The 72089-nt window shown below is 39.7% G+C and overlaps 1 protein-coding gene and 1 long non-coding RNA gene across 11 annotated transcripts in view; one reads left to right on the top strand and one right to left on the bottom strand.

Moving 5' to 3' along the window:
• Positions 1 to 12913: 12913 nt before the first annotated feature.
• Positions 12914 to 35277, bottom strand: LOC107215963. The gene is made up of 3 exons (XR_001525321.2): positions 35127 to 35277; positions 30736 to 30900; positions 12914 to 15356 (listed from the first exon to the last, which is right to left on the bottom strand). It is a non-coding gene; the product is annotated as an uncharacterized LOC107215963 (long non-coding RNA).
• Positions 35278 to 60357: 25080 nt separating this feature from the next.
• PIK3C3 (phosphatidylinositol 3-kinase catalytic subunit type 3) overlaps positions 60358 to 72089 on the top strand; it is a 69740-nt gene continuing 58008 nt past the window's right edge. For 6 of the 10 annotated variants that reach the window (XR_004495596.1, XR_004495597.1, XR_004495599.1 and 3 more), the window contains exons 1-6: positions 60359 to 60500; positions 62579 to 62767; positions 63261 to 63404; positions 65542 to 65671; positions 69529 to 69615; positions 71598 to 71693. Coding sequence is in view for 5 of the 10 variants with exons in the window: in XM_033511415.1 (XP_033367306.1) it covers positions 60433 to 60500; positions 62579 to 62767; positions 63261 to 63404; positions 65542 to 65671; positions 69529 to 69615; positions 71598 to 71693 (714 nt within the window). In the remaining 5 variants the exon portion in view is untranslated. Of the gene's footprint in view, positions 60501 to 62578; positions 62768 to 63260; positions 63405 to 65541; positions 65672 to 67368; positions 67390 to 69528; positions 69616 to 71597; positions 71694 to 72089 lie in introns of those variants that run through there. The other 4 variants (XM_015653044.3, XM_033511413.1, XR_004495598.1 and 1 more) reach the window with 3 other exon arrangements.

Genomic DNA, 72089 nt, shown 5'->3' with positions numbered 1-72089 from the left:
GGATGATGGAACTCAGTTCCATGTGAAACACCATCTGCTCAGCTTAGTGAAACTCTTTTGTGTCTTCTTGCACCTGGATACGTAAATATATTTGCTTATTTGGAAGTGTGTTGTATTAAATGCAAGCTTCAAATAACAGATACATAACATAGCTGTATATAAATAGGAAGGTGGTTTGCACACAAATATAGCAGGACTATTAGAGGTGATCATTAGTTACTAATATAAGCAGTTATTTGAACATTAGCATACTGTTATTCATGGCAGAATTCATGATGCGTTTAATAAGTAAGTAATAGCTTCCTTAATAAACTTAGGAGCATAAAATTCCCTCTTCTGTAGACTGTCAAAGATGGACAATGATATTAAGTGATATTAAGATTTGAAATTTTCCAAGAGATATTCATATTTAGATTTAAAAAAAAAAAAAAAAAAGGTATGAGGGTATTTTTTGACCTATTTTTAATAGATTTCCCCTCATATTAAAAAACATTGAAATTAAATAGACAGAAAAGAAAATCGAAAGAATGGAAGAAAGTGTTAAAACTCTAAAGAAATGCTAAATATGTCCTCCCAAAGAGCAAAAGTAATTAATTCCCTATTACATGTGCCTTAAAGGATTATATTTTCATAAACTGACAATTCAGAAAGGACTATCCAATCAAGCTGGCAAACCAATCAACTATGACAGAAACTCATATTTAAATCCCCCCTTACCCAAAACCACATGTGCCACTGCACCAGTAAAACTGGGCAAGGGTAGACTGTAAGCCTTCCTGACTGCAGTCAACCACAAAGCCTACTTCCATCTTTCCAGCATCATGATGTCCTCCTGCTCAGTACTTTCTCACCTCTGATTTTGTCAACATCCACAAAAAAGAGCAAGGAGATGGCGTGGCTTGACAAAGCAGCAAGAAAAAAATCCTTTCTCAACTGATGTTCCTTCCAGGAAAAGACCAAGTCAAGTTTTGCTCTTCTGTCACCGTCTGTGTGAGTCACACTGTTGTGAATTAACTAGGGTTAGACTCACCAGTTAGACACTTCCAGGGATACAGCTGTGGGAGCACTAAATTAAACATGGATCACTAATTGTGAGACGCTGAAATAAGCCCAGGTCAAGCTGGAGGGTCTCCAGGGGAGACAAATCTTTTTAGAGGTAATTCACAGATACATAAACACATGGCATGTTCAACAAAGCCATAGCCCAAGCCACCAACTTTGTGGGCAATAGGAAATGTCAGCAAAATTAATTTGAAACTGTTTTTAAAAAACTCTCCTATGTGATTGCAAATATTGCAATTTAATTTATCTTCAGTGTTTCCAATTAAATTCCAAATGATTTCAAATATGTCAGCTAAAAGGAAAACAAGATAGTTTGGGCTAATGCTGACAAATAATGAAATTTAATTGTGATTTAAGATTCCTAATGTTCATTGATTAGTTCATTCAAAAGACTCCTTGAATAACTGCTTTTAAATTACAGAGTTTAAATAGTTTTCTTTAGTTTTGTAAGACTGCACTTTGGTCACTCACCTCCATTAATTTCTATTGGTTTCTAAGTGTTTTTCTCTACCTACTCTTAAGACTCTTGCTCATCTGTAAATCATCTTGGTTACACAAAATCCACTGAAACCACACCAAACTGGAGGGCAACATTCACGGATGGCAGAATAGAAAAGATTGGGGTTCACAGTGTCAAGCCTCCAGGAAGAGCTGGGCAGGGAGGATCACCAAAGAGGCCAAAAATCTTGATTGTGCAGGAAAGTGAATTCATTAAAACATGAAGCTGGAGATCAATGGTGACTTCTGAGTAGCTCCTTATCTTCTGAAATAAATGGTTTTATTTGGTTCTATTAAAAAACAAAACAAACTAAAATACAACAAACTTAAAAATATCCCAGCCAAGAAAAAGATCTTCCCCAGCATACATACACAAGGAGAAAACCTTGCAAAATGAAAATCTGTTTAGTTGTTTGTTCTCTGGTTTTTTGTTTGTTTTTTTTTGTTTTTGTTTGTTTTTTATTTGTTTGTTTTGTTCCTTTGGAGTGTTTTTTGTTTGGTTTGGGTTTGGGTTTTGGGGGTTTTTGTTTATTTTTGCAGGTTTTTTTGTTTGTTTGCTTGTTGGTTTGTTTTGGTTTTGTTTTCTTTTTGTTTTACTTTTTGTTTTCTTTTTTCCGTATGTTTTTTTGGTTTTTATTTCGCTTTTAATTTTTTTCCCTTAAATAAAAATTCTATTCTCATTGGGAATTCCAGGCATCCAGTAATTCTCCTGCATTACTCCTTGTAGCTTTCTCAAGACATATCAAAGGCAACATATATGTAACACAGGGGGAATCATGCTTGAACATCCTTTGTAGGAACAAGTTTGGGCACCACCATCTTCTGCTACTTTAAACTTTCTGCTTTACAAATCCTGAAGACAAGATTACTTGGCTCTCCACAGCTCTTTCCTACTGCATTGCTAAAATGAAAGGTTTCAATATTCTTGCAATGAAACATTCTGACATTATCAAAATGTAAAGAGAAGATTGAAATGATTCATTTGGACGTAGTCCCATAAAAAATGTCACTGAAATCAGCACATTTTCACAACAAGTTTTGATTTGGGTAAAGCTGCGTCTACTAATTTTTTTTTTGCCTTGGAAAATGATTTCATTAAAAACAAATGACCAGCTTTAATTACAACTCACTGAGCTTTCTCTCCAAAAGTCAAAGCTATTAAAACAGCACTTAGTCTGTATGTACAGGGAAATAGAATCTGTCTTACAAGTGGCTATGTAAAACATCTTACTCCCCCTCAGCAGGGCTGGTACTTGAAGTCCCTGGGACTGCAAACCAAATTTTTGTCTTGCCTTTAAGTGGCATCCACAATTTGTAAGAAAAAAAATCAAGAATTTAATAAACAATTCAAAAGCAAAAGGTGAAGGGCGCATCCCGACCCTTTGAAGAAAATTACCATTGACTTTTGAGTTTAGTTCTGGAAATGGAAAGTAGGAACTACAAAGCTGTGTCTGCACGGAACTGGAGCCTGAGTGGAGATCTGAGGCAGGACCAATTGAGCCATCTTCTGAACCTTAGTCAATACTACCACTCCAGAGCAGCCCTCTGTCCAAACTGATTAGCTGCTGAAAAGCTGGATTTTGTGACTTTGTCCATGCTATTAAATTAAATGTGCCTTAGCCCACAGCATGACACCGGGGCCAGCTGGCATGCAGCAGCTCATGTCAGTATTGAGCCCTCAGTTGCCATGCCGTGGGTGGGTGCATCCTGACTGCCCCTTGGGAGGGACCCCTGGCCCAAAACTAACACCTGAAAAAAATTGAGACACAGTTTGTGGGAGTGTTTACTTGCCTGAGATGAAAATACACCAGCAATTTATCACTGCAATTAATCCATAAAGCTGCATTGCCCAACACTGCTAAATTTAGTAATAGAAATATGGCAAATTAATCTGCCCATGTGACTGACTTGTACCTTTTAATGAGCAAATATCCCAGCTTTTCCAGGGTTGTGAGACACAAGGCCTCATTGCTGTGCCTGTGGCCTGAGAGACCTGTCTAGAGCCCATCTGAGCCTTCACCTTGTTACGGGGCTCCAGCACCAGACCTTGATCACAAGCATCCACAACAAATCACCAGCTCACAAGAGCTCCAGGGGCAAATGCTGACACACATCTCTCACTCACACCAGGCTGTGAGTGGTTTGTATTGGTTTTAAAACAGGTTTTCACTACATCACAGGCCAGATATTTTGTGTTTGGCTCTTCAGAGAACTTCCTTTCCCTAGCAAGATTTGGTGGTACTCTTGGTTGACAAGGACCATTAGTCATAGAATCTTTAAGGCTGGAAAAGTCCTGTAAGATCAAGGATTTCAACCAATAGCTGCCATGTTCACCACTAAACCACGTCTCTAAGCACCACAAATACACATTTTTGGAACACTTCTATGAATGATGGTTTCACCACTTTCCTGGGCCACCTGTTCCATTAAGAAACTTTTCTTAATATCCAATTTAAACCTCCCCTGGAACAATTTGAGGCCATTTCCTCTTCTTCTTTGTTAACTGGGAAAAAAGACAAACCCCCATCCCTAGCTCATTTCAGGAAACTATAGAGAGCTATGATAAACCCAAATCTGGAATAAGATTCTCAAGGAAAAATAGGATTCACCTTACCCTCCCTTCATAGTGCTGCCTGTTGCTATCAGGGCAAAACCAACTTAAAACTCTTAAGTTTTGGGGCAACCTCTGTCTGTCAGTCAGAGACAGGGAGAATATTAGGCTTAACAGGTTTCTGCTTTGCTCATGCTATCTCTCTCCTTCCCTTTATCCTTCCCAGCACAGCAGGTGTAGTCAGGGAGAGCAGGCACTGGTCACCTCACAGGCTCCAGAGACAGACACTTGTAAATCAGTAATATTGTGTCACTGAGCAGAGCTTTGAATAAGGCCTAATTGTAGCATTTCTATGGAAGAATCACTAAATGAGTAGCTGGGATGTCAAATAAAGTGGAGGTGATGAACATCAGCAAAATGCTTCTGGAGAGGTGGGTTGAGGAGCATGGCTGAGTGGGTGAAAGGGAAAGAGCAGGGAAAGCAGTTGATAAAGGGAAATTTTGTATGACACTAAGGAAAATTCTGTAAGAAATTAAAGCCCACATAAGAGCAAAGATGAGTAAAGAGCTCCAGACAGTCAGCAGTGCTTCAGTTGGGTGTCTGGTGTCTTTGACAGAAGATGTGATTCATCAGCTCCCACACACACCTTTTTTTAATCATGTATGCTCATTTCAACAAATGTGAAATTTCCAGGAAAAGCAAAAGCACAGCACACCCAAGCAGCCCTGAACAGCCTGGCGTGGGCACACTGATGCTGTGATTGGGACGTCAGCCAAGCATGGCATAAACCTCTTCTGCCCCCTCTTCTTTCTTCCACTTCTTCCCTTGGGAAGATCTTGGTTCTCTCTTGACTGGGTTGGGTGATTCTTGTCTTGCATATATATGAGGGAAAATAATAAAAAAAATCTATCTCTCACCTGTGAGACAGCTAAGATATGAGGTATGTAGTAACACCTGCCTGAATCTTCAACAATCTCATACATCAGCTTCAGCAGATAAGAACTGGGCACATCCATGATGACAGACAGATCAAAAAGCTAGTAACATCAGAAATATAAGTGCTAAAGTGTTTCTCTTTCAGAATATTTGACCAACATTGATATGAGCAGTGAACCCTCTCCTCCCTGTCATACGACTCAAAGTGTCATGATCCCGTAGAAAAAGCCAACTTCTCTATCTGTGTCCATAATCCAGACACAGGACCAGTAATTTAAATAAAACAAACGAACGAACCTTCTTATACTTAGTAAGTATGTTTACTTAATAAGATAAGTAAATATAGTTAAATGTTCAGCCACTTTTATACTGCCTTATTCATGTTTGTATAAATAATGTAATAAAAGCTGCTATCAAAAATAACTGAAGCTTCTCCAGAGTTTTCATCTTCTTGAATCTCATGCTGCAAAATTTAGGGATCTTTGACTCAGAATTTATGTCTTACTTGCCACTGAGTACCATCACCTCTGTTGGTGAGAACAGCCTGAGTTATCGCTCTGGCTATGAACTGGACTAGACGACCTCATAGGTCTTTTCCATCCTTGCTTCTTGAAACTCTATTAAAGGCCGCTGTCAAAACCCCACCTCAGTGCACACTGCCAGGAGGGGATGGGGCATTTCAGTTTGGAGTCAAAGCAAAAAACTAGAATATGTAAAATTACATTTTTATCCTTCCTCCTATCCCAGCTGATAGGGGTGTGGATATAGATCGGCAAGAGAAAAAGTAATATTCCTCAAAATTCTCAAAATAACTTGGTGACTTAGACTCATTTTTTCACAGAAAATGAGCTATAGAGAAAAGTCAGAGTACTTTTTCTTTCAATTGCCAACCTGGTTTACACCAAGAGACTGATAGCTGGATTATTATATGTGGGACAAATTCTTTCAATAAGAAAAAGAGATAAATTAGAAAAGATAATTGGTTTAAGCATGTGTGTTGTAAACTCAATATATTCACTGTGCACAAAGTGTGTTGAGTGTGGCTGAGAGTTTGAAAGCTATGGACATGAGTAAGCCCACCCTAATTACTGCCTCCCAGGATTGCGGTACAAAACGCATTATACGTGTTTATAAACGAATGGAGTGAATATTGTGTTTTTACACATCTGAGAGGATTTAATGTCCTAAATACATACCTACAGTCAGACCACTACAGGGTAGTATCACCAGTGTAATGCAGTATAATATAGACAATTATTTTTTCATAGAAACACAGAATCATAGAATGGCTTGGGTTGGAAGGGACCTTAGAGAACATCCAGTTCCAAGCCACCTGCCATGGACAGGGCCACCATCTACTAGAGAATAAGAGGCAGGCAGGCAGGCAGGAAGGCAGGAAGGAAGGAAGGATACTCCCTGTGTATTTTAGAATCAGAACCTACAGTACTTTAAAAAATTGGGCAGGTGTTCCCTCATGCCTTATAGAGATCTGATGATTTATATCTGGAAACCTCCAACAAGGCAGCAGCCAATGTACACTTGTATTTCTGGGGATTTTACCAGTCAAAGCTATACAAGAGTTAAATATTGCTGTGTATTATTTTTAGTTGCCTTAAGAAATGTACAGGAAAAAATACCAAAATATAGGACAATGTGTTGCAAAAATAAACACTTAAAAAAGAACTAAATGAAACCGAAAACAGACCCATGTATATGATTACCATTTCAAACAGGGAAAGACTGACCCGTTGGATACTCCTGAGAATGCTCCCCCATGGAAAGGTATTCATATTCATATATATCAGCATTTGTAAGATCCAACAACATTGGGGTCATTTTGTTTAAAATATACTGTGAACTCAGCAGGATACATCTGCTTTATATTAGTCTTGTGGAAATACTATAAAGGGCTTTGGGGGGCTTTTTGGATTTTTCTGTTTTTACTTGGTATATAATTGGGATAAAACTGAACTTGTGTAAAAAAGAAAGCAACTCATAGTAGCAATACCTTAGTAGCCTAAGATGCCAAAAATGAAACAGAAGTCTGAAAATTAATTGGGTAGTTTTAAGGAAATATTTACTAAAGTATCTCATGATATTTCAGTACTCTCTTTATCATTTTATTGCAGTACAGTGGTTTTGTTTCTATTCTGATAACATGAAAATTTGTATTTTGATACTTAATACAACCATGGCTCAGGTTCCAGATCAACTGATTGCCTTTTGGGACTGAGTCAAGTCTGTTCACCTTGTACTGTCATTAAAACATGTGCAAAGCTAGGAACTGGTTTAAACTGATCTGATTTGTGGCATCTTTCCTGCAATTTGTCATTCTCCTTGCACAGATGCAAATGACAAAGGAAGGGAGAATCAGGCCCTCTGTGCTGACAAAGGGCTCTTATCTTCACAATGTTTTGCTAGCTGATCATACTGTTTCCTTGTCCTTTCATTCAAGGGTCATCAAGATAAAAGTGTTTGTTTGAATTCTTTTTTTCTCTTTCTTGCTCCCAAGCCCTGTTATACATAATGTTCCTACTAAGGTCATACTGTTGTTCCCTAAATATGATTCTGCATGGTTTCATGGGCTGCTCTACTTTTATGGTTATGCCTAATAATAAAATAATGTTAGGTCTTAAATAATAGGAAATACAATGAGTATGACAGGGATCTTAAACACCATTCTCTCTTAACTTCCCCTTCACAATCTTTCAAACCAGCACAATTTGAGGAAGATGCTCCCTTCTTCTATACCCTGTTCTCAGGTCCCCAGATCCAGCTCTGCTCGGACTCAGGGCAGAAAGGATTTATCTGAACAGGGTCTTACAGCCTCAGCGTCAGCATCTCATACAATCTTGAGGTCAGGAGCTGCTACAGTCATCTGTTTACTTTCTTTCTCAACTTAAATAAAACAAGAGGGGGAAAATGTTCGAACGAGATAGCTCCTGCTTATGTGAGCAATTCATGGGGAATAAAAATAAAAATCTATTTATCTTCAACCACTTGCAATGAATTATGAATACAGAGGTGTTGCCAATTTGCATAGAGCACGTACACACAGCTCATTTTTGCTTAATCCTTTTGCTTGAGCTTTTTATTATTTCTTATTATTATTAATTCAAGCACAGAAGGCAATTTCAGCACCTGAACTATTTAGAGAGGAGACTGATTATGTTATTATGGAGAAAACTGTTTTTTATCAATTGACTTGGCAAATTCAGGCTCAGACACTCTCCAGCTCCCTGGTCTCCCATCTTGATTACCGTGACATCCCACTCAACTTACTTTGATTCATATTTCCTTGGTATCAGCCATTCAAAGCACAAGCAGCAAAGCACAGAAATGAGCAACCATTAGTTTACCAGCAACATTTTGGTTTCTGGCCCTTGCTTCTTTTATTCCTTGTCTACCACAACTTTTCCAAGGGCTCAGTTTCAGCTTCTTTTAAACTGCTTCTGTTTGCACCCAGGACAACACTGATGCTGAGGAAAACCCGGGTTGAAAGGAATGAAGTACAAAGTATAATTCTCCTTCTGAGGGCAAAGATTATTTCAAGAGTGTCTCAAGCTAAGAAGGTTGGCAAAAAGGTATTACCAAGGTTTCAAGGCTTCTTTGTAGAGAAATTGAAGGTTGCAACTTTGCATGTTTAGAGAGGAGTAGGCTGGGAGTGACCTCTCTGTTTGATCACCCCTGGTTCACTGGATTCATGACCTGAACCTTAGCTGGATGTTGTTGCCTTTGACTGCAGTGATGGCATACACATGTAACACAAGGATACAGAAGAGAGAAGAGTTTAAAAATAAACCCCAAAAGCAACAACAACAAAGCTTGCAAAACCACAGTGTATGAAAAAACAAGGAAAAAATACGGAAGCAGAAGAAATACAGATGGAGAGTGCCCTGGAAGGTAGAGGGGAACAGCAAAAGGTTGGGATAGTGAGAGCTGTCCCTTGAATGAGGTCAAGAGAAGAGATGAGAATATGAAAAGAGCCTGCAAGGTACAGAAGAATTAGGTTCAAGAGACATGAAAAGGTACCCATTGATCTACTATGAGAGTCATCTCCATCAGTAAAGTGAAAAGCAGAGGAGGACTACATAGATGAAGAGAGCAAAATAGATCGAGGGAACTGAGGGGAGAAAAATCACTTTTTGGTTTAGCTCAGGCCAGGAGGTCACTAATGGTTTTGGCCAGGTGGCTTTCAGCAGAGGGGAGGAGTTGTAAGCCAGAACAGGGGTGTTCAAAGGGTATAGCAGAAGGAGCAGAATTTAAGGCAAAATGGGGCATGATCTGGCATTTTGGAGAACAGAGGGGGAGGGTCAGAAAGGTGGCAGGAGGCTTAGGCAGCAAATTGAAGGTGCAGGGCATCAGGGCAGCACTGAGTGATGCTGGTGCAGAGCCATCCTGAGGCACCTTTACCTTGGAACAGCTTTCTGTTCCTTTGGTTTTTTTCACATCACCAAGACTTGTTCTCACCAGAAGACAAAACAAAAAACAAAATGGAACAAAAGTCAAACAAACAGAAAAAATAAGTAGTTATAACTGGCAAAGCAGGAAAATTAATGGCATCAAGCCCTGCAAAGCACTATCACGGTCCAGAGCTCCATCCTGTAATAAGTGAGTGGTCCAAATATCAAAAGGGTTCAGGCATTCCCTGCTGACATAGACATGCTCCTGAGAGGGAAAAACATTTTTCCCTCATTTACAGCATGCTGGAATGGGAGAGGGGGAGAAGGAAATGAGAAGGAAGGTAACTGAGAAGTAAATTGATTTATATTTAAATGTTATGTTTTTATTGCTATTTTTTTTCTATTCCATGTGAAATCTCATCCTTTAAACTAGAAAAACCAGGGTAAACTATTTTTTATAGTTTGAAAAAAAATGATTGACATTCTGAGGTAATACTTTTTAAATTCCTCCAATTAAACAAAGCGAATTTAATTTTAAGTTTAATTAAAAGGAAATTTAATTAGAAAGAAGATTAAATTTTAATTAAATTTCTCCAAAATCCTTATCCTTGCCTTTACTGCTAATATTTCTCTCGGAACCAAATCCCTTTTTAATATTCTTAAATTCTATTCTAGTAAACTTCCCCTTTATATTAAAATTATATCTGCCTGGATGTACTCGCTACCAGGGGAAAAAAAAAAAAAAAATCATTGCCCCTTTTAAAATACTTGAAGAGTACACCTGAGACACAGAGTAACTCAAGAGCGACCAGTGGAACATTTGAATATGCTCTAAGTGAGACACCACTAAATTAACCCACCTGCTGCTGAACACTCTGCAGGCAGGGAAACATCCCTGTGTCATCAGACACTCCTTTCCTGCAAGCAGCTCTCTACTGCTCAGCACACCCATGATGTCTGTACTGCTCATCATTTTCTGTGCTCTGCTTGTGCATCCAGTTCTCTTCTGCTGAGAGATTTTTTTGGGTGGGTTATGCTTGTTTGTTTGCTTTGTTATGTTATATTTGGTTTTTTTTCATGGAATGGCTTGGGTTGAAAGGGACCTTAGTGATCATCCAGTTCCAATTCCCTCTGCCATGGGATGCCCTATCCCAGGTTGCTCCAAGCCACCTGACCTTGGACACTTCCAGGGATGGGACAGCCACTGCTTCTCTGGGCAACCTGTGCCAGGGCCTCACCACCTTCACAGGGAAGAATTTCTATATCCCATCTCCCCCTGCCCTCTTCCAGTTTGAAAGAAGCCTTTCAGTGTTTCACTGTGTCCTGTCACTGAGGCCCCTTGTCAAAACTCCCTCTCCAGGTGTCTTGGAGCCTCCTTCAGCACTGGAATGGGCTCTAAGATGTCCCTGGCATTTTCTCTAGGCTGAACAGCCACAGTTCTCCCATCTGCTCTCTTTCCCACCTGCTGGAAATGTTTACCTCAATCATAGCACCCATTATGGACTGAATCAAAACTGTCTTTTGCATACCTCACATTCCTGTGATATCAACTCCAGTCTCCATAGCACACATAACTGTCTGATGCCATAATGCTTCTTAAAGGCTTGCCTCTGCTTGCAGGAGTTAGCTAAAGCACGAATGCACACACTTTGCCACCAGACCTTCCCTCTCAATCTCTTAGGATGCATCTCCTCTGCACAGCCCCATTGCTGTGCAACAGCAGGGACTGGACACTGCCCAGCAGCTGCAGACTGGAGGCAGCCATAAGAGGGAAATGCTGGTCCTGAGCCATGCTCTCACTTTCAATTTTGTTTGTTTTTCTTCCAGCAAGGGCAACCACGTCCCATTGCAACAGCCAGGTGAAAGGTGAGCTGGATGTGCTGAGAAGTGGACAGGCAGGATGGCACTTAGTGTGACTTTCCAGAGCATTCCTGTCAATCATCCCCTGATACCTAAGTGAGGTAAGCTGTCACAGCCTCTGTCCACCCCCGTGACCTCACAGCCCTGCAGTCTGGTGGGTCCAGCACAGGGTCACATCATGGCAAAGCTGCTGTGAAACTGCGCCAGCCTGAGGTTTCTGCTGGGGCCAAGGGGTGGGAGGATGAGGACAATGCCAGCCAGCACTGGTCCTTGAGCTGTGGTCAAGGTTTCTGTCCCCAGGACCTTCCACACTCATTATGACTATGTGACCCCTTGTCCCTGAGAACAACACAGGTTTATTTTAGCACATTGCCATGGTGACCACTAGTCTTGCCAATGGATACTGACTTGCAAAGCATTGTTATTTGTGTAGTTACTCTTACAGGTAAAATCTCCCCTGCTGGACTCTTATTCTGTCTGCCTGCCCCAGTACTTTAACAGGAGTCAGGACCAGGCAGTTCAGAAATTCCACAACAGGCCATTTACAAAATCCTGACTATAGATGAGGCTTTAGATGACCTATCAACTAGAAAAGTTACATGCCCATTTAAAAAAAAAAAACACTGCAAATGCCTGTGCCCATGAAACTCAAAATTTGTTTTCTTTTGTTTTGTTTTGGTTTTTGTTATGGTTTGATTTTGTTTGTTTGGGTTTTTGTTTGTTTTGGAGGTTTTTGTTTGATTTTTGTTTCGTTTTGTTTGTTGTTTTTGTTTTGGGGTTTGGGGTTTGGGGTTTTTGGTTTATTTTTTACTTTTCAGACAACAGCCTGCATGAGATGCTGAGTGGTGCTGCAGAATATTCACCAAACATTTGAAGGATCAGTCACAGAAAACATTTTGCAGGATTCATAGGGCTCCATTTACTTTTCAAGGGAATCCAAATAAGATGCAACATCCCTGCTGATATTAAAGAGGAGCTCCCAGTGTGCAAGGCCAGTCCCAACTGCCTCACTTGCATCAGAGCTATCACAGTCCACATTTTTAGAAGTACTCTAATGACTACCTGCCTACTTTGGCCACTTCTAGCAGTTAACACTTCTGAGGTCAGTCAGGTTGCTCCTAAACAGCAGTGTTGCGGGTTTTGTTTTGTTTCTTTTTATTATTAAATAATCTTTCTCTGTTTCCTTACCCTAAAGTCATCTATTTTGTCTGTGAGAGCACTGTGCTCACCTTCTGATCTTCATACTCTCCATGTCTCTCTCCCACACACTGCAAAAGTCAGCAGGAGCTGACCTTTCTCCTCACCAGCTGTCAGACCTGGCTGGGGTTTCTGAACAGAGGAATTATTGCCTTGTGGGACTTTTCTTTTTGTCTTCCCCATCTATCTTAAAAACAAACATGGGCCAAATGACAAAAATTCATACACTACCACTCTATTCTGCAGGAAGTCACACAGTTACAGTGATTGGAAAACATGTGGAATGGGGATTGATTAAAATAGGGTGGGCCAATGGCATTATGCATCTTATTTCTTTCACAGATGTAGTTCTAAAAGTATTCTAGGACAGGCTTGAGAACATGGTGATAATCTTTTATTTATAGTTATTAAATTGTTAACTTGATGAAAATTTATATTCTTGTTTCTGCATGCCACTGCTCATTTCCAAAAATCTCTCTTTTGGGTGGGAGATATTTTTATTACTAGTTTCACTTACAGTAGGATCAACACAGATGAGATCTAACAGGCAATGCTAAGATATAAATAGGAAAAGAAACAGGCAAAGAAAATAACATTACTACATTTTTTAAGTGAGAAACTGAGATACAGAGAAATCAGCTTTGGGTACCAACTACCTGAAAGTGTTCTCTCCAGTTAATTTAAAGAGTTCCACTAAATTCACCTGGAAAATATGCTGCAAAACAGTGAATTCACCCTTGATTTTCAGAGACCTAGATTCCTACCTCAAGAAAAATTAATCCAATTTTTTTAAATGCAAAACAAAATTAAGAGATAAGACAGAAGATTTTTACTGCCAATGGAAATACTTGTATAAATATGATATCATATAGATGATGAAATATGACATTGTCTAGATATGTTGGATAAAATCATGACATATGATTCAAAACTGCAGCAGAAGAAGATAGCAGATGTTTATGCTTATCACCTTATTGGATATTCTTTCTGAGAACATGCTCTGGGCCATGTTTTTAGCCAGTGGACTTTGTGACACTGAGCTGGAAACCTTTCACATGTTGGTGCTGTGTCATGGCAAGCTGTGTCTCATGATTGCTTGCTGTTTGAGAAGGTAAGACTTTGAAACAAATCACAAAAACAGACATGAAACTGAAAAGAAAAGCCCAAGAGCACATGGGCTGTCTCCATTTAGTGGAGCTGGACTTTTCCAGGTGATACACCCAACTTGTAGAAGAGAATTCATGTGCAGAGGAGAAGGGATACAGGCAGTGCTGGACTGCATGAAGTCAGTGGTCAATCTGATTCAGTGTGTCACCTGGCAGGGACCAAGGACGCATCAAAAGAAGGTTCAAGACATTTCTCTCATGGGAGAACCTTCCTGCTTTCCCACAGAAGGTTAAGGTCTTCCAGTTCTGGATGTATAAGGATTTATTTCCTTTCTCCTGCTCCTGTTGAAAGAAAACTGTTCTTTACCGCTTAGAGTATTCTGCAGACTATCTGGTGAGTAAGGAGCTTTCATCACATAGACACAAAAATAGAGAGAGTTTTATGGGGTGTGTTTCATTCCCGTTGGGTGCCCACCAGCCATGACTACTGCCCTTTGGGCCACACAATCAACCTCCTCACTCATGAAGATAAATGTCGTATCAGCCCTGCAGTAAGCCATCATCTATTCTTGAGAAACAAAGAGAGTATATAGCATGACCTTCCTTGAAATATTGGATCTATTTACACGGGTTTGCGTGGACCACATTACTTATGAGTCACCAAGGGGAAACTGAGCTCCTTGTAGATAAAGCGATCAGTGCAAACCACTGTAAATAAATCTGAAATTTCTATGAAGGTCGCAGTGTGTCTGATTTATACTTCAGCACCCTATGAAATAATGTTGACCAGGTAAGTGGTTTTCAATTATATTTCTTTTATTCACATAAGAAAAGGAAAAAAAAGAAAATAAACAAAACAAAAATTCTTTTTTGTAGGATAAGGGACTGCTCTATTTTAAAGTGCATCTGGTTAGAGAGATGACACATGCCCAGGAAGTAAGTTCTTGTCTGGCATAAGTTCCTGGACTTTATTCTGCCACCTTAACTCACCAGGATGACTTGAACGGGCATATAGGGCAGAGAAACCCAGATGATCCTTAGACAGCTTGAAGCTCCATTTTCCTCATTAATCTACACCTTTGCTTTCATTATTAACCCCAGAGCAGGTCAAGCCGGAGTGAAACTTTTGTATCACTAAAGTAAGAGCTATCATAAGCCCAGGCTTTTGGTCTTGCAAGGTAAGAAATGCTCCAGTGGCCATATTATCAGAGTGGAAGTCGGGAATGTTGCTTCTATCAGTAATCTGCTTTGTGACCAGTTTCACTTTCCCTCACAGCTTTCATCCAACCTGTCTGTTAAAGCAGGAGAGCCCTTGGTATCAGAGGAAACTAATTGATGCAATTAGGAGCAATAACATGAGAACTCCATTTTAGGTTCAGGGATATTGATAGGTTTTCTACTTGCTGTCCATAATGTCACTGGAAGGTAAAAATGATATCTAGTAAGTGAACTTGATAACCTTCTATGTCTCTCTGAGTCCAAAAATACATTTTTTAGTGTTCTAAAGAGGGTGAAATAAAAACTATTTTAGAGCACCTAAGCTTAGAATTGGAGGAAAAATATTTTGAGAATTACAGCAAGGTTGAACTTGCCTGGACTGTTACTCATTCTCACAGAAATAAGTTTTACTTAACACAGTAGAAAGTCAATATTCAGGAAGACTGAGAGGGTCTTCAGAGACACTAAGCAGCCTCAGTGATCACAGCAGATGAACTTCAAATCTGGCAAGGACAATGATGCTCTCTGGAAAAAGAGAAAAGTTGGAGTTACTACATGATTCTTCCACAGTCTCAGGGTAACATGCATGCCTTCTTTAAAATTTCCTGGAAAATAAGCTCAGTGCTCAAACTTCAACCCAGTTTTTAAAGTTCTTAATAAAATGGTCTGAGTTAGAAGCTGATCTGAAGAACAGCTTTCCAGGGAGTCTGGGTACAATAAGGTTTTTCTAAACCAGACTGAGATTTTAAAAACAAATTGGTTCATTTAAACCTGACTGGGACCAACCTTTTGCCAGCCTCAGCAGTTCTGCCATACCTCAGGACCTTTTATCAAATCTATGCCTCAGCAAATTTAAATGCTAGTTTAACTGCTGTTAGTTAAATGACAGTTAATTACATCCTTGTAGCTCAGATTAATCGCTTTAGCATATGAGTAGCTTACACATTGGACAGGATGTATCTGAAATGTCTCTGGGAAAGCTGAGTCAGAGCAGCAGCTTTCCCTTCACTGTGAAACCACCTTTCTGCCCCACCAAGGGCAAATCTGAGCACCCATCAGCCCTCCAGTGCCATCCTCAGGCACAGGAGGTGTCAGCAGGGATGGTCACTGCCTTCCCAGGGAATGGATTGAGAACAGCCTCAGAGCACACTAGACTGGCAAAAGCACTGGAACAGGTTCCCTGAGGATGCAGTGGATGCCACGTTCTGTGAAATGCTCAAGGTTAGGTTGGATGGGGATCTGAGAAGCCTGATCTAAATGAAGATGTCCCTAATCATTGCAGAGGCGTTGGACTAGATGGCCTATGAGGGTCCCTCTGACCCAAACAATGCTGTGATTCTATAGCATAGAGACTAAATATTGTTAAAGTAGAATGACCACATTAAACAGGTGGGTTTTTTTGCTGCTATTATTAACACCACTATGATTGTGTCAGTTCTCACAAGTACCAGACAGGAAGAAACCCCAAGTTGTCCTAGTCCCTGTGTAAACTCCAATCCACATCCTAGAAAACTGCCACTTAAACTTTACAGTTAAATTACATCGAGTGATTGGTTTTTAATTTGAGTGTAATGGCTTTAGAGTAATTGCACTGCAAAGCCATCTATGTAAAATATTAATTCATATTTTTATTTATTTAATGTGGCAGTTGGTTTTGCTGCCTTCTCTTCACCCGGTTTTATCAGTAGTCTGGCGACCCTCAAAGACCATTTGAAAAGTGGTACAGCCTTGGCAAGGGCTAAATCCTAGCAGAAGACTCTCTGAAACTCACTGTAAAGCTCTCCCATTCTGTTGTTCCACAGACCCTGCTTCACCATCTGCCTCGCGAATTAGATTTTTTGTTGCTGTATTTCACAGATTTAAAAATATGGTTATTATGATCCATAAACCAGCTTTCACAGAGATTATTAATTAAGTCCCAAATATTGTACCGACGTGCTTCATGAAATATATCTCCAGCGTCAGAGCACTGCTGCTGTTATGACCCATCTGCATAATATTATCTCAGAGTGCTTAAGGGCCCCAAGTTTTGCTGCAGGGGATGGGGGGGAGGAGTTTTGTTTTGTTATCCCTCGTAGCAGTTCAAGAAGTAAAACCTGGAGCCTTAAAGTCAGGTGGGTGAGATAAATTGAAACGGATCTTATTGCTCCCAAACACTCTCCTGGAAACAATGGCATCTTGACATTTTATCAGTCACTCATGCGGTCATTCTCAGCGGTATCAGCCAGAGCTTGAAGGATAGAGCCGTAAAGAAAGGATTGTCAGCCATAAACATTCCTCAAAACCATGAAAGCCACAAATGAAAGCTTAAGTAATGGAGGACGGAATACCCTTGATATTTCAACAATTACCTGCAACAACAGGCTTTGTTCAGAGCCCAGGAGATTTTTTTAAAAGCCTTTAGTTGTCATGGCCAGAATAGGATAGGGGGAAAAGAAGAAAGAAAAAAATGAAAAAAAGAAAAAAAAAAAGAAGAAAGGTAGCAAAAAAGAAAAATGGAAAAAAGGAAAATAAAGAATGAGAAGGAGAAAAAGAGAATGATCAAAAGCTCTTCTGTGAAAAGATAAACTTGAGTGGCTACATATATGAGGAAGTTTATGGAAATTTTTCATTTTTTGAAAAATCAAGATTTATTGCCAGATATTAGAATTATTAGGCTGGTAGCGAGATACTTCTTTCTTTTTTTCCTTTTTGTTCTCTGAGAGATCATTAGAAAGACATTCATGCTGCTGAGCTGTTACCTCTCTGGTCATTTCTGATGTCAAATTACAGAATAAAAAATTACACTTGCAAGCACATGGCAGTTTGAAGGAGCTTCAGTAACAGGCAGAAGCGAGCAAGTGGAAAACAAAAGTGAATTCAACTTCATTACACTTCAAGAAAAATACCATATTTATGTGCAAGATTAAAAAAAAAAATCGTTTTAAATAGTCATTGTGTCAATATTTTAGCAATTTAGAGCTCATAGAAGCAAAGTAAAATGTAGTGCTTGGTATCCAAGTCAACCCAAACTCTAGAGGCAGCAAACATGAAAGGTTAAAAGCTCTAGAAATTGCATTTGTAGAGTTTCTCAACTTAGGAGATTAATAGTTACTCAAAGCAATGGATAAATATTAGTAAAGGACCATTAGCAGGGAAAAACACATCAGTGAATCAGAGCTCCCCAGCTTATCAGATCAATTTTAAACAGGTTTATCTTGGATTTTTCCAGCACCTTAATAAGGAACAAATTGCTTTTTCACCCCTTTTTGTTTCCTGAGATTTTGTTGATTTTTTGTTGTTTGCTATATCTAACCATTAATACAAACGGGTCAGTGGCATAAGAGTGTTAATTCCCTCTCCTTGCAGGTTCCTGAATACCATAATTTTATGAAAATTCCCTTTTATTGCTTTGTTCATGGTCACCAAAAATTTAAGAACAAATGAGTTACTATTGTTTAATGGTTCCCACAAAGGAAGAAAAGACTGAGCAATGAATGTAAACAAACCCAGAAACAGGAGACTGACTTTTTTGCCTTTTATAAATATAAATATATATACATAGACAACAATAGGAACAGCTAAGCTGGAGCTTGTACACTAGCATGAGTAAGCCTGTGGCCAGAAAGAAAAAGAATCATACCCTGTGTTTGCAAGCAAATATTGAACCAGGCAATTGAATAAGAAAGCTCTGTTTTAACTTTCAGATCTCTGGGAGATTTTAAAATCAAAACAAAATTAAACCAAACCAACCAAACAAGAGACACAAAAACAAATAAAATAAAAAAAGGAGAATGATGGAAAGTGATATTTAAAGTACAGTCCTTGCTAAAGCAACAGAACACATCCATTATACTTTATTAATGGTAGAGCAGAGAGCACAGCAGGCTCTCTGTTTTAACTGCTCACTTGCTCATGTAGAATTCTGAGTTCATTCAAAATGCTCCAGGACATGCCCATGGCCCCTCACTGTCATTCCAAAAAAATCTGCAGGTCCCCATAAATCCTAGACAAATCCTAGACCATTTCTGACATGGTGATGTGGATCTCTTAAGCACCCAAGACTGTCTCAGATGATTCAAAACACCCAGGGGAAAGAAAATGGAATTAACTTGGAGAGCTAAACCATCTAAGACACACAGACATCTGCCTCTGGGCCAGGCATCTCCTTGACTATTGACTTCTGTGCGCTTCAAATGACATTTGGCACCTAAATACTTCTGTGGAGCTGACTACAGGATCTTTTCCCCTGGGGTACCTCTGTCTGGAGTTCATAACATTGCTCTGCAACCTGGGGGCTGGGTTTTGCACCTGATCAGTTGAGTAAATCTTGATGATCCATTACCCACCTTTGCTTTCATTTGGCATTGTATGAGTTTGGTTGTATTTAAATTGCTGCCTGCAAGGCTGCATTTCTCTATGCCACTGAAAATGGAGCCCAGACTCCTTTGGACACTGTCAAATGTAACAGATTTGTTTCCACAGCCTTTGAATACACTTTGTCATTTTGGAAGGGTTCTGGAAGCTGTTTATGCCCTGAGGTGTCTGTGAGATGGAAAGTAGTTACCTTGTGAACCTGTAAAATCTCAGGGAGAAACTTGCCCTCACCTCCATCAGCACTTGTATGTCTCCTGGAGGAGGAACATCATGCAATCCCCTTCTACCTCTGGACTTCACAGATCAGTGACAACAGACTATTCTCCTCCTTGGCTGTATAAACCTGTCAGGATCCTACAAATGTCTCGGTTTACATAAAGCATAACTTTTCACCAAAAACTCCTAACAGGTTTTGACATCAGCAGGTTTGGGTTTTTTTATACACAGTTTTGATGTAGAAGGTCTAACAGGATAATTCAGAAATCTGTTTCTATCAATTGCAGCTGACAAGCAGATGAAGCTGCTGTTACACATTTTTTTCTTACAATCAGCATTCTCTAAGTTCTGCAAAGAACAATATTAGAAAGTTTAGAAGTTTTCTAAACTGGATTTCTTTCAAATTCATATATTCATCCCATTTTCATGAAAAAAAAATGTTCTTTTTGTGTGAATACTTCATGTTTTTATAGGGGAAAAAACAGAGTTATCATGAGGTTAAATGTTGCAGTAGAGGTCTGAGCAAGTTGAAATACAAAGCAACACTTCTACTTCCTCCAATGAAATATGCATTTCATCTTCCATGAAGACTTGTTTCTTGCTATTCTCTGTCAGCAGGAGCCATCAACATAACAGTGTTTTGCTGACCTGTGAAAGAGCTTCTGGTAACCACTACTCAAGAGCTCCATTAGGATGGAATCATTTAAGCTGATTCTGTAACAATGCAAAACTTTTGTAAAATGAGGTTAGGAGGTTGATGCATTTTATATAGCCAAATGCAAACATTTTGGGCCTGAACTTGTGAGCTGCTGAATTGTCTCAGCATCCATTAACATCATAGACATGCTCAGCATTTTATGAGATCAATATCAATGAAATCTGAAATCTTAAGATAATGTTTTAGTTACAGTAATAGCAGTGAAAGTGCATAGGAATTTGAAGGCATTTCCAAAATAAAACAAACAAAACCCATGGCATGTTTACTTGTTATTGATGACAGTTTCTAGTTAAATCTTTGCTTTGTTTTGCCTTGCCCTGCCTTACCTTCCTTCCTCTTTAATTTGAACTACCTCCTAGAATATACCATAAAGCTAATCTAATTCATTACTTAATATGTTTTTTGATACTGTTCCTCAACCAGGTGTTACCAAGTGTATTAATTTGTTAATAATTACTTGGGCAGTTCTAGTTTTTAATGAGTGCAACATAACACAGTCAGCCCATTAAACTTAAATGAAAGGGCCAGTAACCAATGTAGATAAATCAGATCAGAAGTTTAGCCTGAAAAGAATCAAGTCCAGTTCCCTGGGGTCAGGAAAGTTTATAATTTAGTCACATAAATGTAATAGACAGTGTTGCAAACCTTGCCTCTAACTGGAGGAAAGTTCCACAGCCATATTCCTCTAACATATACAAATTTTATTACCTTTCTCAGTCTAAATATATTAATATCTAGTTTATTCCTATTAAAAAGATTGTGGTGATACCATTAATGCCTATGGCATCTGAACCCATAGAGGTTTTAAGTTTTTTCTGGAAGGTGTTCAAGATTGTCCATTCCCACTGACTGCAGCATGCCTGAGCAGAGTCCACTAGAAAGATCAGACCTAGGATACTTCCAAAAATTCCATCAGTGCAAGTAGAAACAGCACTGCTAAGAAGAAGGTAAAATTATAGTTTGTAGGAAGTCATAAACCATTTCCCAAAAATATCCTTTAATCTTGAAACTTCTAGTACTTGAACAGAGAGATCCCTCCTCTTTCTCAGGCTATTTATCATTTTTAGAGGCTATAAATTATACACACCGAGCACCAATTTTATACACCAACAACCATAACAATGCAGTTGCAAAACAGAACACTCTGAAGGATATGTTCCCCTTTCAAAAAGGATAAGGAAGAATAATAATGCAATGCCTACGTCTGCAGTAACGTTTTCCATTCAAGGATCTCAAACTATTATAAGGGAGCCATTAGCCTCATTAAACACCTGTGAGACAGGAATCTAGCCATTATCTTCACTTCTTTCCATGAAGAGGAATAGTGGGGAGGGTATCCTAACATTAGTGCACCTTAAGGGTAAAGTTTTACAAATGTTTTTCACTCTTGCTATGACTAGTTCAACTCCATCAGTTTTAAGCAAATTCAGAAGCAATATATTGATTGTTCTGAGCTAAGACAGATTACATGATATATAACATGCTGACAACAATGCTGGATAGATCAGGCTCCTAACACCAACCGACTGACTGATGTTAGTATTGACATTAAGTTAATTCATTGGGAGGAAAAGTTGTACTACAGAAATCAAAAGTGCACATCACCACCTTCTCTGAAACCAGGGATTAACTCATGGAGTTTGGGATCTCCCATCACCTGGAAAGGAGCATGATTGTCTCTTAGGAGAGCTTGCCACAAATTGGAAGTGGGGAGTCACCTCACCTCCCTGCCAAGGGGGACATCCTGGCAAAGCCAGGGCTGGCAGGATGCTGCACCACCTTTCGTCCTGGATAGCTCTTAGCAATCGGCATTTAGCAGAGTTCTGGATCACAGATCAGAGCTAACCTCCCTCTAGTCACTGAGGAGTGACTATGACCTGTGAAAGATGCAGGCTTTCACTCTTGTCTATCTGGAGAAGCCTAGAGCTGAGCTTGACAGCCTGAGCTTTTATGACATTCAGCAGATATTTAGTCAGCAGCTTATGGAGCACTATTCAACCCACCCTAAAGTGGGTGCTGCAGTCTGAATGTAGAGCTGAATACCACCCTGTTTTACATTGCTGCTGTTAGACATCCACTTTTTAGATACTGAGGTGCCAGAGCTGGCCGTTGCAGTCTTTTCCCTGTGTGTTTATAGTCTGTGTGACATTTTGACTCCTGCTTTTGCTTTAATAAAAATATTTTTTACAGTTTCCTGGAAAAATAGGCCTAGAGAGTTTCAACTATTTACTTGGGGTGATCAGCACAGAAACAGAATCCAAATAATCTTTATGTTCTGCCCCCAGATCACCAGGCATTACCTCCACACATGGAAGAGGTGTTTTCTACCAAGAGTTAGTTTATTTTCCTGATAGTCTTCTCTGAAATGTCTCCATGGGTGTCACCAGAGTCACACTGTCTCCATATGAAAATCACTCAGCTCCATTCCGATACAGCCACTGCCACAGGGAGGTCTTCCTGTATTGCTGTATTGCTTATCTTCCAATTTTGCTGCCTTTTCTCTTTTTAATACTACATCTAGATTCTTAGGAGATTACAGATGTTATGTATTCACACAGAAATACATAAACTAATAAGACATTTCTTAATTATCTAAATAATGAATAAATTTCATACAGTACTCAGGAAGAAATTTCCAATTTTTGCTTTGCCTCTTAACCATTATGAAAGTCAGTCTTTGTTCACCCTTGTTACCAAGTGTATTTCATGAAAAGTGCCAAAACTGCAGCTTACACAAAATGTTTTTTACTTTACTTTTTTCCAGCTTTTAGTACTATAGATGTGGTGAGGATATTTAGGGAGTTTGAGGTTGAGGGATGTGACACATCAGCTCCCCAAACTCCAGCACAGCCATTGTGGCAAGAGCTGAACATGCCATGAGTCAGAGCATCCCTGAAGTGCTGAACAGGCAAGTGAGACAAAAGATGAGTAAGGACATGTCCACAGAGGCACCTGGCCAAAGTTATATGAGAGGTCAAGGGGAGAATGAAATATGGATCACAAAGCTCTCATCTTCTACTAAGTGCTCTTCCTGCAAGGTGAAAAGGACTTGTTAAATTAGCCTTTCTATTTCAGTACCTGTCACCACATGAGAATCTTCTATCTGTTTTCCAGACTAATTATATAGTTTTAAAATTCTTGAGGTTTCATCTGGACTCTCAGAAGTCAGAATAGATGCAAAACAAAACAAGTCATGAGAAGGAAAACCCTTTCTGCAGTGATGTTCACAGGAAACACGTGTCATCTGATGATTTTCTGGGGAAAACTAAACCACAGTTTTGCACCATGCTCTTAAATAAAAATCCTTCTCTCCTTCTCACCCTCCAAGTGCATATAAAACTCAGAAGTGTGTAGTCTTTGCTCTTTGTAAATATGCCTACCTGGAATATGAATTCAAGTTTGAACATGTGCTTTGCTTGATCTGGAACTCACTTTGCCAAGAGGATGCAAACAAGAACATATAAGTGCTGAGAGTTCTCCAATGCCACTTCCACAAATCCTCCTCCAGGGACAGATAAATAATGAAATGACTCAATGGGAAACAACGCTAAAGCATCTCAGCCTACAGAACCACAGGATATGCGCCAGACACACATGGGTGAATGCTGAAATGCTGAGAACATTTAGTAACACAGATAGGAGTTTGGGAATCCTCATGCTTGTCTAGGCTAACTAAAGCGTAAATCTGGAGTAAATGGAGCAACAGTGATGCAAACTGTCATAACAGATTGAGAAGCAGACTCAGAGTTCCTACCATCTACCTACATTATAGGAAAAATCATCATCTCTATATCAAGGCATATTTATTGATATTTTTCTTTTGAACACCTACTCTGCTGTTTCAGTGCTAAAATGCAAAATATTCATCTTACTTTTCCCACAGCTGACTCCCATTCTGTTAATTCAGTCATGCAAGGCTTGACCCAAATGATCCCTCTCTTGATTGTTTGGGTTTATTTTATTACTTTGCTGATATTGGTAGACAGTCTTTATGTCCAAGGCTGTCTGTGAACTGAGCTTGATCAGGCAAATCTTTACTCCCAAGACCATGCTGCAGAGCTAGAACAGTGCAGTGTACTCTCTGTTAAGTGCATTAAGCAAAACAGCACAACAGCATGCAGCATTTTAGACTTGTAGCCTCCTCCTGCCCATATCAGGGAGATCTATTATCCTGCAAGCACAGGTTTGTCCATTCAGTGACCACTTCCTTTCCTGTTCATTGCTAACATGCTGTTAACAATTTCATCCACTGCTAAGAATTGAGCTGATGTTTGCAGAGGAGTATTTTAAATTATTTGAAGACTGTCTTCCTGATATTTTTAAAAATGTCCTAGACTTCTTTATGGAATTGGTTGTTTTTATATTGTTTAGCATATAGATTTAGATCACTCTTCCTATAAGGGGACCATATACCACTAGGAATCTGTATATGAACTCTGGGACTTCTCAGACACATCAGGGTCTCCAACTGAAGATTAATGCTTGTTGCTGAAAATATTTACTTTAGCTTTTTCTAAGCAAAAGAAAAGTGAAGGACCTACAGTGCTGCAGTAGGTCCTCCTCTCCCCACTTAAAAGCTCCTTGGTGTCTGCTCTCTTCTCAGCCAGAGAGGTGCTCTGATTCAAGACAATGACATCAGTGGCCCAATTTCCTACCGTGACCTTTAGATATAACACATCTCCATCAGTAACCCAGTACCATCTTTTTTGCTATGAAGCAAGCCAAAGGTTTCTTTCTGATATGATAAATGTTGTTCTATGGGAGTTTTTCTGAATTTTATGAGATTTTTATGAGAGACTGCCCACTTGGACCCACCTTTCACAAGAGACTAGAAAGGGTCTTAAGCCCCTTCAAACCAGCTTAAAAGGGAAATGCTTTTCATACAGCATCACTTCAGTTTTCAAATCGTTCTTGCTCATTGTGCTTTGATCCTATTGATGCTGAATACTCTCTTGCTATACCTCAGTGTGATATAATGGAAGGAACACCATGTGGTAGTCTGCAGAAAAGTCGATTAAACTAGCAGACATAAAACTGCAAACAGCTTTTACATGTCACTAATGGACTGGGACCGCTTGGCTTTCATGGTAGCTCAGAAAACCTTACACACCTGAGGTGCTGTAAAAATGAGTAACAGTTAAAAACAGGAAGAAAATGTAAAGGACAAGGTGCAAAGATAGATGGCTTTTGGCATGAGCTGTTCAAGAGTGTCAGACCATGGTCTGTTTACAGGTACAAACAAAATTAGCTCTTCTTCTCACAGGAGAACTGCCTTTATCCCAAATGTACCCTGGGAACTTGGTGATCAAAAATTTGACTATTAGCAGAGTCCCTTTCCATCTGCTAAAAAGAGGCAACGGCTTCTGTCAGCAGGGATATTTAAATTGTAGGTTCAATGTTTGGTTAACTAAGGATGAGACTTGGGACTTCTCGCAGACTTAGCAACAACACTGGTCATTAAATATGTCCCCATATCATGTTTAGCTCTGGCCAGTGCTGCCTTTCACTTTCAGTCTATCATGGTATTGTCACCCTGTTGCCACATGTAATGTCTACATGGTGTTGTCTCTCCTTTTAGTTCTCAGGACTCAGAAGGACAAAAGTTCTGCCAAATCCTTTTCTCCTCAACTGGAAGACACATAGGCTAATTCTCCAAGACAAACTTAACAAAGCAGTATCAGAGAAATGACAAATTTCTATAAATAATGCTGAATACTGCAAATGATATGCCTGAAAAATCACTTGATCATTAAACAAGAGAGGATGCCTTCTGTAAAATAAATAAACCATGAAAAGAAAAGGCAAACTTGCAATTTAATATTCATAAGGTCTGAACTGCTCAGGAAGATCTTGGCCAAATGTGAAGACACTCTGCGTGTCATGCACTTTTGACAGATGCTGTCCCCAAAGAAAAGCTGAAGCCAAGTTTGACACCTGACTCATACCAACAGGGAAGACAGAGAAATCTCCAATGCTGGCTCAAGTAGGCAGGAGACAGCAGGGTTTTTTATGGCAAAATCTTTCGACTGTCATAAATTTTCATGCTCTGTACCTTGATACCATGATGAAAAGCGATGGATTAGATCCATTTGTCATTATTAAGATTCTTGCTCATGGTTGGAGGAAAAAAAGTTAACTTGCAGACAGTATAGCTCAATTAAGTGGAAACTACACATCCTAAAGAAAACCAACCCTAATTGCAGAGCTTTGACCTAAAATTAATTAGGTCTGGTCTTAACTGACTGACCACCAAAATGTATATCCTATTATTTTTTATCTTGCTGTGGTAATTAATGTAAGAAATGTTTCATGCCAAGTTAACTTCACCTGTAATGTCCTTAGATTAGAGAAATTGGAAATAGCATCTCTGTCAGAGTGGTTGCACAGTGTTCTCATCCCCTGAAGGAAACCCAAGTTCTGCTGATTAAGAAGACTTCAGCTTTTGATCATGAGTTATTGGATATCGACCCATCATTCAGTCAGGGCTGCAGACTGACTGTCCTGAACTGAAAGGCTTGGAATCAGATCACATCCAGGGGGAACAGCTCTCCAAGCAAAACTTCCTTCTAATCTAAATCAAGCCTACAAATAGCAACTCACATTTGTCAGACATTCATCAAATGTGACATGCTTCATGGAGCCAGGCCACAAAAACACAGGAACCTGTCATAATAACCTCATGCAAGACAGTAGATGGTCCTGATGCTGTATGACATGCCAGGGAGCAGATATCATGCTTCCCGAGCAGGTGAATGCAAAACTCAATCTTGTAGAAAGAGAAATTGTCACTCATAAATGGGGGGGAGGGAAAAAAAAGAAAAAAAAAAGCAGACTATCTGATCCAATTAAAGTGTCTATTGATTACTGTCAGGTTGCAGAAATGCTGACACACAAGGATTGTTCCTGCTTGAAGATGGTGCATGAAGCAGCAAGCCCCAAAACTGCGGGCTATCAGTCTTTCCAAACCCACAAGACCCACCTGTTATACCCAGGCACAAAAGTTCTCCAGAGTTAGGTATCTAAGCCTGGTTTGGGCAACAATTACCACTACTTTGGTTACTGTTCAATACAGAATGCTGCAATTTAGATCATTCTGCAGCAAAGAGCTGCCTGCAATGACAAGCTCCACCAAAACACGACAAGATATGATGAGAAACACAAGTCAGTGTATATCCAAGCCCAGCTAGCTTTGACAGGGCAGCAGGACTGCATCAGGAGGTAGCACAAGTGGAATGTTTTTAAACGCAGCTAAAATCAACAGAGAAAGAAAGTAAAGTAAAAAATCTTAAAAAAAAACCCAAAAAAACCAAAAACCAACAAGGGACACCTTTAACAAAACTGCCTTCTTTTCAAAATTAGGGAGTGAAAGTAGGTTTAGATTGAAAGAAGTTCCTGGCTGTGAGGGTGCTGAGGCCCTGGCACAGGATGCCAAGAGAAGCTGTGTCTGCCCCATTGCTGGAAGTGTCCAAGGCCAGGTTGAATGGGGCTTGGAGCAACCTGACATAGAAAAACCCCTATGGCAGGAGCTTGGAACAAGATGACCTTTAACATCCATTCCAACCCAAGAGATTCTGTGATTCTTTGAAAACTCTTTTGACCCCTAATGATTTGTTCCTTTTGAAAATTTTCCCTATTTTTAAGAAGACATTTTCTCCCTTCACCATTCTTCCTTTATATCCCTTTCTTTCTATTTTCAACCTCCTACTATCCCATTTTTCTGTAACAAAAGCAGACATAAAATTAGGAAAATAAAACTAGAGTTTAACACTTTCAACAAAATTTTCACAACAAAAATCTCAGATAATCAAATATTAATCTGTCTTGGAAAGACAAAATTTAAAAAAAAAAATAAAAACCTTACTTAAATAGATTTACTGAAAAACCCTACAGCCAGTACGAATTCTTTTATTTTCTGTCCTAAAAGAACAGAAAGATGGATAGGTTTGGTTCATCCAGTGCATGGTTCAAGGGCTCATTGCGTCCAGTTGTGTTGTATCCAGACACATCCACAACACTCACATGTGAACGTTTCTGTGCCATAGACAGTATAAAATGATACCTACATTTATACAACTAAAAATGTATCCCCTTAGGTTAAATCACACCAATTTTCATTGTGTCAGTTCATTCACCTTCGAAAAAGGAAGCTAATATGTCTTGCGAACACTTCAAAAATTCTATTTAATCCATTGACAAAATTATAGACAGAAAATATTAAAATACATGGACCTATCTATCTAATGTATTGATACATTTTCAATCAGTAGATTAAGTGATGCTATACACCAGAGAAATATTCCAATTGAGTGGCCAGAAAGAATGCAAAACTCAGCCTTCCCATGGAAGAAATCATTACAGCTCAACTTTGACTTATGTCCTTTAGCAAAATGGGTAATTTTATATAATAAAAATATAGTTTTATATAATTTTGTATAATATATAAAACATAAATAAAATATATAATTTTATATAATAATAAAAAAAATGCTGAAGTAGGTAATAGTTTATAGCTGATTTTTTCATGTAAACAATAGATGTCTGTAGTTTGCAGATAGAAATTCTTTCCCTTTTGATGGTCAAGTTCTAAATTGCTGTGACAGACATTTTATTCACAGCCTGGGATGGTCAGAGACCATGATGGTAACAGTGCCCATCCAATTTATGTACTGGATAATTCTGTCTGTGAGCTTGAACTTACAAAAAAACCTCCCAAAACTTCAAAACACCTTGGAAAAATCTGCACACAGAACTTCACTGTACCTAACACCAGACATAAAAGATCTTTTATACCATGACAAAAAAAGTGGTAAAAGTGCCCCCCTGGATGGTTGAGAATTTGCAGCTGGAATGGAATGCTTCATGATTAATGCCTTGTGAGGAGGATGCTGTAAACGAAACATTATTTTGTATTGCAAATAAATGGGTCTGCTAAGTGCTGTCTAAATCCCCCCAGGTACCAGTGGTCCAGAGCTCTGAGAAAAATGCATTTGCAGAGCACTTAGTGTCAAGAAAGCCCATCTCTTGGTGCCAAAGGGTTAAGAGTCTCTCCAAATCAGAGGATAAACTCATTAAAATGGGCCATTACTGGAGAAAGAAGAAGCCCCAAGACTCCTTCCCCATTTCTGTGCCAGGTTAGCAGGAGGAACCAATGAGCATAATACAGGTTTGAGTGCACATAAAACAATAGTAAGCTCCATAAGGAATGAGGATTCCAAAGTAAATAGAATAGTGAAAGTCAGCAAAGGCAAAAGTTAACTTAATATAAAATACTTGACTCTCAGGTAAGGCATTAAGATGCTGTTTTGGCAGCCAGAACTAATAGCAGGCTTGCTGAAAGGCTATTGGCTTCAGAAAGAAGACAAATACAATCCTAATCCCTTTTTCCTGCCACACACTGGAGATGAGTGAAACCCAAGGGGGAAATTCTTATTACAGCAAATAGGTGCAAGTCCACAAGAAAAATTAAGTCAACTTGACAATTTACAAATTTCCTTTCAAGCATGGAAGGTGGATGAAAACAGAAGGTTATTTTTAAATCCAAACCAGAGTATTTTGTATCTGTTAATATCATTGCCGAAGAATAAGGGACATAGGAAAAGAGTCCATAATGAACACAAGCTTCATTTCACTGGCACAAAGCCAGGAAAAAATAACTTTTGTTAGACAAGCAGTATTAGAAAATCTAATACCAGGAAGAGACATTTTTCCTTCTTCCCATCAGGGGCAGTGAGACCTGGCAGTTTATCCACAGCTTTCTGGGTGAAGATGCAAACCAAGGTAAAATCTGCTTATCCCTGACTTTGCTGGCTAAGGAAAATACAGCACAATGTTCCTCAGTTAAAAAAAATAAAAAAATAAAAAAAAAAAAAAATTCTTTTACTGTGTGCCTCACGTTCCTTCTGATTTATTCCCCTGCAGACAAAAGAGGATTAGGGATAATCAAAGTTTGCCATCAGCATGCCTGTACCATTCCACAAATGAAAGACCTTGAGCTTTGTGGAAAATACCCATACTGTTAGGTGGGCATCTGCTTAACTCTTATGGACCTTTAACACATGTTTTGAAATGCTCAGGCATGCCAGGACCTAGCAGTATTAAATCTTGCTTTTGTAGGTGGAAAAAATTGCAATCCATGCTCTGTTACAGTGAATTGACTGTACAGATCAAATTATACCCTACCCAATACATGGAGACAGATACACTCCTGAATCTTGGGCTCAAATGCTCCCAACTCCTTTCTGGCATCCAGCAAGCTGCATTTCCACTGTTCATTTAGGGGATGGAAAATAAATACCTCTCTCTCCAACTGCATTGTGGTTTGGTGGCAAAAATAGCTACTTTGGGGATGTGCTAAATGTTAAAATCATATCTTCCTTTGCTGTTCCAAAAAAGTGGTTGCTTGCCTTTTTTTCGCCCCTTGCAGATCCAGATGTCTCTTCCTGTTGAGTGAGGAAATCAAAGCAGACCACTGTGTCCAAGCTGCTGTATAAGCTCTAAGCACATGTGGCTGCTATGAAAGCATGCTTGACAAGGAGAAAGGATCTGATGCTGAGGAGTAGGCAGATGCTGGGGGATAAGAAACTATATTTCAGACACTGGAAGAAAGATTTTTACCCTTATAGACTGTAGAGGAGACAAAGGGATGTGGTAGATGAGATGAGAGAATTGGTTTGGAAATTTGCTCTGCTGTTTCTCACAGAGGTCACATGGGTGGAGAAATATGTCCAGTCCTAGGAGTAGTCTGTGAACTTAAGGCCGAAGTTGTGCAGAAATAATTCCCTGGAGATAAAAAATCAATTAAAATTTTGAAAAGTAAAACAACACAGAAGTTCATAAACAGACAACATTTAAATGTCTCTGTCAGTAGATACTCTGGATTGTCATGTGCTACCTCAAATAGCACAAGTATTTCCAACCAATAAATACAACAAAAATGCCCAATCACAACAAAATTCTACAGGAAATTTCCACATCAAGAGCAGAGTCCCCCCAGGAGTATTATTTTATTATTTTGCTCTATATGACTTATAACTTAATATAATATATATGTACCTTAGCCAGCATGATGGAGTCTAGTGTGACACAGAATAAGTTAACTACATAATTGCTACCATGAATTGCACTGTAATGCTATAAATATACAAAAAAAGTTTGCAGGACTGGGATCTAAGCTGCTACCCCATGAAACTAACTCCAAATCCCTAGTTAATTCTTATTATAATACTGCTCTTTGACAGCACTTGTATCGTTTGCGTATTGTTTGGTGAGAGATCTATGTGATTATCTGTATATAAATATTATATATTATATATTATATATTATATATTATATATTATATATTATATATTATAATATTAATTTGTATAAATATCTATTTAAATATTCATATAAATAATTGTACAATTATCCATAGCTGAATATATAAATATCTTTACATAGAGGCATTTGAGCCAACATCAAAATATATCTTTTTTCCAGCAGTGTTAACAAACAACATGCAGACTTCTGAAAATTTCAGTTGGTTTGGGTTTTAAGATTTTTTCGTACAGATTCAACCTCACTAATTTTATCTATTTAGTTACTTTCTGTAAGTTAGGTCTTAGTCAGCCTTGTATTTCTCTAGAGCTGAAAGAGAGAAGGAGATGAAAATGTTTTTTGAGAAGGTGACTCTGCTCTTTTTTGTGTTGAATTACCCTCTAGAGGTGCTTATTTCATCCCTCCCTAAGCATCCAGTATAGGATTACTCCTTACTTAGCATGTTGACTTAAAAAACTGAAATTCAATTTGGTGCCTAGAACCAAATTCTTTGATCAGCCAAATGAAACCATGTTTCCATTTATTAGGGGCAGATCAATAGAAAGGTGTTTGAAGACAGTGATTTAAGCCTGAGTTGTTCTGTGGTTGACCTCATCTTAGGACAGGCATCTGGAACTGGTGAAATCAATTCTAGAGGGGTCAGCCCAACAGGACTGAACTCATATGGTTATGTTACAGCTTTTTGATAGCATGAGATGCTCCTCTTGCTCTTCCTCTTATAAATATAAACAAGTTTTCTCTCATCTGGGTGAATCGCAGATTTCTTTGAAAAATCACCTTTTAAAATTCAAGTACAGAAAACATTAAACATAGTGGGGTCTTTTTTTTCAATCTCTTACTGTACCTATCAGTTAGGACAGAAAATTATTTAACTCTGAGCTAGACACATGAGCTCCATCAGAGATAACAGAAAGAATCAAGCATATTTAGAGGGCAATTAATGTCCAGGGTCTTGATTTTGGTAAAGTGAAAATCGTTCTGGGGTGGGTATGAAAGGCAGGATGTCTTGCAACAGTGATGAATAGAAGGAGGGGTGTTATGAGACAAGAAGAGTGAAGGCAACAGTACAGCTGCTAAACATCTCAGCTAGGGGTGTACATGCTGGAATTCATCTCATCCAACTTCATCCACTTAAAAGACTAAGGTCCAAGTTAATCTCAGCTCTTTTCTAGCTGATAGGGAGATCATGACCAGAGGGCCCATCTGGTATATCCACTATTGGCAGCTGCAACATTCATGGCACATGCCAGCACTTGTCATCAACTTCAGCAAAGCCTTGATAACGGGTGGCTGGGTGGCTTACTTTTAGTCAACTTAAGTGAGGCGAGATGAATTCCATAGCAGATAGTTCCTATGGAGGCAAATTCATTTTATTTAAATATTGAGTTGAGAACAGGATGCAGTCTTCCAAAAATTCTTCTGTGCTATGGGCTTGGGAAGTGTAAAGCCTGGAAGGAGAGTATTAGCTCACCTAGTCTAACCACTTGGATATTGTCAGCTGTTTACTGCCACATTATTAAAACTGCACTAAACCCAGTCAATGTTTTTGCTTAAACTTAATCTGTACTTCACTATGTTTACTTTTCAGTGTTGGACTGAAGACATCAAAAGCAACAGAATTTCCCTCATCTCTGTAGTTTGTTCTGAGAATTAATTCCCTTCCCCACTATAAATGTGCACCTTTTTTCCCCATTTGAATTTGCCTGGCTTCCAGCCACTGACTCTTGTTAAGACTTTATCTTCAAGATTCAAGATCCTTTTACAACCTAGCATATTTCCCTTAGGAGGCAACTTACACATGGTCACAGAGGAAATATATAACAGAGCAAGGAACCAAACCTTACACTCTGAAATCTCAGGATAATGCCGAGATCATCAGCTCATCCATGCTGCTGACAGCACTTTGGAGAATGGGGATGGATAATGGTTATTAATGCAGCATGCAGAAGGGGATTTTACAGGTGAGACTGAGAGAAAGGACAGTGTTACCTCTGTCTTGTCCAGTGATACACACTGCATGTGGCAGTTGGGGCACCACAGAAGAGACCTGGTTATACAGGACACAAATGTCTCAGGAACTCAGCAATATACGGCTCTGGACTCTCATGAGACAGACTGTTTCCCACATTTCTGCTTCAACCTGTTTCTAACCAAACAGCAAATGTCTGCACTCTGGCTTTCATGAACCAGGCAATGCTCTCTGCAACACTGCAAGTAGAAGGTGATCCTGAGCCTGACATCCCTCATCCTCTTCCTCCAGCTTCCTCTCCTGGCATCCTGAGGTTATTGTGGCCAAACACATGAAAGGGCACACAACTTTTATGGGAAGTGGCAAAATTCATATATGAGAAAGCGCCTTCTCCCTCCCTGGAGGTTCACCTTGATGTTGTGAACTGAAGCTCTGCTCTCTGTCTGCTGCAGCCCCACATAAAAAGAAAATTGTTTCTCATAAATTACTTCAGAAATGCACATTGCATGTTAATTGTAAAATAAACAGTTTAAATTCATTTCATTGAGCACAACATCAGAAAGAAAATGAGCCAACTGCAGTAGATTATTTTTGTTGGATAGGTTTCAATCATCTTTACTGATGCCCTTCATTCTTCTCCTGATTACCATCACTAAAAACCCCCACAGCAAATTTCATCTGAGTATCTAAAAATAGAGATATTTATAACTTAGCTGTTTTTGTGTCACAGTTCTCCTCCCTCTTTCCTCCTTGCATTTCTGATCAGTCTTATTTCAGAAATATGTAAAACATCCATGCAATGACTATGTATGGAGAAGAATCTGGGGACATCAGCACCTTCTTTTTCATCTGTACCACAGCTAGCCAAAGGGGTATTTACTCTACCCAATGTTGTCCCATGAGACTTTTTTCTCTCAGCTGCTTATATGAACAGTGGCTATTGACATTCAGATCCAGCCAGGTTAGCAAAGAGTTCTTAATTAGACTGGTTAAACAAACTTTGTTTGCTTTCACCAAAAAAAAAAAAAAAAAAAAAAAAAGCAGACAGCACAAATAGTCCATCCCTCAGGCCAGCAGGAGAGACAAGGAAATAGATTGGGCAGCACAGAAAGCAACATCTTCAGCAAGTTGCACTACATCCAGGAGATGAGTGATCAAGGTGTAAGTGCAAATTCTCATTCGGAATGAAAGAGCCATAGCTCTACTTAGCTCACACCAAGGAGGAGTCAGCTGAGAAGCTGAATGCAAAACCAGCAAGTTTCACAAGTGTCAGAGATGGGTGTATGTCACCCTTCTGTGTTTGATCTTTTGTTTGACATCCCAAAAATTAAGCAGCTCATATTGAAGTCAGAAGTCTACATGCTGAGCCTACATGATCACTCTATAGGTTGCAAGTCATACCTTAAGGCACAAGATAACTTGAAACTTAGCCCAGGCTTGTTTAAAATTCAGCTCAGGTTCATAGAACTACAAACCTCAGTTAACCCTGTGAACTTGGCTCAGTCTTAGGGTTTGAACAGTCCAGGTCTAAACATATTTAAAATACTTTTTTTTCAAAAGCAGCCTGGGCAACAACTGAAAGCCTTGGGAAAAGTTCCTCTGCATAGGAAAATAGCTAATGCATCAAGTTATGGTTTCTTAATGGCATTCAATTAACACATCACCGTTGTTAGTTGATTAAAAATTAACTGTGAATACACATTTAACATTTAGTACTTACAAATGTTCCTTGATTTATTAAAATTGTCAGGAGTTAAGGAGTCTTGGGATAAGCAGGGAATATTTTCTTTGCCTATTTTGATAACTCTGTAATGAAGCAAGCAGCTTTTAATAGAGAATTCAGACTTGTTGAAAACTTTTCTGTAATGCACCTTATAAATCATTCTCCAGATATTAAACACGCACTTTGCTCAGTTCATGCTGTTTGTGAAAGTATTGACTAGCTGCTGTTGGACTGGAAGAAACCCCCTCTTTCAGAATTGCAAAAAGCAGGTACTGTTTTTGGGAAAAGAGGGATGAGTTTCCTCTCATACCATGTCTGTCAATGGGAAATCTCCATGCTCACTTTTTGGGTTGCAGAACAGCAACAACTGCCACCCTAGGCCTTTTGCTGCATGGTATCCTGGTGCCACTGTTACAGTAACAAGGCAAGAGGTGACACCCCCAGCCTGTGGTTAGGAACAAGCAGATGGAAATCCGTGCTCAGGAGTAGCACAGCTGATGCTGGACATGATGTACATCCTCCACACAGGGTTTCCAGTGACTGGCAATCTCACTCTACCTCTGGTGTGACTTATAGGGCATCAATGCAGCCAGCCAGTGTTCTCTTGTCATCTCACACCAGTGTAGTTCCTCCTATGTGGGCTCTCCCTAAATTTGGGCATGTCAGTACTGATGGTGTATACTGGGCTGGCTCTGACTGCACGTGCAGTTACTGCAATCACATGTTCAAATAGACATTTAAGCCTCTGAAGAAATATTTGTACTCTCAGATGTGGCTAATGTGTTTATTGAACCAGGTCCAGGCAATGACAGGCATGAGGACACTGCGGAAATAGAAACAGTCCAACCAAGAAGCAGCAATAGCAGTGCAAAGAGCTCAACATTTCAGCTAAAAAAGTCAGGGTAAAGGGGGCTTTCCTCCTACCTGAGCACTGACATTTCAGGCCTGCCTGCTTTAGTCCATGATCATGCCTCTCTGATAAAGTGACATATGGATGCAGATCACAAAAACAAGACCCCTACAATGTGAGCATTTGGTCACCCTGCTCATGAGATACTGACAAAACACAAAACCTTATTTCAAACACTAATTTTCTGTCTTTGCTCTTCCATATTGCTCTGCCCCCAGTATAAAATAAATGAGGGGAAAAAAAACCCAGAAGAAATAAATGAAAAAAAATGAAAAAAAGCAAGCTTGGGAGCACTTTTTATCATGTTCTCCTCTGATTTGCTCCCAGGGAACACAGCAGTGTTTTTCCCCAGTTCTGAACCTAATGAAACTCTTGTCATGATGCAGGGATTAATCTGATTATTTATTATTTGCATTAGGATGATACCATCTGCCTTTCCTTCCCCTCTCTTCTCTTCCTCCCTGAATGATTAGGGATCTGTTGTGTTGAGCAAGATGGGCTGTGTGGGAAGAAGATGCAGTTATCCCTGTTTTAAGGAAGGGAAGTGAGGTGAGGAGAATTCAGTGATTTAGCTGGGGTTTGCTGAAGCACAGTCAAAAGCATCCTATCCATTTCTATATGCTGTGTATCAGGCCCTAAGCATAAGCTTTGCATAAAATATCACTGTGAGATAGAGATTTAAATTGGCTCTGAAACAGTCGAAGGTCTGCACTGCAGCATCGCCACCTGAGGAGAGGCTAGCTCTGGCTGCTCAAGCAGACTGGTCATCCCAGCTTGGTGCTGGTAAACTGAGGTCCTGCAGCCTCCTCACTCAGAGCTGGCTCAGTGTACAGCACTCCAGGCTGTATCAAACACAAATGCCCAGGATAACCTTTCTCAAATAGCACAGGAAGCAGTAAAATAAGAAAATAATGTTTTCAGTCATAGTAAGTACTTTACCACCATCCTTTCTCAAAGTGTATCTGCCGTGCTGACAAAGCAGAGTTCAGGATGAATGGTAAATAATAACTAAATAATGCTTTCAGATTTGCCTGCTCTCAAGTATTCTGCTGTATTCATTGTGTCTCTTACCAGGTCTAAAATTCAAGTTTATGAGAGACACCTGAGAAGGGGGCTCATCAACGTCTTTCAGTGTCTGGAGGGAGGTGTCAGAGGATGAGCCAGGCTTTGCTCAGTGGTGTTCAGCAAACAAGGGACAATGGGCACAAACTGAAGCACACGAAGTTCCACCTGAACATGAGAAAGATCTTTAATCTAAGCATCCTTGAAAATCTGTGTCATGTGTGCACTTAAAAATGAAGTGTCTGTGCATACCTGACACCCTTAACTGTTGAAGTATTTTTCTGCCATTGCTTAAAGACAGTGATGCCCCTAGAAAAATTTAGCACTAATAACAACTCTTTTTTCCCAGTGAGCATGCTGACTTTCACATGGTTAGAGGTCCATGAGCTGATGACCAGATCCCCACAGTCTCCCCAGACACGCCCTACTCTACTTAATAGACTGGTTTTGTCTTGACACTTGCTTATATGAACCACATGCTGCTGTTACCAGCATTTACTGCTTAAGACTGAGCCTGACATTCTTCAAGGAAATGAAGGGAAAAGGCTTACTCACCCCAATGCTCTCCATGTAACAAGTATGACAGAGCTTATATGCCTCAGAGACAAAGAAGGATCTGCCCAGGCAACAAGAAAATTCTGTCAGAAGGCAGGTATTTGTCAGGCTGTGAAATAAAAGGCTCATCTCTGCACACACAGAGAAGCCCAGAGCATAATAATGGTGAAAGAGGGGCACCCAAATTACTTCAGGGAAGAAATGAGCCCTTGTCATGCCTCCTGCCATGAGTGTCCATAATAAGGAGCAACAGCCCACCCACCCTGGTGAATCACAGGAGCTGCTCTCTGGAGCACCTCAGGGACAGAGAGAGGTCAGTACCCAGTGGCACATTATGAAGCACAGTTGAAGAGTGTTTTGGGATAGGATGGAATTCATGGAATATTTGGGAGAAGTAAGAAAACTAAAAATGTGAGAAAGGGAGAATCAAAATGGTTTGAGACAAATACAAATACAGGGAAACTGAAGGAAAAGGGAATAAACTAGTCAGCTGTGTGTAAATACGACTGGATAGTGTTCTTGTCTGGATCCTCTGTGGGTGTGTGGGTGTGTGGGTGGGTGTGTGTTTGAGAGGGTGTATGCAAGATGTCTATCACCCGAGGCAGCAGCCTCGTATATCCAGATGCCAGCAACGTGAGGGAGATCGGGATTTACAGGTAGCTACTGGTCAGACTGAATGTCTGAGCCCCGCTACTGGTGGATCCACATTTTATCCATACATGTATATTTTGCAGAGACTTTCACCCTGACCAACCAGAGAGGGGACACGAAGGGCTGTGGGTGCTGACTGTGTATGTGTAGAGTCTGTTTCAGGAGTGTGGGTCTGGATGCATCCCTACATAAATACATATATGTTTGTGTGCCTGTGTGCTTTCAGGGGACACTCTGTCTCTGTACTCGTGGGACCTCTGGTGTGGATTTGTAGCAGTCTCAGCTCTCCCAGGCTGCTGCATTTGGTGTTTCCCTAGCAATATTTTCAAGCCACTAGAAATGCAGGTGTGCCATACGCAACAAATTCAGCAATCTCAGTGTTCAGAGTCAGACTTTGAAGGCTTGGAGAGGCTACTGTATCGTAATGCTCTGTTTGATAAGCTTTGCCAGCCAGATCTGAGGAAAGGAAGGAGAAAAGGAGGTACCTTTGGACAGTCCTGCCAGGCAGATGGACAGGGGAGCTTTTCTTTTCAGTTGAATGATCCCAAGCACAATTGCAGGGAGCAGTTTATGGTGCAAAAGGAAAGATAATAAGAATATAATGTGGAGGAAATTTTCAGATTAACAACTGTCTTCTCACTCTCTCCACAGGCTGATATTGCATGGTGCTTTCATTTTCTGTTACGCTTTACATCCAAGCAGACTGTGATCTCTCTTGATGAAGGAACTGAGACAAAGAGCAGTTGGGTGCCTAAATATCTCTGAATATCTCTATGGACATAGCTCTGAAGACCCTGAGCATTCAAAATTCAAAATGGGGTTAGATTCCTCCAGCTGCAGAACAATAACTTTTATAGCCCTTTTCCCCAGACAGTCTCAAAGCCTAGAGTTTGAGACTATAATGAGAAGTTTAGAGCAATTGAAGTCTCTTATTTCATATTCATCTGAATGAGGACAGCCTGGAACCTGGGATATCTCACTTTTTCGTTTAAATAGCTAGACCTTTTTTATCTATGAAAGGGGCCTTGAGTAAAGTAAGGCCTTGTGCTGAACTTGAAGACATCAGGGATGGTTCAAGTTACATCTATCAGATTCAGAGCCTTAACTTTGCCTAATTCTTGGAGTTCACTGAGATTTAGGCAGAAGTTACCCTCAGCATTCAAATTAAGGGGTGTTCAGGATATGTTTCTAGAGTAAAAGCATAGAGACCAAGAGATTTATTATTCCCATAGCTGAAAGGAGGTGTGGCTTAGATGATAATTTGAGAGCATCTTTGGCTCCAAATTCCTTGTTTGAGAGTGTTCCTGAAATGAATTTATTAGCAACAGAGAAAGAGGCTTTGCAGGCACTGTTTGCAATTGGAAAAGTTTCATCTCACCTAGCTTTTCCCATTCCATCAGGTAGGACTGAACCTGGGGACCTTCCAATGACAGAGGTAAATAGAAGGGACTACTTCTTCTGCAAACTATGCAGCATGAATTACGTTCTTCATGGATCTGTCTCTCCCTTTCTCCTACAAGAAGGAAATTGGATATTTGTCTTAAAATAAGAAAAGGGAAGAAAAGATGGACCTTTTCTGGTCCCACACTCTTTCTTCCCAAAGCCCTGTCCTAACTGTCACTCAGTTTAAACCATAGAAAACTGTGGGAAATGACCAAAATCTTATTCTATAATTGGAAGATACTCTCTAGCATGATGCAGCTTGTTAATTATGAAGCATTAAACATACCAGGCCAGATTTTGACATCTTGACAATGATGGCAATCTTGTATACAAATAGTCCTGCTGTAATAAATTGGACCATTTGTGTAATGGGATCTACCCAAGGCTACAAGTGACTCTGTGAATCCAAATCTGACACCTAATATTTATAACAGGGGGTTAGATGACTCAGGGCTTCATAACAAAACACAGAGTTTTCCAGCCTCCGGCTACCTGCTTTAATCTCACCGCTGTCAACCGTGACAAAAAGTCAGCACCACATGACAGCTGTTCAGAGACATCCTAATGAGCGGGTGATGTTGGAGGTCCCGGCAGACACCACCCCGGGAAGCAGAGCTGCGCCCCGGCCCCTGCGCTGGCAGCCGCAGCGGAGGAGCGCTGGCCTCTGGGTCAGGGTCGGAGCATGTCGGGTGGCACAAAGAAACCGGTGCTGCCGCCATCCTGCTGCATCCGCTCCAGGAGAAAGGCATGGCTCGGCACCCCAGGCACGGTGAGGACACAGCACCCCATCAGCATGCACAACCAAAGATAATCCCTCCCCTCCCCGACAACTTTGGCTCACCAGTGAGGCCTAAACCATGTATTCTTCAGGGAGCAAAGCAAACCCGGAGACCATAATTAAAATATGTTAATCTACACTGGGCACTTACCCATGGATAAACACTTCCATTTGGCACAGTTTCCTGCAATCTTCTGAGATTTGTGACTGATCTCAGAACCCCACTCCTTCCCCTTTTGGCATTTTTGGTCTTACATTTGGGCCAAAGAGAAAGAAATAAATAAAAATAAATAAAATTTGAAGTGAAAGAGAGAGAGGGGAGAAAATGACACTTTTTCCTCATAAGCTTTGTAATTCCAGTTCATTTTTACCAGGGGTGGGGAATGCTGTCGCTAAGCTATGTGTTCATTACAGACAGGGGGAAAAAATGAGGTTGGCTCCCAGTTTTGCTTATGTTGTTAAAAAGAGCCTCTGAAGCTGCAGTTCTGGAACAGGTCTCCTCTTTCTTTGAAAGCATGCTGTTTGATAGACTGTCATTTGTCCCCTCCTTTCAGAAGAGCCAGCTGGCAGCTAAGTGCTAAAGCCAGTGACTTGCATGTGTTTTTCTGACATTTAACAAATGGGAACAGCTTGCAAATCTGCATTAACTCACTCTGTCTCACAAATAATCATCGGCTACGCGGTGTAGACATTCGAACATTAGTGCAAACACAAAAGGGAGCAGGAGTCTGTGGGAAAAACAAGTTGGCAAATAAAAGATGTTTCACTAAGGGACAGATAAAGCTTTTTGGTTCAGATGGAGGGTTTCTGAAGATGGGGGGTGGGTGGAGGTATGAGAAGAGAGCGGTGAAGGAAACTAATCCTCTCCCTTGATCCACAGGGTAAGTTATTGGATTTGCACCTGAAATTATAGTGTCTTTCACCACCATTCACAAGTGTTTATCACTGGAACATTTTCATTCTGCAGCCTCCACCTGAGACAGTCTGAGGAAAATACAGAAAGTGCACCCAACGCCAAGCTGCTTCCTCATCACTGTTTCTGTGTGGGAGCTTATGGATGTCCCCAGTTGTTTCTCTTTGTAAATTAGCATAAGAGTCTGCTACTAGCATAATAAATGCAATGGGATTGTTCAGGTAACAAAGGAACATGGATAAACTCAAAACATGATTGGTTTTGAGGCTAAAATATAACAAGCAAAACATTTACTTTCTAGGCTTATGTCAGAGAATTGGACTTTTGACTTGAAAAAGAAATATATACTTAATTCCTTTAGCCTCTCTGAAAACTATAGCCACAGTTTTCAGGGAGCGAAAGACAAATCCAACTGTTAATTCATCTTAACCTCTCTTTATTTCCCCTCCTGGAGACTGAATAAGCTCATGCTCAAGTGAAAATGTGACATTTTCCCCTGGTGTAAGAATACCCCTTTTCTTTGTTGGTAAACACTCTTACAGGCAACAGGGACAAATGAAGCTCACGTAAAATTAAGGGAAAACCTCACATACAGACCATATGAGTTTGTGGTGATCATCTTCCCTTGAAATAACACTTAAGCCAGGATTCTAGCATTTAGACCAAAACATGTCTCTTACTGAATCTAGGTTCTGTGCCTGGGAGTCATCACAGACTCATGGTACCTGCAGGTACATTTTTCAAGGCTGTGAGTAATGAGTTGCAGCACAGAATTGATCCTCTTCTTGGCTTAAAGAAAACCCTCACAGCAACGGCACAGTCATGATTTCCAGAAAGTACCTGATGGATTTTAGTGCAATTATAAAGTGTTCTGCCTGTGGAATCAAAATAGTTTGCACTATTGGTAACTGGGAAGGAAGCATGCCTTGACTGCCTCATCTAGCACACCAACATTTCAGAAAATGTTTTTGTTCAGAAAAAGGGTGACTGCACCTGCATTTCTGACATAATTTAACCAAGATGATATACACTATATGCACTGTGTCCCTGAATTCTCCTACCCCACTAGCTAAACTAGCTGCAGTTTAAAATATGGATTATATGCAAATCTGTTACTAATCTCACTAATGCTAAGAAAAAGAAGCCCAGGATCAAATCTTATGCCAGCTTTTCCACTAGGAAAACGTCAGCAGCCTGTAAGACCCTGTGAGGAGACAGCCCTCCTGGAACCTGCCTGGTCTGTAGGTAAGGCCTTAGTGTACTCAGAACATTGTAGACAGCAGAACCCCTCTTCCACTGGGAACAAAAGCAGCCCCATACTTTCCTGGGTGTGCAAAGACTGCCCCAGAAAGAGCAGCAGACACAAAGGTCCTGGACAGCTTGTGTCTCCCCACACCTGAACATCTGCAGGCAAGTTTTCTTGGGAGTTAAAGATTCAGGTTTCTTTGAATCAGCAGTCAGATCTAGTGGGCAGCATCCCTACTTGTGGCAGGGAATTGCGACTAGACACTCAACCATTCTATGGTTCTAGGCAAATAAAGAGTTATTATTTGTGTTTAGCTATGTTTCTCCTTCTCCCTTATCCCCCCCAAACATGTGGTCTACTAGTAAGAAATCATCTGGTCATTCCAATCAGCTACAGGAAGTTCAAGACTGTGACTGATAAATTATATGCACGATCTCTAATTACTCTGTCATCTGTTTTCTCTCAAGTACTGGGCAATTTCAATGAAGCCTTAAGTAGGGAACTCAAGTCATACTTCCTTGTCACAGATGCATTGTACTTTGTTTGCCTCTCTGAAATATAAGCACTGCCATTTTTCCTGTAGCATCCATATTTCTTTTCACTACTTCCCTTTACATCCTTCTATCTCTCGTTCCTTCTCTCTCTCACAACACTTGGCAAGTTTATTTGTGGAAAAAAAAAATCCATCTGTAAAAAATAAACAGAACAATAACACCTTGTAGGCATGATGTAAGTGTTGCTTGGGTTTTATTTTTGTACTGATACTTACATATTTAATTAAACACAGTCCTGGCAGCTTTGTAATTGCTTAAGAGTATTCTAACAAAAGCCTAACTGCTGAAGTGGGCAGAATTGCATATTCCTTCATTTTTCTTGCTCTTCTTTAGCACATTCTGTGTAGTGCAGCAGTGAGTGTATGATTTACTATTGTCCTGGAACAATCTGCAAAACCTCACTTCTGATTCCACTCCCTACCTCTGCCTGTTCATACACACATCTACACATTTTCTGTCTGAAGTGGTCCCAAGGGAAGATCTGATTCACCCTGTACAACTACCTGAAGTCAGTGAAGTTTCACCATCACAGATGAGTTTGGCCTCTTCAAGCAAAGCTCTGTAGTGCTTACAAAATATATATGAAACAACCCAAAAGATATTCTCTTCCAGATTATGAAGCAGCAGATCAAGCAGACAGATGGAGCAGCAGGCAGAGAGGAACAGATAGTATTTTCTCAGAAAAAGAAATGGCAAATACTTCCATGGCTGAGCTCAGAGCAGTTTAGCTTTGGAACAAATATTTGAAAGGAATTTCAAGGGTTTGGAGGCAAGTTGCAACTATAAAAACAGATGTTGCCAGCGGCAAGAAAGAGGAAAGTGTTCTTAGGCATGCTTGTACCAGGTTCAGCTCCTTGACCCTCTTGGTGTTATTGGGTCAATAGATACAACCAGGGCATGACTTCTGAAGATGCTTGGTGCATCTCTATAAAACACCATGGAACAAAATAGAAACTAACCAGAAGTTTACTTCTGAGCAACTTTCATCCTAGAAAATAAGTTATTCCCAGACAATAGCTAGTCAAAATCAGGAACTGTAGAGTAAAGCTCACATCAAAAGTTCCACACATGGTCTCATTACCAAAGCCAAGCCTTTCAGTGCACAGGTATTATGTAAGAGCAAATCTCAGTGATGAGATCAATACTAGTTTTTCCTGAAGCTTTGTTTTTGTGAAAAATGTTTCTGCTCATAGCAGCTACCATGAAACTTATGAATGGACTTTGTCCTTCAGGAGAACTTGTCCTGTGCTCAAGGAGACTTAGATCAGGCCCAAAGCTGTTGGTTTTCTCTTATGAAGCTTGGCATGGAAAAGCAAAGAAATATGAAGCAACTGATCTTTCCTAAGGAAAAGTTAGGTCTAGGTAACAAAGTCATTCCCTACTAACTCTCTGGCTCATTTAACCCTTTATAACATTTTTAGATGCACATTTCTATCCTTAATGCCATTCATGTTTGTTTGTATAAAGATATCACAGGATAAACACTCACAGAAGTGTTTGGGTTTGCTTTCGTTGCTGGGTTTTTTTGTTTTTTTGTTGGTTCGGTATGGTTTTTGTTATTATTGTTGGATAATCAGAGACACCAAACAAATATTTGGAGGGTTTAGAGCTCAGTGACACAGAATACCTTAGAGACAAATTGTTTTAGATACTTTTAGAAAAGACCTAGTGGCATTTTTTTTTAGAGAATAAGAATCAGCCTAACCTTTTCATGTACATTGAGCAAGAGTATTGATCCACAAACCTCCAGGGACAGCTTATAGGTAGAAGAGGTCAGAAAGAAATGCTCCCCGTTGCACAGCAGGGTGTTCATCAGGAGGAACCATGGAGAGACATTTGTTATTCACGATTTCCTGGAAAATCTCACTGACCTCTCCTGTGCTACTCTTTGCTGTAAAAAAATTATGTGGGGAATGAAGGTAAACCAAAGCATCAGGTTAAACTACTGAGCCTGGGACCGAATGGGAGAGGTTACCCAGCACAAATAGAAGAACAGGATTAAGTTTATGCTAAGAAGTTGGACTGAAAGTCCAAAATCTGCAGCCAAGTACACTTTTAAATTTCCAGGTAGCCCCTGCAATATCATTCTTATAGATGGAAATTCCTCTCCTACTTACTTTTGGAAATAGATTGTTTTCTCTGGAAACTAGAATGAAGAAAAGAGAGCTTCTGCAATTGAGCTGTCATTTCTTTAGACCTGCTCCCTATCTCTTCCAGCCTTTCCTCCAGAAAATGTAAAAATTGAAAAAAAAAATAAAAAATCTTAAAGTAACATACAGGCATTTATGGCTGTACAGGCATGTGTTTGCATGTATATGAAAGAGACAGATGGGGAGAGGATTCCTGACCCAGAAGTGTGATTAAATCCAAAGCAGGTTGATAAAGGATCTACTGTAGTAGGATGTATTAAAAAAGAGAGTTATTGTATCTTCTGAACTGATCAAGGTGATAAAGTAACTGATCACACAGAAGAACTGCTGGAACTGCACCCAATTCTACTCTATGAGTAAACAGAGTCCTATGGCTCATTCAAGAGGCTATAAATTTAAGCTTAGTATTTCAGGTCTATATCTAAAGAGTGACAGAACCTCATATCTCCTGATTCATCCAGAAAGAATGCATCATCTTTTTGTACCAATCTAATCAGAAACACTTTTGCCACGTCCATTTTTCTTTTTTAAGTCAAAAAAAGGCACAGAAGAGATTTAGTTTTGGGTTTTCTTTCCCCCCCTCCCCCCTACACTTCCTCCTGGATATAGAAAAAATAAAGCCAACCTCGACTTTGCTAAGCCTCTGACATACATACCCTCACTACACCTCACAGAGAGCAACTCATTCCAATCCTGTGCTTTAAGTACCATCTAGTGGTTACAGGGATATTTGCATTTCCATTGTTGGAGGGTCTTTGGAGGGTCTTTGGATTAAGATATCTGCATCTTTTAAAAGATTAGCTAGCTTTATAATTTTCTGAAATGAAATAAAATGAAACACTCTTCTATTTATTCTTCCCCTTTTTTGAAAGAAAATCTTCATGTTTTTCTACTTACATCATCTCAGTTCCACTGCAATATTTATCAACTTCAGAGAAAAGAGGGCTCAAGAAAAATGTAAATGTGTTTTTTTTTCTTTTACAGAGAGAAAGTAAATGTCAGCTCATGATCCTACATTACCTTTTATTTTTTTCTTTTATGATTTTTCCATTAAGAGTTCAACACATATGTCTCTGAATATGCATTTCAGAATTGGCCTTCAATTTGAGCCATTTATTATTTTTGAAAGTACTGCTCCATCTATCTGCCTATCTTACATTAATATCTCTCTTTGTGTGTTCTCCTTTCCATATTGCCTGCCATATGTTACATGATCACGGAGAGATAAGCCTGGTTTGCTTGTTTGATTTGTTATCTTGCTTTCTATGTCAGTGGACATTGGTTAAATGTACCAATTGTATTGCTCTCCTGATATCAGCAAAGTTACATCATAAACAGGGAGAGGTGACCTCTTTTCCACCAATTCTGTGTGATTCTCTTCCAGCACAAGGCTCCAAATGTCAGTTTTGTAATCACATTCAGTCTCCTTTAAACGGTGGTTTGGGAGAAATTAGATTTTGTCTTAATCTATAATAGATATTTATGATAGATTAAATGAAAATGTGTAAGACACCTGTCTTCTCCCTGATTACAAAGGTTGCTCATTGATACAGGTCAGGTTCCTTGCTATCAACCTCCAGAGATGGTCAAGCTCCTCAAAACAGAGCTGTCAGGAGACTCTCCTCTGCCTGACTGGTAGCCCAGGGCAGGAGAGTACTATAGCAGCTCCAAGGGCCTGAAATCAGGAAGGATGAGCTGAATCCTTGCATGCTTCAGCTCTGCTGATTCGCTGTGAGAGCCATCAGTCAGTGCAGCTTGTGGAGTGAGGGGATGATGCTGTTCCAGGCTCCAGGACTGCTCCAACAGCTGCCCAGGAGCCACAGGCAGTGCGGTAAGAATGGCCTAAACACCAGTCTGGGCATAAACATCACTAGGTGTCTAAATTCAAGTATTTTATTTACAGATAATATCCCACTTAATACTTCAATCAGCCAAAATTTAGCAAGACAAACTCCACCACAGAAGTTTACTAATTTCACCTTGTAAGTCTAACTGGCAAGTGATGTGAGAAAAATAAAGACAATAAAACATTTATCATTCTCACACTGCCTCAGCACGGGTTATTACCCTCTCTGAGTTTGTCCCCACAAACATTCAATTTGGTGTTTGTCACAAGTGATGGAGCAGGATCCCATAAAGAAGGTCCTGCTGCTGATGGAAAATGTTTCTGTCCGTGGTTCTCAATCCCAGCTGTTTATGCCCTCTCCCCTACAACATACATACTTGCATATAGCCATAGTCTAACTGGAGCTACCAAGAATATATGCACAGGGAGAATTCTTATATGGCAGTTAAAGAAGTCCGTTAAGTTCCTAAGTGAGAAAAACACCATTTAACTACTTTCCATTTGACAAAATTTAGAGATTCCCCCTCTTCCTGCTAGAATACTGCTCATGCTGCTTGTATCATACATCATAAATTGCTGCCTAATGTTGAGCTGTGAATTTTCATCCTAAAAGTTCTGCTGAAGACATTTTGACATGAGCACAAGATTTATTCCTGGGCAGCCAGTAGATCTGACATCTGTGATGACAGATATTGTTTTTTCAAATGAGTATAATGACACCGGGAAGAACAGGATCAAACTTAATGTCCCTGAAGTATTTTTCTGTGAGTTGCAGATGTACCTGCATGCAGATTTCTGAGGAGTCCCCATCAGAAGAAGGGTTATGGGAGCAAGAAGGATGTGCGTGTTTGTTTCATCAGGCAAATGCATCTTGCCCACAGGGGTGGAGAGGGCAGGAGGGTGGAATGTGGAGACCTGGACTGCAGCTAGTGGAGAGATCCTGCTCTTACAGGGGAAGATACGGCACATCTGTGGGCTACAGCACATTTCTGTTACATTATCCAGAGCGAATAGTTTATTACGTATCATTACCTCTGAACAACAGATAATCAATTTGGATGTGTCCTTATTTACCTGGACAAACTCTGAAAGGCTTTGCAATTTAATGGCCTAACTGTTTGTTAGAACAAATAGACCTATTCAATTCTGAGATCACAGTCAATCTGACGGTTTATAGCTGGTTGGTTTCTGCTTTCGAACTGTGAAACCCTGATTTGTTTTCAAGGTGTAAAATTAGCAGTAACATTTTCACATGCTAACGGATAAGTCCCTTATTGAAACATATGACTGCACTTGCTTGCTGTAGAGTGAAAATAGCCTTGCTCAAAAACCCAGCACAAAGCCCATGGCTTGCCTGAATTCCACACAAGCCCTGAAGTGATACCAGGTGTGAACTGGCCCAGACACCAGCTGCCTGCTCAAGAGTAAATTTCAACTATTAATTTACAGGTTGGAGCAGGAGGTTTTCCACTCATTATTAAACTATATTATTTGTATACGGCTCTGCAGAGTAGCAATGGAGTGCTTGAACCAAGCATGGGCATTTAAAACAGTAATTCTCTGAAATTATTAGCCTTAGTAAACACCCTGAAAAGGGGTGTTAAATCATCTTCCATTGGTTTAGTAATACATTCCACCTTGTAATCACACTAGCGTAAATAAGCACAAGGTTAAGAAATGAAGGAATACCTGAACTCAAACCTCTGCCTGGAGATTTTGAAGTTAAATGAGTGAGAACAGTATACAAGGAAAGAAAAACCAGCAAGAGGGGAAAATGCATTTTACCATCTTAAAGCATTAGTTATTTTCTTCTGTTCAGCTGGGTAGGCCAAACTAAATTCTCTGAATCAGAGAGCCAAGATAAATTTTGAAAATATCAAACCAGACTTCAGTGATAGAGTTGAAGATGGAGAAAGAAAAAGTCTGGCAAATTAAAATCCCTGTAAATCTGGTCAGTGTGGTATGAGCTGTTTCCAGTACAAACACATGTTATCCAGCAATATCTCAGCATTAATCTACTTAAGAGACCTGCTGGAGTTCAGACTTATAAAAAAGACATCTATTAAGATGCAGAGAAAAATATACATGGAGTTTATGTGATAAAGGAGATACTGTAAATACACAGTGATGTTCAAAGAGGATGCTTTTCAAAATGGCAAGTGGGTGTTTCCAGCACTCTCTGTCCAGAGGACAGATGCACCCAGCATCTTATCTGCACCCATCTGCATTTTTCATTGTTTTTCTTTTACTAGAATACCATTTGTTCCCATGAGGAAAGCAAATTATACAGTAATAATATTACTCCCCTGCCTTGCTCCTGCCCCTTTTATTTTAAAATCCAGTCTCTTTTAAAGTATCCATGTAAAATAGGTTCTATATTCCCCTTTTAATAGTCCTTCTCTGTAGCCAGTCCAGTTTGGATTTGTCTTTTTGTAGATATTAGTACCTGTAAGTTCCTGTTAGAATTTTTTTGTACTTGCTTTTCTTGTAGTTCCATCACTGAAATGATGCACACACATCACACAACTTCTATGAGGCATAAGTTTTTCCTCTTCCTCAACAATAACTGATTACTCCTCTTTTTAAATCAGAAATGGCTAAGTTACAATTCCTCCTAAGCTCATGAATGATACCACAGAACTGGTTCAAAAGGAATCCTACCAGAAACCTGAAGAAAAGTCCACATCTGACACAATGTCTTTTATTAAGTCCATTTACATTTTGGCTATCTCACCCTTGGCCATGCTGAGATGGATTATGTTTTATTCAATAAATATTCCCTTAAATCCCACTTAAATCATAGAAATTTCATATAAGAATTTTCTGAATTGTGTTAGTTAACCACACACCTACAAAGAACAGATGCCTTATTACATACATCACAAGCTTAAGGTGGTGAGGTTTGTGAGCGTTGAAACCACACACAACATAAAAACCACAACAGTCCCAGTAACTCTAATTCCTAGGGGGGTACCCATGGACACAGGGTGCTTCACTGCCATATTCAATTCCCAGTGATACCATTTAACATCTCTGTTTAAAAAACAGACCACCTAATAGTAAAGCTAACACAACTGTCACTTAGATTTTCCCATCAAAGAGCTTCTAAAGCCTTTTTTTTTGTTTCCAGCTCTTCATATAAGTGGGGTTTTTTTCAGTATTTTACTGCATTTCCAATTAAAGGGTCTCATAAAATGGAAGAAAAAAAAGACACAGTGAACCCTTTTCCTTATTGCCATTAACACTATTATTATTGTCATTATCTGATACAAGAGTGAGTTATTTAGTTTTTTACTGAGGCTTCTTGCTTCTGTGTATCTGTGAGTGACATAGGACAGGCTTTTATTGGAGGTCCTGAATAAACTTAGAGAAACATTTTTGGACCACGGTGTTAGGAACATTTATTCAGTGATTTCTAGGGATCCATCTTTAAATTAACTGTATCTTTAGAGTGCTAAAATTTACTTTTTCCTTACTGACATAGCTTAATTGCTTCACAATCAGGGGAAAAAAATTAGAAAGAAGAAGTAGTAGAAGAAGAAAAAGAAGAAAGAAAAAAGAAAAGCAGAAAATACTTGCCTGACTTAACAACATTAAGCAGCATGGTGCAGAATATAACTTAACAGTCCAGTGAACTGTCAGTGGCAGAAGTAATTGGAAATTGGTGGGATAGTTCTCTATATGATGGGGATAGGAGTTTTTCATGCCTGTTTTTAATGGGCAAATAGCTCTCAGGGCAGCTTCATATTCTGTCATTAATTTGTAAAGATCCTTTATAACGTAGAAAAGTTAAGATAGAAAAAAAAAAAAAAAATCCAATTACATGTTTAATGACTTGGCATTTGTGGTAATGCTATCTAGCACTAATTCACCTGTTAGAAAACAGTCTATCTTTTAGTCCCTGGGGTTAATAGAGTGCAAAAGCCTAGTCTTATCTGAGGGTGGGAGGAAAGTGAGTAATTTTTTCCTACAAATAGGAAAGAAAAGCAACGACAAAATTGATTATAAATTTCAACTTTCTTTTTGAGCTTAGCACTTCTATGTATTATTAAACACTTTTTAAAAGAAAATAACAGGTTTCTAATTGCTGGTGTCTGACTTCCCCAGGATTTTGCAGAGGCATGTGGGACTTTTTTCCCTTTGTATCCAACATGAGCACCCACTGGAGTGAGGCTTATACCCATATCGTGTCACAGGACTGCAGAGGTGATGCTGCAGAGCCTGCCCTTGAGATCAAGACCTGTTTCACTTCAACATAGAAATGGGATCCATAATAAATATGGTTTGATCACTCAATAGATGGATGGAAGGATTTATCCTGGCCTCAGCTGCATGCTCATAACTACACTGAAATCAGCACTGGATGCTTAAATGGGACTAAGAGCAGAATTTGTTCCACAGCGGTAAAGAAATACAGCTTATGCAAACATACATATTCATTTTCATGTCTCCCTTTATCAGTCACCCTGAAATAAAACATTAGAGAAGGCATTTGTAATGAACACTCCCATTTTAAAACATTTAAATAGTCTGCAGTATAAATTGCATATTCTAACTGACTGCTCTGGTGTGAATTTCTGAGTCCACTGAAAGGAAGAGAGGCAGCATTTACTGTGTTTATGCAACAACTTCTCTGCTTAACACCAGATTTGTCTGTGTCACAGCTAAACCAGGATTAGCAGCAGAAATGCTAAATTACGTTAGAATTCATACACTTTGGTTGGCCCATGCAAAACATGGAAACACTGTAATGTCAAACCAACCAACCAACCAACCAACAAACAAAAAATGTAACTGTCATCAGTCCAGTGTCAAAAACTAGGAGTTTAAAGATAAGTCCTGTCTAATGCTGGAACATAAGCCCTAAGATCAAGATTTATCACCCCTGTTCCTAGCTCAACTTGTGGTTCATCTGGCTGGAGATCACTAATGAAGGCTGAATACTGAGCATCCAGACTAATGAAACCCAGTGAATTTTGTAAACTTGGGTTTTCTGAGCAGGGACCCCCACCTGAACATTTTAGGGTCAGTTATGGCTTTCTCCTTAATGTTGGAAAAGAAAGAAAACATTGAGCTTCAAATTGCCAATTCCTGAGCACCTTTCTTCTGTGGCACAGAAGATACAAAATCCAACACACCCTAAAAATTTTGTACATTTGGTGCTTGGAGAATTAATACTTCCAGTGTGCCCTTCAGTGATGTGGAGGTTACAGAGAAAATACATATATTTCAGCTAAAGGAAGGGATTCACCCCATTTAATATTAGCTTATAAACCCAGCATTTAATACAAGTAGGTCATCTAGGCTCCCTTTAAAAGCACTCTTGAGAAAAACAGGACTGCAAATGGTGGAACATCCTGACCTTGTGCAATTACTGAAGGTAAGAGTGATTGTACTGCTCTTGAATGTAACTGTCTCATTCCCTTGACCCTAATCCAATGGGAGACTAGCCCAGACTAGGGAAAGTTATGTATCCCAACCAAACAATTTAATATTAAAGAAAATAATTATCTTTTGTTTATGGCCTGAATCTTTATTTGGATTTGGATGAAATGAAAATGGGAGTCTTCTGTAACTGCATGGATGGATGGATGGATGGACTTAATTTTTCTTTACTGGATGGTCAAAACCTATGTTTGTGGCTTCTATGTTTATTATTTTTTTTTAAATTGTTATTATTATTCTTCTTATTTGGAACAACCTAAAAGAGATGTTCAGCTACTTTGGGAAAGCATGGGGTACAGAGTCAAACTTGTTTTCCCAAAGTTAGTTGAAAGTGATGTCCCCTCATTCCCATGGAAAAGAACATTTCCTTTACTAGCTGACAAGTTTTTCAAGGTGTTTCTGCACATCCTGTAGGGAAAGCAAATTGTCATCAAAATTGAAAATTCAGAATATGGTTTGTTTTTTTTTGGTTTTTTTTTTCCCTGAAGGTCCTTAGGGCTCTTGAAATGCTAAGTAGAAAACTGAGCTCAATGCATATGGAGGAGATTTTCATATTTTAAAAGTCAGACAGAGTGTCAGCCAGCAGACACAGCAACTCCAAGAATCTTCAAAAAGGCAGAAGCAGAAAAGTTTACTGCTTGTTTGGCGGACACATTATTTTAGCCTGTGTTCTGCAGATTGAGAGGCAGATTGCCTAGGGTCAGAGGGTGACCCTGCCCTGCAGCATGAGTGTTATTCCTTCTTTTTTTTTTAAAGTGCAAATTTACATTTAGCTGCAACCTGCCTCCTTAATGATGGATCAGCCTTTTGTGCAGGTATAAGATCTGATTGATGGGGCACAGGGATAGGAGAGGAGAATGGAGAAAACAAGTTTATAAATTTGACATAAGATTTGAATCGCAGCAGGAACTCTGCCAGTCTCTCCTTAGGCATAAAATTGGACTAGCTGGAGATACGTACTGCATGTGTGATGTTTCAGCTCTCATTGCTTTCATTATATCTTTATTTACTCAGTTAACAGACTACTGAACTTGCAAAATCTAGCAGACTATTTTGGGTTTTTTTTAAACAAATTTTATGATGGGGGCAGGGGAGAAAGAACTGAAAAACCTAAAATAACATAACTACATGGTAGGACTTGATCTGAAGTAATTGAATACAATTTACTTGATTTCACTGAAGTTAACTTACACTGATTTGCTCTAGGCGATGATCTGATTCAGTATTCTGGTTTGGTTTTACTTTTTTTTTTTTTTTTTTTGTATGTTGTGGGTTGTTTTTTGATAGGTTACTTTTCTACTTTTTTTCTAATTTAACTCTTTGTGGGGGGGTGGATTGCAGGTTTTTGTTTTGTTTTGTTTTTTTTTCCTTCCGACTTGCCTGTGTTGACATTTCATGTTTCCTATTATTACTATTATTTCTTCCCTTTCTTTGTTTTGGGAATTATATGGCTTATTTACTAAACAGCATTAGGAAACTAAAGTTAATGGGCCAAACTCTTCCCTAGTGCAACTTTACTGAGTTCAAGTTATACAGAGAGGAATGAGTGCAGGGACTCCTCCAAAGAGTTATTTCAGAAGCTTTCATTCTATAATGAAAGGGAAGTCCACAGCTTTGTTGTCATTTCAATGGAAATTAAATGTTTAAAGAAGTCCAGTGCTTCATATCCAGCTGATGTGATGAAACCTGAGGTTACAGAGAACAAAAAGGCAAAATCATACATTGTTTTAATGGATTAGAACAAATATTTCACTATTATCAAGAATTCACTTAATAACACTCTTGTTCATGTCTACCTATTCCCTAGAGAACTCAAGTTTTAACTTATGTGCCCATCTTCTCCATCATTTCATCATTTGTGTAGGGATTTCAAAAAACGTGGAGATGTGGTACATGGGGACATATGTTAGAAGAAAGTTTGGCAGTCCTGGGCTAATGGTTGGACTTGATAATCTCAAGTCTTTTCCAACCTGAATGATTCTATGATTTTTAAATTCCATCCATGGCAACTGAGGGCAGAGCTGAATGACTGGTATGACAAATGTCCCAGGAGCAAGGTAAGACTGTGAGGATCGGGCTCCTAAAATTTCTAAAAATGCACTAATATGGATTGGGCTCAGAGAAAACAGACCCCTATGGCTGTGTCAAAATTAAAAAGGTTGTTTCTTACCAGGAGTTAGCACACCCATCTCATGGTCTCAGTGGAGCTTGTAAAGTGGAACTTGCTGAGACAGCCTGAACAGCTGGTGCTGGTAACAGGGACTGAGTGGGTGAAGAAATAAGAGATGCTGGCCAGTCTTGGGTTCATTTGAGCACAAGGAATGATTTTGGACAGAAGGCTGTGGAAACAAGAACTTAGAGAGTTTGTTTACTCATAGGGTCACTTAATGAGAATAGGCTAAGCATGGTAGTACATGGTACTACTTAGCCACAAAAAAAGAGTAAAACATAAAATCGGATGGAAAGTGATAGGTAAAATTCTACAAATCAAAGCAATTGGTGTTATGCGTCTTCAGTTAGAACTTTATGCATTGCTTTGTTTTTTCTGGATCAGGGTCTATGGGGTGACCTTTGTCAGAGCCTCAGCTCTCTGCAGAGTATATACTGCTTGTGAACACTCTTAGATCTTGGATATCTACTCCCTGCTCTCTGTCATCTACATCTGCATTTTCCTGAGCACATTACAAGGACAGCTTTGTTCCAAGGCTAGAACTGTGAGAAGAATCAGTTTTTGACCCAAGTGATAAAACAAGGTTTATATTTTACTCAAAAATGGGGAAAGGGAAGGGAAAGGGGAAGGGTGTTCTTTTCTAAAACTCCATTCTTAACCCAGTAACCAGTTTACAATAACCATGTGCTAACCACCCCTCCACTGTGGGTCTGAAAACCTGACACCACTGTGGTATTTGAATAACAGAAGCTCTCTCTGCTGTACATCCAGCATGCAAAGTCTTTCTTAGGATATTACTAGAGGGAAAAAAACAGTTGCCAAGTCAGTTTTGTTACAGTTCATTAGTGAGTAAAAGTCATTATCGTCTGACAGATGCACTAAGGGTTATGTACAGTTCCTAGTTGTCTCAGTCCAGTTTTTAGTGGACAGATGTCCACCATTCAGGAAAGATAAAATGAGTCTGACAACACAGCTACAACTTTCAACAACTTTGCTGCAAGTCTTTATAAACAATGTGGGACATGGCTGGACATCTGATCAGTCCTCTTCCCTACCGTGGAAGTCCCAACAGCAGAAAGTAGATGGTGTATGAGGAATCAGTGTTGTCTTCTGGATGATGGTGTATATTTCTTGGTGGGATTGAGAGGTTACATATTTCTCTGTGGCTATCAGTTGAATGTGAACTGCAAGTGACACTTCTGCTTCAAAACAAGAAAAATAGCTCCATTCCCTCCAAAGAGAATTGTGTCAGCAGCAGACCTCTCTATTGCTCCCACTGTTTTCTCAGTGCTTCAACTCATCAGACTTCTGGGAGCTGACAAACTATCAGACTGAAAAACAGAAGGGGGGTAGGGGAGATTCTAATGCATGAGCAGAGCAATGAAGAGTGCAATCTCATGCTTGCTGTATTTTTTCCAATGACAAGAATGGCATAATATCAGCAAGTAACTAAATCTAGGTGTAGCTAGCCAGTTACTTATAATCTTCATGAGAAAAAAAAAAAACAAAAAAACTTTGTGTACTTTTTTCCAAAGAAATTTTAAACATTTACATATTCTGAATTAAATTGGTGTTTCATGATCATGTTTTTGGGCTGTCCTGGGGCAGAAAGCCAGGAGATTTCCCACTGCATCCACCAGAAAGAAGGGAAGACTTGATGTGAGGGCAGGTCCAGACTGGGGCATCAGGCACCTCTGTGGGGATGAAACATTAGTCTAAGAGTGGGAATTGTCTCAGTGGAGTCCATGGCTGGGTCAGGAAGGGCTGTGGTAGAGCAGGAGTCTGATTTCTGTGCCACTGCTTGGACACAGAACCCTCTGAAAAGGGGTTGTGGGCCACAAGCAGGAGGGACTGGCCACCAGCATGTCCTAATAGTCCCTCATGTCGCTCTCAGTTTCACACAAGAGACAGATGCCCCCTCTTCTTTTGGCACAACCAAGGTCAGAATTTGCTTCACAATGAACTTGGAGCATTGTGTTCTGCTTCCAGAATGTCTTCCTGCTATCAAAATATATGTAGTTGCATACTAGTTCACTCCTGGGCTCCCATGTGGCATATATTTATTAGTCTACTTAAACAAGAAACGCAAGCAGAGCTGCCAGGAGAGTTTGCTTATGGGTGTGCTGCAGATCAGAAACAGGAGAACTGATGTGCCTCGTCTGAAATGCACCACCTGGAATAATCCTGCTCCACTTCAAGAGGCCAAAACCAGAAACATGCAACCACCACAGAGTGCTCTCATGACGTGCCCTAGCTTTCACGTTACAAAAACCTTCCCACAGGCAGTAAAACAACCCTCATATCATACGATCATAGAACCACAGAATGGTTTGGATTGGAAGGTATCTTAAGGATCCTCTATTTCCAACCACCTCCTCCTCCTCTGCTGTGGCCAGGGACACCTTCCACTACACCAGGTTGCTTCAAGCTCCATCCAACCTTGCCTTAAACATTTTCAGGGATAGGGCAACCAAAACTTCTCTTGGAAACCTGAGCCAACACAGTCTGCTACAACATCAGGCACTTGGAGCTGGAAAAAACATAAATAATCGTATATTTTGGCCACTGAAGTGGTCACTGAAGCTTAGAAGAAAGAAGAGATGGACCAGCTGGGACATGGATTGACCACTCTGCAGGGGCCAGATCAAGAGAGGGTAGCTGTGAGTCATGAACTACCTGACTCATGCGCAACAGCCCATGGTGGTTGCATTTATCATTTAGTATGGATGTTTCCACAAATGTCAAGTGCCCTGAAGGACACACAGAAGTGGCAGCAGAAAGTAAAACAGGAAAATGTCCTTATCTAGTTCTGCATCTGCTCCACAGGGAAAGGCCTTTCAGCTTTACTGGCTGAAGGTATGTGGCAGTATAGACACCCATCACCTCCAGCCAGCACTGCATCAGAGCACAGGCAATGGCCCTGGACGTTCACCACTACCTCTTCCAAGTGCTTCAGGAACCTTCAAGATGAAAAATACTCTTCCCATCTGCCTCTGTGGCAGTATCTGAGAACCTAGAAATGCAAGGTTATTAATATGAGAAAGTATTATAAAGGGACATTTCCAATTGAAATAGCATCTTTCTTCCATTTTATTGTCAAATATGTTTATCCTAAACATGTTTCTCTTCTTTTGCCTCACCTAATTTACTTATCTAATCAGACACGTTGGAATCTGAAAAAGTTGGGCGATAAACCACTTTAACAACTTTTTAAAATGTCTTTTTCAGAGGTAATTTGTAATAATAAATAATAATAAATAAATAATCTTCTGTAATTTTTTTTTCTTAGCTTTTTTCTTTTCTCTTCTTTTTGTTTTTGAAACAAAGCTTCAATAACTACCTATAAATGTCTGTAGGTTGCAATAGACTGTGAGATTATTAAACTGATACCACTAATTTCAGTCATTGAGAAAGACTAATTTTTCCTGACCAAAAATTCATACCAGCACAGGTACACACATATGAATGTACTTATTGTTTGTGCACAGAGACATACATTGTTTAGCTTTAAAACAGTGAGATTTGTCTTTTAATTTTTTGCAGGTTTCTGTTTCACTTTTTCTCCACACCTAAGGAGAAAAATACGTTTGTTTATTCCTGTTATGGAAAGCAGAGATTTTACATTGAAAAAACGGGGATGGAACCAAAGTTTAAAACAAACAGAAGTCATCAAAAATTATGAGGCAGGCAACAAATGAATAGCAGCTGCCAGGACAGCTGAAACTGTAAATGTGACTAGAAAGTGAAGAATTAAGATAGAAAAGATGGATAAAAGTTCACCTTTACTGTGCAGAGCAGTCCGTTAATTTAATTATGTTTTGCACTCATGATACATGCCAAAGTGGTAGTCCTGGAAAGCAAAGACTTTGTTTTAGTGATATAGATTCTGGGTTATGGACTTCTCTAGTTTCCTATTTGTTTTGGATAAAAAGGAAAGAAAGCCCTTCTGATCACAGCACCTGAGGGGGGAAAAAAGTGTTGAGGTGAAAAAGTCCTTCTCTTAAAAGAAATCTTGCTTCCCTCCTTCAGCTCCTTCCCTTATAGTAGCTGACTTGCAGAAGGGAGCAGACTAGCTGAGATGTCCTTCTACATCCACCTGTTAACCCTATCCTGCTGCAAAAATGGAAAACACTGTTTCCCATGTGACAATTATATTTTTTTTTAGTCTGAAATGTGCTGTGAGAGAGAGCACCTGTCTGCTGTCCAACAATGTTCTAAGTATAGTGAGCTAGAGCAAAATAGCACTTTTTATACTTTTGTTCAGCAGCCCTGAGAAGTTCAGCAGTTATAGTGGATCATAAAACACAAAACTTCTGTTTGTCAATAGCTTTGCCTACATAAAGACAATAAGTGTAGGGCAAAAATGACTATACGCACATAGCATCTGTATTTATGTCACTTAAAGGTGCTCACAATCTGTATTAATTCCCAAAGCACTGAATATTTATTTTTTAAAAAAAATCACATGTTCATTTACAGTATTTTAGTTGTGGGTAGTTTCTGGCTGCCTGTGCCAGATGTAGAATCATTGTGTGACCCCCCATCCTGGTGAAGACCCTTTCCTTGAGCTGAGATTGTTTAACTTGTATGAAAACTAGTTAATTAATCATAATGGAGGGGCTTTGCTGAAAAAGTTATTAACTCTGACCTTCTGTGTATATATAATGGTGTAGTTGGATGCAGCCCTGAGCTCTGGGGGGAGCCCTGGTCTAGAGGACAGGGCCCTGGTCTAGAGAAGGTGTCCCTGGCCATAGCAGGAGGTTGGAAATAAAGCTTTATTCCCAAGCCAAACTACTCTATGAGGGTCCAAAGGAAGCCACGAGGATGGTGAAAAGTCTGGAGGTGAAGCCTTAAGACTAGTAGCAGAGGTCACTTGGTTTGTTAGGCCCAGAGGAGACTGAGGGGACATCTCATTGTGGTATTCGAGATTTTCATGAGGTGAAGAGGTAAGGATCACTTCACTCTTATATCCTATAGCAACCAGCAATAGGAGCTGAAAGAGTGGTGTAAAACTGAGTCAGGTGAGATTTAGGCTGGATTTCAGGAAAAGGTTTTCTTCCCTAGAGGGTGGCTGTGCAGTGGAACAGGCTGCCCAGGGATGTCAGCACCAAACCTGTCTGAGTTTAAGAAGCCCCTGAGCAATGCTCTCAGACATATGATCCCTACTCTGTAGTTGGGGCATCCTGTGCAGGGCCAGGAGCTCGATGATCCTTGTGGGTCCCTTCAAACTCAGGGTACTCTGTGATTCTGTGAGGCTGTTGCCAGGCTCCATCCCTCTCCGCCCTCAGGCGGGAGATGAGCCATCCCTCACACAGCCGGACCCGCAGCCATCTCGCTGCCCCGCGCGACCACGGCCATACTGCACCCCGCGCGCCCACGCTGCTCGGGGGGGGGAGGGGGGGGGGTGAGGGCAGGGGGGCCGGCGCCGCGGACGGCGGCCATTTTGGTCAAGGGCCGGCACCGATCCTTCCTCCCTTACTCAAGATGGCGGCGGCAGCGCATGCTCGGAGCGCGGCCGGGGAGGCCGGCACTGCTGCCCACGGGCGTTGAAGGGGCGGGCAGGGAGCAGCGTCGGCAGCCATGGGCGAGACCGAGAGGCTTTATTATGTGTACAGCTGCGACCTGGACATCAACGTGCAGCTGAAGATGTGAGTGAGCGGCGTCGGGTCTCAGTGGGAAGCGGTCACTGCCGCCCTGGGGGGGTACCGGGCCGCCGCCCCTCGGCGGGGTGCGCTGGTGTCGCAGCCCGGCGGTGCCCGGAGACCGGCGGTGCTGGCTCAGCTTCGGGTGCCGTGTCCCTGCCAGCGTCCCGGCCCGTGGGGAGGCTGACGGGACGGGGCTGGCGAGGGGCCGGGCTGGATCTGCGCTGCGGACGCGTGTCAGATGTGCCGTGTCCTCAGGTGCTCCAAGGCAGCGATTGTCAGTGAATGCTCGCATAGCCTTTCACCTGTCATAGGATCACAGATTGGTTTGCGGTACAAGGGACTTTTAAACCCTATACTGTTACACCCCCTGTCACGGGCAAGCACGGCTTCCACTATCCCGAGTTGGTCCCAGCCCCGTTCAGCCTGGCCTTTAACGCTCCCAGGGATGGGGAAGCCGCAGCTTCTCTGAGCAGCCTGTGCCAATACATCACATCCATCAATACCCTCACAATAAAGAATTTTTTTCTAATTAATCTAAAGCTGCACTATCTGAAGGCATAATTCCCCTGCCCTGTCACTACATGCTTTTGTAAATAGTCTTGCCAATTTTTTTCCTGTAAGTTCCCTTCAAGAACTGGAGGGCCACGAGTGTGTCACAGCTCACTCCTGAGTGTTAAGGGGAAGAGATAAACTGGTGACACTCTTCCTGCTTGTTTCCGTACTTGTGTGAAAGCATTGTGCTCTTAGTGGGCAGTTTTAGTGTAGAAAGATCTAGGTGCTGCAGCATGTAAATGTTATGTATTTCTACCTGAGCATGTGGAAGCACTTTTGTTGAAGCAGCAGTTACCACACAGTGATATAAATTTTTGTTTGTTTTTAAGTTCTTTTTCTTCATCACAGCAAAGAGATGCTTGGTGTAGGAGGGATGTGGCTGATTCTCAAATGTAGTGTACCCAATGGTGGTATGTTAAAGTATGTTTCACTTTTCTGGCAAGCTAACTTGGAGAAACTTATTAAGGGTTGTTTAACTTTTGAACAAGTGATGGTAGTGGAAGGTGGCCCTGCTCATGACAGGGGTTGGAACTGGATAATCTTTAAGGTCCCTGCCAGCCCACACTATTCTGTTCCATCAGGAGTCAGATTCACATGATCTCTTTGATATTTCTTTTCACCAAACAAAATTAAAACTAGCTTTTTTTTTTTTTTTAGCTTGAAGTGTTTATCATCCTTAGAATGTGTGGTGCTAGCTCCATGCAAGTAACTTGTTTGTTTACTCTGAAGTGTTTTTTTCATTGGAAACAAATACATGGAAAATGTGGAAACAAATAGGTTTTTGTTTGGTGGAGGATTGCTCTTACATGTTTTCCCATCACCACCACGTCACTTCCTTTTTCTTTTTAACTTGTGCATCCACAGACATCTAATGTGTATGACTGTTTTCATTGTAGTATAGCTGATGCCTGAGAAATTCCATCAATTCCTCTTAACAGTAACATTGCTGCAAGGCTTTAACCAAATTTTATTTGAACAATCTGCTTAATTGAGCTTTATTCTGTTGTGGATTTGAGAGATGATTGACTTCCAAAACCAGTCATACAATTAATAGATGTTAAAAAATAAAGATTTACTTACCATAATTGTTTTGGGTTTTATTTTTTCAAGTAGTATTTGGAATACATGTAATTTGGTGTTTGTTTTGTCTTTTTTTAGCAATAGCAGCATATGTCTTCTCATTTATTGTTGCCCTGCTTAAGGTCTGTCTGAGAATCCACAGGTTGTAGTAGAAAAAGTTACCTCCATTTAAAAGACAAACAAGTAATTCTTGCCTTCCCTGCTCTTCCCCCCACCCCCACCTAAATCAGTACAGCAATACATTCCGTGTTTGCTCAGCATTTCACATCCTGAGTTCCTCTCTGGTGTTTGGATTTCACTACAAACAAGTCATGCAAAGTGAGGATAGCCTCAGTACTGGGTAATCTAAATATAAGCTATAGAAATGTAATAGGATTTCTACTATGGATAGAATACCTTTTGGTTTATTTATGTTTTCTCCTTTTCTTCCCCTGCCCTCTCCCTCATAGAGGAAGTCTGGAAGGGAAAAGAGAACAGAAAAGCTACAAAGCTCTCCTAGAGGATCCGATGCTGAAGTTCTCGGGACTCTACCAAGAGACTTGCTCTGACTTGTATGTAACTTGTCAGGTGTTCGCAGAGGGGAAGCCTCTTGCTCTTCCAGTTAGAACTTCCTACAAGGCTTTTAGCACTAGATGGAAGTAAGTGGCTTGACTTTTATTTCATGTTGCTCATAGTTCGTGGGGCATCAAGTATTTGTTTCTGGCAGGAAGATTTTTTTTCTGTTGTCTTCTTCAAAATGGCTTTTGTTTCTTCAAGTGTCCCTATGGTTAGTGTTATCCATCCAGCACAAAACCAACCTTTTTGTGTAAAAGGTAAGTGATAAAATTCTTACTTGTGGACTTAGGCATGTCTTGCTACTTAAGTAACTTCTGGGTCCTGGAGTGATACATTTTCATCCTGTTCGCTGACAGCCTGATCCTTGCTACTCAGTCATCAAGACAGAATATTTTTCTTTTGGTCTGTAGCCTTTTAGTCATGCTCCAGACAGGTGTTTGAATGTAAAAGCCCACAAAAAAATAGTCCATCTGCCCTAAGAAATTTTTATTTTGAGGAGAATCTGGGTTGTGTAAACTAATAGAGAGTAACTTGAATTGTAAAGCTTTATGACTAATGAAGAGTGTTTCTCTGCAGCTGGAATGAGTGGCTGAAACTGCCTGTGAAGTATCCAGACCTGCCTCGAAATGCTCAGGTGGCTCTGACCATCTGGGATGTGTATGGACCTGGTAAAGCTGTTCCTGTGGGAGGAACAACGGTCTCGCTCTTTGGAAAATATGGGTATACTGCTTTTTCTTATCTGGTGCAAATCTGAAGCTCACCTGTGAATAGTAACATAGCATGGTTATGAGAAATAAGTTTATAAATATTTTCTAAACTAGGTTAACAGTTCCGTGTTTGAAGAATCAGATGTGTAGGTGTTTCGCTCCACTTATTCCTGAGTGTAATTTCACACTTGCTCCAGTGTTGTATAAAACAAGTCTTCTGTATAACACCTTGGATTTTAAGATGGCAAGTGCTGAAATTAGTTCACATCTACACGCTTGTAATGCATGGATGCCAGTACTGATTAATTTTAAAAAAAATTAATTGGCTTGCAATTAGGCTGTGAATGCACTGTTATCTATAGGGAGTAAAATTTCACTCAGTAAATCAGCACTTTTCAAAGTTAATATGTTATGATCCAATAGAGGGTGTGTTCAGTAAATTTGTGGATGATAAGACTAAGGTGGAAGGATTACAAGTGTGCTGGAATGCTAAGTAGTCTGAAAAAATAGGTTGTGGTCTAAGAAAGATTATGAGGCACAGGAGTTGTTTTTTTCAATTGATTGTTATCATATACAGAGAGGGGAGCAGTCTGAGTTTAGTGTGAATCTTAAATTTTGTGTGGTTTAGCATCGTGGTCCTCTTGTAAAATGTGCAAAGAACATTGACTACATAAGCGGTTTACAAGTATGAGCATCAGAGACACATACACTTTTCCTTTCCTTTTCTTATTCTTTCCTTTTCCACTCAGCTGGGCTGTGTTCTGTTCTTGCCAACCAACTTCAGTCAAATTTCTGACTACTGGGAGTCTTTATCGTTGAATGTATAACAAATAGGTGTGATGAAGGAAGTGTTATGCCTAGGCAGACTGAAAAAGAAGAATGTAGGAACATTTTTCTAGTATGTACATACAGCTGAAAAATGGGGAGAAATAGCCTGTTTTGTCTTGCCAGTGGATGAGAAGAAATAAGATTAGACTGAAGTGCAGGAAAACTTTAGATTATCATTAGGAAAGCTGCTCTAATGATGCTTGAATGCAGAAAGTGACTATAGAGAGAGGTTGTATTTCTTTCATTGAGGATACTGCTTTAACAAAAAAGAATGACATTGCCTTAAGGCAAAAAAATTGAATCTGATCAATTGGACTGTGCCCCAAAGACTGCTGGTAGCTGTTAAAGCCTGAAAGCACAAAAGATAAAAATAAATTTGATTTATAAGTATTATTTCCAGCATTTGGAACTTGCATGAAATAGATGGAGAGAAACCAACAAAAATTTTTGAATGTTGTAATTTTTAAATTAAAAGCCTTGTAGTACTAATCTATGTGATGTGTAAATTCAAGGTCAGATGGTCTTTCTAATTGTTATTTCTCATTTTTAATGGTTCACTTTTTAAAATGTTCCTGTCAGATGTATTTGCCTGAAGTTGTTAGAGTTAAATGATCAGCTTTTATTGGCAAAGATAATGCACTTCATTCCTTGGGCCATCTTTTAGGGGAGGATCAGCACATATATGCAAGGTAAGCAGGGTTTTGCAGAGGAAAGATGTGGTCAGTTACCCTGCAAGGTTCTGTTCACTGCACATTTTCAATTATCAATTCAATTTCAAGCATTGATAGAGAAAGTGGTGTGTGAAGAGTTGTGAAGTTTTTTTGCTTGGTGTGTTTTTTTTCTGTTTTTTATTTGGCAGCTCAGGAGGCTGCTTTATGCCTGTTGACCTTCAAATGCAACTTAGATGGATAGTTTTCTGGTTGATTTTTTTCATACTGGCAGACCTAGGGTTACTGTCATAATTTGCAAGTCAAGAAGAATACTTTCTTCTTCATTAGAAATAAAAAAACTATGAAGTCAAGCTCTCTCCTCATTTTGTGTTTGTACCACTGCACTGGCTTTGGGAATTACCCATTTTTCTTCCACTTGCCAAATAAGTTATCTCTGACTCCACAATTTTCTTCTAAACTCCATGTGCCAGTGATACAAAGGCTGTAGAGAACACAAGGTGTGAGGCACTTTTGCAGTAAAATTCAATTATGCAATTTTGTAGTTTTGGTGAAGGAAGCCACTTAATTTGTTTGCAGCAGCTGCTGAACTTTGATTCTTGACAGATGTATTATTTTGAATTTTCTGAAGTGATTCTGCATTTTTCCCTTCAGTATGTTTCGACAAGGAATGCATGACTTGAAAGTTTGGCCCAATGTAGAAGCTGATGGCTCCGAGCCCACCAAAACTCCTGGGAGAACCAGCAGTACAGTCTCTGAAGATCAAATGAGCCGCTTGGCAAAGGTAATGGAATAGCAAGTAACATTTAAAATGTTTGTGACAAGCATGCACTCACTGGAGACAAATGAAAACAGCTTCCTGTGCTGTTTTCTCATGTGAGAGCTCTCTTCCTTTGGTTAAATAGGTGTTTCACAGGATTTATATAAAGGAGTAAAGCAGATAAAATTTAATTGCTTCTGGAGTGTTTTTTTTTTAAAATCTTTTAATGCGCATAGCATTCTGTTGGAACAACTTAAGATCTAAATTCTTTCTAAAGAATGAAAATGTGAATATACCTTGAGGATACTTAAAGCCGAAATTCTATCAGGTTTAATAAGAGCATCTCCTAACAGTGACTTGTGAGGACAGTCTGGTTTCTCCATCCATTAGCTTTGAGGCTGTCTGGCATAGTGTTCAGAACTGTGTGACATACCTCTGCATTAGAAAGAACTTGAGTAGAACTTCAAAAATTAACCCAAGTTTCATTCATTTAAGCTCATGAATATGTATATTAGTATTTTCACCTCCAAGCTTTTGATGGCGGAGTATATTTTTGCAATCAAAACTACTGGAATTCATCAGTGTGTTAGTGGACTGTTTCACTATCTGATCTCTGATTATTCAGGTAAGCTTAACCCAAGCTTTCCAAACTCCTCAGTCCACTTATTCAGTGATTCAGTGATTCACATATTCAGTGAGCTTTTTCTTAATCTTAGTCTCCCAGGTTTTATATGCACCTTGTAGGACTCACACTGAAAGAACCATTTTCTCATCTAAAGATTTATGACAGTGATAAATTAACTTCCATTTAAAGGTCTCTGTTTTATTAGTGCAGTTTGCACTGAATTTGTAATGGAAAATTCATTAAAGCCTCTGGTGCCCTGTTTCTTGATCACAGTGGAATAAATGCCCTCTGACCTAAGGAAACTCTGTAGAGAGATGCTAAATACCAAGTCTTATTTCCAGTTCATCACATGTGATGTATGTAGTGGTTTTCTGAGAAAGGCATTGAGAGTGTTGGCCATCCCTTTCATGTTAGTTCTGTTATGCAAGCATTGCCATTCTCTCTCTCTAGCTCCAAAAAGTACAAATAAAGTAGAGTACTTCAGTCTTAAAATAGCTTATTCTATTTTAGCCTGGTTTTTTTGGCAATTGGAAGATGATGGCCCAAGGCCTCTGAGAAATAGGTGGGAATTCTTTCACATCCCATTTGAGAGTTGTAGTTAATGGCTAATAGAAAGCTAGTAGCATCACTGCTCCCATTCTTCTCTTCTGTAAGCTGTTTTGGGAGATGATAATTTCTGAAAGAGTTGTGTTTTTACTGATATTTTGTTATGTTTTTTTTAATAAAACCATTTTACCATCAGATGTTAGGGAAATTAGTAGGGTTTCTGAGTAGCGTGTGTATGGGAACTTTCATTTGCACAGCTGTTTACACAGCAGAGAAAGTTCTTGTAATGTGTCACCCCTAAATAGCCTTTGTTCAAACACAATCAGCTTCAGTTTTTCTGCGATTTATTCACAGAATAAGTGTCTGAATGCCTCCTCATGCTACTCCGTGTGAAGGTATATTTAAATATAGGTAAAAAGACTAAGACTTGGGTATGTACACAGTGAGTTTGTGTGGACTTTGTTTTTCTTGGTTTGGGTTTTTTTTTTGTTTATTGAACAGACTTGTCCAGTGTTGTGGTATTGGTTGATATCTGGTACCAGAGCCCAAACTAGAGTCCTTCAGATAACAGGTAACTTTGGAGAAGAGCTTGTGAAAAGTATTTTCTCCATCTGAAAGATAACTTCTCTTGACATGCTTCTGAGTTTATGTCTGTATGTGTTTTTTATTGTTACAAGGAATTGGTATAAAACCAATGACTAGGTGGTCAAGGAGTTGCATCCTTTTACCTTAAATAATTGATATTGTGGCAAGTCTTCCCTTTCATGTTGAGGTGCCATATGGTTGTGCTCTCACGAAACACATGAATGTTGCTAGTAAAACTGCACCTGATGAAAAAAACATGCCTTTGCATTCTGGAGGCATTATGAATGCAGCTTTTTTGTGTACTAAGGAATACTAATGGGAAGAGTGTGGAATATTTTGGCATGCTCAAACATGAATGACATTAAGATGTTTCTCCCATGAGTGGTGTGTTAATTTATTCTACTTAAACTTAAAGTACTCTAGGTCTTTTTGATCCATTTATTTCCCTCACACTTTCTGCTGGCTGAATGAAATTAGATAATAATAATGCTGAGATACTGTCTAAAGGGATGCATCATGCTTTGTAGCTGATGATGAATGCTTCTTTCCTTGAAGGGGATACACCAGCTTCTCTCTTATTTTAAACTTTAAATATTAATTCAAGACAACAGTTCTTTATGTGTATCTGTATTACAACTTTTTCCTCTATAAGGGTGGTTTAAAGGTTTAAAATATTAATAATTTTCTTCTGAAACACACAAAATAACTTTTTTTTACTTTATTCTCTTGTGCAGTGAACAAGAAAATGAACTAAGAATTTGTGACCAAGTTTTTTTTCCCCAAGATTTTGATTAGACTGACTTTAGACCAACATACTTGTGCCTGTACTGTTAAGACATCAGTGAGGATTTGAGGGAGAATACTGTACAGTTGGTGCAAACTCTTCACTTCTCTATCTTTGCAGTCATTTTTATTTTTAGTGTACCTCCAGTGTTGAGCTATGGAAGGTCTAGTGCATATATCTGACAGACTGTGCAACCTGGACATCTCCCACTGTACCCCAAGTCTTAAATACTCTGTGTTGTTTTTCTGTACTTAGACCATCTCCAGTTCCGTGTGGAAGCAGCAGGCTGCTGTTGTGTTCTCCTGCATCCAGTACCTTCATTCCTGTTGTCCTAGGTCTCTGTATGTAGCCTGTCCCCTAGCTAGGCAGAAAGTGACACTTGGTGTCACTGTATGGTGTGTTCACACTCAGATGCTCATGGGTGGGCAGGCTGACCACAGAACAAAGTTAATGTAATAATGGTTGTAACCTATTTCCTAATAAGAGTAATTTTAAGGGGTCTCTTTGCTACCCGTTTTTTAGACAGATACTAATTTCTTTAGGAGATGAAGGAGCTTCATGTTTTCTAGTCCCTCTGCTTCTCCTGCATTCTGAAATAATTACTAATTTTTTTTTGAAGAACAATTGTCATTCCTTAGCAGCTGAAAAAGCAGTCTTCCTATTTGTGTGGTCTACTTCTGGATGTTTCATAAACAATTGTGTTAGCGTATCTGAAATGACAAGTAGTATGCTCTCATCTTATCTTCCGTTCTTAATGAGTCCTTTAAACAACTTTCTTGCTATTGCTACAGCAATTTGTAAACATAGGAAAGAAACTTGAGCTACTTATCAAATGACTGCGAGAGAGAGCAAGCTGTCTATGACTTGGTCTGAGATCTTCAGTTGACCCAGTTATAGTCCCAGTCTGGAAACCTTTAGATAAGGCTGACACAGGCAGAATTATTCAGTATGGATAATTTTTGAAGTACTTAATTTTTGTTTGGCTTGGTGAGTTTTATTGTATGAAACAGTAATACAAAAATAGGATGCCTTTCTTACATTACTTTAGTTAAGAAATAAGTTTCTGTTTTTGCTGTGTTAAAAATGCAAAGGTGATGTGCTTAGATAATTATTATGGTCTTTGCTGGGATTGGTATTTTAGATAGTAGACTTACTTTTATGGCATGGTTTGGCTGTTTACGAGGTGTGTAGTGTGTTACTTTGTGTATGCTGTACAAGGTGAGGTTTTTTTCAATTCCTTTATTTTTTTCCTCTGACTTTATATTAGTATCTCTGTTACAGCTTTGGTGTTCTTCTTGCTCTGAGGAATTTAAATGTTATCATTGTGGTTTTTTTATGCAGCTCACCAAATCTCATCGGCAAGGTCACATGGTGAAAGTGGATTGGCTGGACAGACTCACCTTTAGAGAAATAGAAATGATCAATGAGGTAAGTCATTGTACATCAGGTTTGGAGTTTTGGGGGGTTTTGTCGTGCTAATATGAACCTTCACTTGTTTAGGAGATGTAACTCTCTTAACTGCTTGTTTTTTTTCTTCAACTGCCAGTGCATAGGGTAAAGGAAAAAGTAATTCTCTGGAAGCCTGAAGTTGTTATTACTTTAGCAATAATGAGAATCATAGAATAGATTTAAAGGCCATCTAGTCCAAGACCTCTGCAATGACCAGGGACGTCTTCAATTGGATCAGGATGCTCTGGGCCCTGTCCAGGCTGACCTTGAATGTTTTTGGGGATGAGGTTTCTACCATCTCTCTGGACAACCTGTGCCAGTGCCTCAGCACTCCCACAGTAAAGTTCTCTCACATCATGCCCTTGTCTAAAGTGCCTCTCCAGCTCTCCTGCAGGTCCCCTTTAGGTGCTGGAAGGGCCTCTAAAAGCCCTGGAGCCTCCTCTTATCCAGGGTGAACACCCCCAGATCTCTCAACTTGTCTGCAGAGGAGGGGTACCCCTGCCCTTGGGGTATCTTAGTGGCCTCCTGGACTCCCTCCATCAGGTCCACATCTTTTTCATGTGAAGGTCCCAGAGGTGGATGCAGCTCTGCAGTTGGGGTCTCACAGCACAGAGGGGCAGAGTTTCCTCCCTTGACCTGCTGCCCACCCTGCTGAGGAGCAGCTCAGTACAGAGTTGGTTTTAGGGCAGCCAGTGCATGTGGCCAGGTTATGTCCAGCATTTCATCCACCATGGTACACACCTGTCTTAGCTGTTTTCAACTTCAAGTGAACTTGATCATGGAAGACAGGCTTTATTAATAATTTGGAACAGCTTGGAACAAACACTGTTAGGCATGACTAACTTATCTCTAGGATTTAGATTGTGATGGGAAGCTTTTTAGACATTTGGCCTGTTCCTTGGCTTCAGACCTGTTCAGCTTTACTTTTTTAACTTTGGTTGCTGAGAAGACATTTGTAAGTTTTGAAGGAATATTTAAAAAAAAAATAAAAATCTGTTAGTTTAATGCCTAAATGGGATTTTAACCCTCATTGAGCAAAATCAACTCAAACTCTTTAATTTGGTATGCACGTCTTGCACAGAGCACTGCTTTTTCCTGAGCCCTGAGAGTTTTGTTGTCTTATTGGTAACTAGAGCTTTGAAAGTCAGATTCTTTTTTAAACTAAAATCCGTGTTTTATAAGTCTTCTAAATATGTTGATTTTTTTTAGAAATTAGCCTATCATCTTTATTATCCTTTTTTTTTCTTTCATTTTTCCTCTTCACTGACAGTAAAGTACAGTGAAATAAGTTTCAAGACCTGTGCTTTAAACAGGAAACTACTTCATCTATGGTGGAAAGTCAAGCTATTTTGAATGCATTAAATGAACTGAAATTACTCATTGTTAAACTTCTTTCTTGTTTTCCACCCAGATATTAAAATTTTAAGCACTTTTTCTAGGTAAAGCATTTAAAAAATGAGCAAATCTTCCTCTGAAGATCAATAAGCTGCAAATCTAATCTTGTAGTCCTTAAGTTTATTTTGTCTCTTTCATGAAGTTGGTTTAAAAAAATGATTTGGTTTTGCTATATCTTCTGGTATTTTTGCTTTGATATACATAAATATAGGTAATGATTTAGGAAAAAAAAACAAACACCAACTACCCAGAGGTCATCTGATTATTCTGCATTTCATTTTTTTATACCTTTAGCCCACAGTTGGAAGCTGCTGATGAAAACAGGTTTTCATCTGTTAAGTACGAATATGTATCATGAAGTGGGAATGTAAGGTAGTAAGAACTTCAGGAAGGTGATATAGTCTCAAGTAGTTCTATGAAATGATTAACTAAATAATTGCTACAACAGCTGATAACCTAATTAATCAGTTACAGCACAAAGGATGTAGGGTAATTGCTGTGCTGAGAATGCCGAAGATTGATGCCCTGCAATAAATGATACACATCTGTGGTGGCTCTTTCCTCAGAGGGAAAAACGAAGCTCCAATTTTATGTACCTGATGATTGAATTCCGTTGCGTCAAGTGTGATGATAAAGAATATGGAATAGTTTACTACGAAAAGGTATGTGCCCTGCAGGCTTTATGGTTGTCTTTAAAAAGCAGCATATGCACCTAAAATGAATGGGTTTTTCTGCTGAGATGAAATATCCTGCTGCAGTAGAGGAGCAGACAGCTGTCAGTGGCAACTGTTTATGTACATATAAATCAAATAGTATAGATGCAGCAAGATTGCAGATGTCAGTCATTTGTGTAATAGAGTTCAAGATTACAAAATTTAACAAGTGTAAGTGATTAAAAACTTTCTGATTTATAGTTCCTTCAGTCATCCAGCAGTACTTTCCTAGTAGCTGTATGTAAAATTATGACTTAGATCTGGAGGAAATGTACCTGTATGGAGTGGTAATTTTGTAAAAGATGAGTTATTAAAACTTTGCACAGGAGCTATGCAGGTGAACAT

The sequence above is a fragment of the Parus major genome, chromosome Z (assembly GCF_001522545.3).
Source record: "Parus major isolate Abel chromosome Z, Parus_major1.1, whole genome shotgun sequence".
NCBI lineage: Eukaryota > Metazoa > Chordata > Aves > Passeriformes > Paridae > Parus > Parus major.
The sequence above is the reverse complement of the archived record's forward strand: the minus strand, read 5'-3'. Positions and strand labels throughout refer to the sequence as shown.